General features: G+C 40.9%; 2 protein-coding genes and 1 non-coding gene across 5 annotated transcripts; all 3 read left to right on the top strand.

Moving 5' to 3' along the window:
- Window positions 1-8,154: 8,154 nt before the first annotated feature.
- LOC143269388 (uncharacterized) lies at window positions 8,155-41,133 on the top strand. Of its 2 annotated transcripts, XM_076554487.1 has the most exons (5): window positions 8,155-9,404; window positions 35,150-35,276; window positions 35,480-35,537; window positions 36,682-38,201; window positions 38,467-41,133. In XM_076554487.1, the coding sequence occupies exons 1-5, from the start codon at window positions 9,402-9,404 to the stop codon at window positions 38,637-38,639; spliced, it is 1,881 nt and encodes a 626-aa protein (XP_076410602.1). In that variant the 5' UTR covers window positions 8,155-9,401; the 3' UTR covers window positions 38,640-41,133. The 2 variants fall into 2 exon arrangements, with proteins under 2 accessions (XP_076410602.1, XP_076410601.1); XM_076554486.1 differs by having other exon boundaries at window positions 36,682-41,133.
- On the top strand, window positions 27,212-27,318 carry LOC143269446 (U6 spliceosomal RNA). The gene has a single exon (XR_013045869.1). It is a non-coding gene; the product is annotated as a U6 spliceosomal RNA (small nuclear RNA).
- Window positions 41,134-45,694: 4,561 nt separating the features above from the next.
- On the top strand, window positions 45,695-58,831 carry LOC143266831 (disks large homolog 5-like). 2 transcript variants are annotated; one of them, XM_076554502.1, is made up of 6 exons: window positions 45,695-48,909; window positions 50,903-51,065; window positions 52,549-52,680; window positions 53,751-53,934; window positions 56,804-56,916; window positions 57,871-58,831. In XM_076554502.1, the coding sequence occupies exons 1-6, from the start codon at window positions 48,777-48,779 to the stop codon at window positions 58,061-58,063; spliced, it is 918 nt and encodes a 305-aa protein (XP_076410617.1). In that variant the 5' UTR covers window positions 45,695-48,776; the 3' UTR covers window positions 58,064-58,831. The 2 variants fall into 2 exon arrangements, with proteins under 2 accessions (XP_076410617.1, XP_076410618.1); XM_076554503.1 differs by having other exon boundaries at window positions 45,697-48,909; window positions 58,132-58,831.
- The last annotated feature ends 2,117 nt before the right edge of the window (window positions 58,832-60,948 follow it).

Below are 60,948 nucleotides of genomic sequence, written 5' to 3'. Positions count from 1 at the left end.
ATCACATCGTTGTGGCTGAAGGCAGCAGAAAGCTAGAAGCATTCTAATCATGTATTGCTGAAACTGAAATTCTACCAGTTTCTAAATTATTTGTAAAATTTATAAGACAACATGGAATGCAATGTTTAGAACTTCTAGAAATCAGACCTTCAATTTTCCAATCTGTCTTCTCACTGCACACCAAAAGCATGTCCATGTGTGCACACTGAACAATGATAATACAAGCATTATATCTTTCCATGCCAGGGCTGCAGAGTCTCCACATACCCAGGAAATCCATACACAGGGAGGCTCAAAGAACAAGGACTACTGGCCAGGTCACCACATGGACCAACAAAACCACACTCTGGCTAATGGTCCACCCAAGTCCCAGCATAAATGACAGCTCAGCAGACCTGCTCTGAGCACTCAACACTCACAAGACATAGCTTGTGGACTTTCTCACAACTCACTACAGCAGAAGCAGAGGAGAATCCTGGAAAGAACCTGTAAGCTACCTCCTGCTGGTGCTCCTGATTGCTAAGCCTTCCCAGAGCCCCTTATCAGCTGGAACACTCAGCTAGGCTTCAGGACATTAGCAGTTACCCTACTGGGTGTGCAGACATCAAAAGACTCAGAGAGAAAAAACCCTCCCAGGTGGGTCCTTCCACACTAGACACAAATCTAGAAAAGTTGTAGTTTATTAAAATCCTCCAGTCTCCCACAGCACTTCCTGTTCCTCTTTCAAGGCACAGGATCCTATGGTTGCACAGCTCATGACATACTCAATGTCCAGTGCAGCTAAATCTTTGCTTCATAGTTGGGAAGTCCTGCAACCCAACACAGGTCACAGTCAAGCAGTAACTGTTGTTAAACAAAAAGAGGCCACGGATGAGTACACAATGAAGGGTTTATGGGAGGGCTTGGAGGGAGGGAAGAGATAGTGATAATAATGTAAATATAATCCCAAATAATTCTGTTAAAAAGATGAAATAGGCTTTATGGCCATGTTCCCCAGAGACTAGTGATTTGTATTAGATCACGCCAAGTACTACTCACATCATTTCTCTTGGGGTATATAACTTAAACCTGGAAAACTCAGTCATTTTAGGCAGGGCCACACCATTCTATCCAGTCCTACTGCTTAGGTTCAACTGGTGTAACTACTATAATTTGATTTCATGAAAATTCAGTTCTTATCCAGATTCTTGATTGCCTGGTATATGGCCCCAAGAAATGACCAGTCAGAACATTCATTGATCCTGTAACATTGACTACCTCACTACTCATTGAGGTCAACTACTATCACAGCAGGAAAGCTTTCACCCTTTCTTGATCATGCCTCTCTCTGAGGTGACTATACCTGCTTTACAGTTGGTCAGTGAACTCAATTCTTACACAAGTTCTACTTTATTTCTAAATTCACAATAAAATCTAGAGAAGTTGGAGGACATTCATTCACTGCTCTATTTTTCCTTCCCACAGACCAGTCAAGGCCCAGCCTGGAAGGGGTTGCAGGACTGTCTTTCTGGCACTGGGAGGCAGAGGCAGGATTAGGTGTTTAAAGCAATTCTTGTTCTTGTTCTCCCTCTCTTTTCTTGATCCAGGAAGAACTGGTAAAAAAAAAAAAGACCATGGTAAATGAAGACCACATGAGAAAAGGAAGAAGCAAAGAGCTAAAGAGGCCCACAGAAATCCACAAAGATACCCCCACAAAAGCCTGCTGGCAATGGTCGAGAGACAGCCGGGACTGACCTACTCTGGTGATGGGATGGCCAAACACCCTAATAGTTGTGCCACAAACCCCATCCAAGGACTGAGGAATCTGGATGCAGACATCCACGGCTAGGCCCCTGGTGGAGCTCTGGGAGTCTATTTAGTGAGAAAGAGGAGGGTTTATATGAGCGAGAATTGTTGAAACCAAGGTTGGATAAAGCACAGGGATAAATAACCAAATGAATGGAAACACATGAACTATGAACCAAAGGCTGAGGGTTCCCCAACTAGATCAGGCCCTCTGAATAGGTGAGACAGTTGATTGGCTTGATCTGTTAGGGAGGCATCTAGGCAATGGTACCAGGTCCTGGGCTCGTTGCATGAGTTAGCTGTTTGAAACCTGGGACTTATGCAGGGACACTTGGCTCAATCTGGGAGGAGGGGACTGAACCTGCCTGGACTGAGTCTATCAGGTCGATCCCAGTCCTCAGCAGGGAGACCTTGATCTGGAAGAGGTGGGAATGGGGAGTGGGCTGGGGGGAAGGGTAGGGGGACAGGAAGGGAGAGAACAAGGGAATCTGTGGTTATTATGTAGAACTGAATAGTATTGTAAAATAAATAAAAATAAAAAAAAATAAAGCAATTCTCAATTATATTGTGTGAGTCAAGCCTGAGCTACAGGACATGTTGACCTGAATCAATGGGTCACAACCTTCCTAATGCTGTGACTCTTTACTACAGTTTCTCATGATGTTGTGACACCCCAAATATAAAATTGTTTTCACTCTTACTTCTTAACTATATTTTTGTTTCTGTTATGAATTATAATATATATATCTGCACCTTCTTAGGCCAGTCTTGTGATAGGGTCATTTGGTCTTCCAAAAGGAGCCATGTCCTCCAAAATTGAAAAGCACTGCTATAAAATTATATAAATAAATACACAAACAAACAGCAGTTAAGAAAAAAAAGGAATAAAATTCCTATACTGGGAAACATAGAAAAAATAGAAAAAGCTTTCAATAATGCATTAAAAGAACCTGAACGTTAATAAATGATACCAATACTTGATGTTTTAAAATGATAAAAATAATTGAAATTATATGTAGCTATACTGACTTTGAAATGGAGACGGCACCTCCATGGTAGAGTGAATACCATTAATAAGAGACTGTATGACTTTGTCCCATGTAAAATATTAGCCAGTATAAGCTAACACATGGAGTTACAGCCAGTGACCTGTATCTCAAACCTCTCAGCTGACTTCTCTGTATCAACCAGGATTGCACATATCTGCACAGGAGAGTTTGCTAATTGGAAACTGAATACTTAGTACTTCGAGCTATCCTTCCTAAACTGTACACCAGCCAATAGTGTCTGTCTTCATTCACATGGAAGGAATTAATACATGCAGAGAAATTACAGAGAAAGTCACTCACCATGCCCCATCAGTCCTTCTTTCTAATGGAGACCCATACAGTTCATTGTCTTTAACTGCAGTCTGTGATCAAGATATTGCCTGGTCTAGTGCCCCCTGCAGTGTACACAGTGGCCCTGCCAACTGTCTACAGGATCTGCCCCCATTTGCAGGCCCCTCCCCCTGGCTGCAGGCCCTGCCCTCTGTCTGCAGGCCCAACCCTACCAGGCTGAGGAGAGAGAAGGAAGGACATAGGTGGCCCCACCCCTTCCTGTAGGCCCTGTTCTCCCAGGCAGAGGGGAAAGATGGAAGGTCACAGGTGACCTCACCCCTGTTTACTGGCCCCGCCCCTGCCTGCAGGCCAAGGGCACTTATGGCATGGTTAGCATATTACTTATCTTTCAGGTATTTGTGATGCAGCCCTCTCTTACCTAAATTCTACTTTGTGAATAAATGTCTCCTAAGGACTATAAAGACCTTGTACCATCAATTCTGTTACCATTGATTCTACTCTTCTACATCACAGTTTAACATTGGAGTGCAACTCTACAAAGAAAATACTATATACAAGCTGCTAGAAGTAATTTCAGTTGGATCCTAAACCTTAATGTTCAAAGTGTAGAACTTCTGGAAGATAAGGGAGGGACCAGGCCTCTTTGAGGGCACTCTTCCTCCTCCTTTGGTCTGCAGGAAGAAGCCATGCTCCACACACAAATCCTTTCCCTGTTGTGTAGTCGACAGTCCACTATGTGACTCAAACTGGTAATTTTAGAACTCTGTGGTGGTACAGATATGTAATCCAAAAATTTAGGGTGATTAGTCGGGGGATAATAAAGGCAATGCTCTCCGGGGCTACAGACAGGGTTCAAGTCCACCTCAACATACAAGTCCTTGACTCAAAACTGCTTTTCAAAAAGACTGGAGATGCCCCTGTTCTAGAATTAATATACTTCCATTGGCATACCAGGAAATAAAGTTGTTTGTGACCCTGTAATTGTCTCTTGAGCAGCATAGTAGAGACCAGTTTTTTAATGGAAGGATGGGCCTTTCTACTGGTTTGGATTTATGTATAACTTATCTCTTATCATAACTAAGTAAAATTATAACTATATAGTCTTCAACTCCATCAAAGACCTCAGAAGGATATAAAATAACCTGAGAAACGGGAGAAGGATGCAAGCAACTTTCCAGAGCTTTACAGAGTAGACAGAGATAGCTGGCAGCCTGGACAGTCACCCCTATAAAGTTGGGGCATATGTCTTCAACCCACAGGCCTAGAGTCTCTCAGCCACTTCTGTCTGTGTCCTGTAAAATGGCTGGCAGTTTCCTTTGTGAAGCAGGAATCTGAAGAACTATTTTGCCAAGCAAAGTTCAGTGGTCACCTTCCTATGGGTCCTGCATGTCCAGTCAACCAAGCAGTCCAGGTACAACAGTTTCTTTCCCAAATGGTTACTTTTGCCAAGGTGAAGATAAACTCCATATAGAGTGTCTTTGATGCCCATCCTCCTCTCTGAAGTAAATCGGTGCTGCTAGGAGCCAACATGTCTCATTGTCCAGAAAGTCTAAATTTTTAAAAACATTTTAAATGCCATATTCTACAGGTCTTTGAAGTATTTGAAGACTATCTATCTATCTGAAATATATCTATGTGTACCTAGAAAATAGAAGATTAATTATTAATCTATTTCTTAATTATCCATTACAATGTTAAATGAGCTGTACAAACATAACTTAAACAAGAGTAAAAATATACACACAGTATAACAAAATTAACTTTAAATTTGTATCAATAAACTAAAATCCATAGCAATGTAAAACATTTTTAAACAAGTTGTTGCTCTTTAAAAGGAGGGTCAACAATATAACCTTTTATCCTATCATATCTATATCCTATATATCTGTATCAGCTGTTTAATCCTGGGGAACAAACATTTATATCTTATCATACTAATTTCTAACCGGCATGGTTAGCATATTACTTATCTTTCAGGTATTTGTGATGCAGCCCTCTCTTACCTAAATTCTACTTTGTGAATTAATGTCTCCTAAGGACTATAAAGACCTTGTACCATCAATTCTATTACTGTTGATTCTACTCTTCTACATCACAGTTTAACATTGGAGTGCAACTCTACAAAGAAAATACTGTATACAAGCTGCTAGAAGTAATTCCAGTTGGATCCTAAACCTTAATGTTCAAAGTGTAGAACTTCTGGAAGATAAGGGAGGGACCAGGCCTCTTTGAGTTTGGCAAATCTGTGTTCCATAGAAACAACACAAGCGTGGTGGTGCCAGTAATTCACAGTGATGTCACCAAGGACATTTCAAAGCACAGTCCCACTCCCAATGCTTTCCAGCAGCAGACTGAAGTTATTCAGAAGTTGCCAGCCAGCCCCAAGAATTGCAAAGACTATGCAGGACTATGCAGGACCACAAAGATCCACACTGGAGCATGCAGGATGAGCAGGATCATGCTGGACAATGCAGAATCATGCAGGAACATGTGGAACTCTGCATCTGACCACTTCCTTCCACCCAGCAAGTGGAGGACCTACCACACTGTCTCCCATGACTCAACAGCATGTCCCTCACTCACCATATCTTGCTTTTCCAGCTCAGCCATGCCCTCTGCTCACCTCCCTGCAGCAACACTCCCAGGACAGCAAACAAAACTACTGGTGACAGAGTCTCTCAAAGACAATTCTGAAGCTTGCAGCTGGAAGGACCCTGCACACCTTCTGACTAGCAGGGCACCTGGAGGCCTGATTGGCTAGTGAGACCTGAGTGACAAGAGCACCCCCATATGGTTAAACTGTGCTTAAAGACACAGCACAATGATTCCTGATCCTACTTTCCATTGCAGACCCAGAACTTTTCTGAACCAGCAGAGATTTGCATTTCAATACCATGTGCCCCTGGTTCTAATAACAGACCATGTGATCTTCCTGATCTCCATAGGCACTTCCCCTTCATCCTCCTGGACACAATGTGGCTAGCATGTACAGCCCACTATACTTTGTGGGGCTGAGTGAGTCCCTGTCACACAGGTAGAAGGGTGCCCAGTATATTAACAACTAAAGAGAGATTTAAAGACACACAAGGAGAGTGTTTGTTAAGGGACTTAACACTGACATCAGGTGAACTGAAGGTACTTTTCACCTGGTTGTCACAGGGAGTTCAGACAACCAGCAAAGAAAAGTAGGAGATAGATCACTACCCAGATAATAGGTTCATTGCTTTAGGAGTATTAATCCTAAAATTCAGAGCAAAGTGTTGGCAAATGAATAATAATAAAGAGTAGTCTTCATGGATAGCTGAATATTTAGAGAATAATGGAGCTAGGGAGAATGTGTTTATGAACACTATTGTTAGTCAGCACATATTCCTCAGTGGGCAGGTGAAAAAAAACTGCATTATTCAAGGTTCTTTACATTATCAGAACTGGTAGAATGAATCTCTCCCTGTAGGAAGAAAGTGGAAGTATTAGAATGTTGTACAAGCTGTGTCCATCTTTAATCTGGAGTGCTCTTAACCAGTAAGGTAGTTTTCTACCCTAAGTTTTCTATTCTTGATCATGTTTCCTGTCCAAGGCAGCCTAGTCAGGGTCATAAACCTGGTGCTGATTAAAAAGTAGAATTTTCTTCCATTTGAGAGAATAAGGCAGAGATGAGTCCCCTAATTATTTGTCCAATACAACATGATCAGCCAACTATCCATATAGGTATAACCAACAAACCTGGATGCAACAGGTTGTGTTCATGTATTTCAGCATACTTATTCACCCATAATTAAAAAGGAAGAATTTAGAAGGGACTTGGGAAGGGATGGAATGAAGAGATAAAAGGGAAAAGGAATGTAATATCTCTTAATTAACAATTTAGGAAATAAACTTTAAATAAAAAGAGGGGCTGGAGAGATGGCTCAGCGATTAAGAGCACTGGGTGTTGTTACAGAGGACCTATGTTCTATTTTGAGAAACCACATGGTAGCTAACCATTTTCTGTAACTTCAGTTCCAGGCATCTCCTGCCTTCTTCTGACCTCTGTAAGCACTGTGCACTGATGCATGCATGGAAAACACTCATAATTTAATTTTTTTTTGAGAAAAAGGGAAGAATGAAATTTCCTACAGTGATGTCACAGCCCTGAGACAGACAACAGCCAGGGCTAGTTAAAAGGATATCCCTATGTTCTTGCATGGAAGGAGCTTTTCACTTCCCCCGAGTCAGCCTGTTAAGAGGCAAAAGCTGCTTCATTCTGAGGTTAATATAGTTCATCATAACCACTCATCTAAGAGCAGAGTATACAGTGATATAAAATGTCTTTTCTTTGAAGTCCTCTGTATTTTTGTTCTCTCTCTTTTCCATCTGTGGCAATGGCATTGGTACAGTTATCCTTTAGACTGAACATCAAGATTGACAGGTTGCATAGTTTCCAAAGCAATATTTTTTTCCACTGTGTCATTTATTGATTTTCAGCTAAGACCTTGTGGTACAAGATGAACCTGCCAAGGGATTTCTTTCCATCATTTTTATAATTTACATAAGTCTCTGCATAACACTGCAATAAGAATACCCCTAAATATCTCTGCTTTTACATTCTGATTATGATTAGATGTGGTTTTCTTTATCTGCCTGTTTAGGAATAGGGAGAATTCTACATGAACATGTTCAGACTTCCTAAATAAAATCCACATACTTCCTTTGTTTAGGAAAAGCATGATTTCCCTGCCTCCTGCAGGTAAGAAATTTTTCTCATTTCTTCTTTGTTGGCTATTGTGATGGCTATTTTGGGTAGTCAAACTGACTACTTCTGTAATTAACTAAATCCCAAAGATTTGATATACCTGTAAGAGATTTTTTTTAATGTTTTGGGATCATAACCCATCTTTAATTTGGATCATTTGAGGCAAATTCCAAAATTAGCTGCTTGATGGCTGTGTACACCTTTAACTCAAGCACTCAGGAGGCAGAAACAGTTGGACTTTCCTGAGTTTGAGGCTCTCCTGGTCTACAGACTAAGTTCCAGGGCCACACAGATAAACCCTGTCTTGAAAACACACACACACACAAATCAAAGGTTAAGATCCACCTTTAATCTGGATTGTACCTCTGCAGGCAGCCTACATATATAAAGTATATTGAAGGAGGAAGCTCTGTCTCTCTCTTTGCCTCCTTGCTCTAGCACCAAGTTCATTCCTTTACTAGCATTAGAGCCTACTTCCTTGGTATTTTGGTGTATAGTTAAGACCAGCTAAAATATTTAGCCTCATGAACTGAACAAGTACTGTACTCTTCAAATTTCCATTGGTAGGCAGCCATTGTTAGACTACCTGGAGCACAGCTTGTAAGACATTCTATGAAATCAACTTTCTACATACATGGAGAGATTCATTCTACCAGTCCTGATCATGTAGAGAACCTTGAATAATACAGTTGCATTTTTTTTCCCACCTGCCCACTGTGTAAGATGTTCTGGTTAACAATGGTGCTCATAACCACATTCTTCCTAGCTCCATTATTCTCTAATATTCAACTTTCCATGAAGACTATTCTTTATTATTATATAATTTTCTTACAGTTTGTTCTGAATTTCAGAAATTAAACTCCTGAAGCAATAGAGCCCGAGTTCAGTTTTCTGATGGGAGAAAGAGCTGTTATCATGTTGTGTTATCATGTTCCTGCCTTTCTTTCCTGGTTGTCTGAAGTCCCTGTGAAAAGCAGGTTAAAAGTCCATTCAATTCACCTGACCTCAGTGTGAAGCCACCTAACAAAAATCTCCTTTTGTGTGCTTAAATATCTCTTTAGTTGCTAATATTCGGGGCATTCTTCTACCTGTGTGACAAGGAATCACTCCACCCCACACAGTTATAGTGGGCTGCACAAGGTAGCTAGAGACATTGTATCCAGGAAGAGGAAGGAGAAGTGCCTATGGAGGACAGGAAGCTTGCAGTGTCTGCTATTAGAGCCAGGGACAGGTGCTATTGAAATGTTAATCTCTCCCAGTTTTGAAAAGGTCTTGGTCTGAGGTGGAAGGCAAGGTCAGGAACCATTGTGCTGTGTCTTTAAGCACAGTGTAACCCTATAGGAGGTGCGCTTGTCACTCAGGCCTCATTAGCCAATCAGGCTCTCCAGTCAAGCAGTCAGTCAGAAGAGGTGCAGGGTCCTTCCTGTCACAAGCTTCCGGCTTGGCTTTGAAGAGGAGCTGGGGCCAGTGGTTTTGTGTGCTGTGCTGTGTGTCCTGCTGCAGGAAGCTGAGCAGAGAGGTTCGACAATCTGGAAAACCACAACATGGTGAGTGAAGCGCTGCTGTCCCCAGACTGGGAGGAGTGGTGATTTCAGTCATGGGAGCCAGTTTGGTGGGTCCTTTCCTGACTGGGTGGGAGCCAGTGTCCGGATGTAGAGTTCCACATGTTCTTGCATGGTACTTCATGGTCCAGCGTGGTTCTGCTCGTCCTGCCTGCTCCAGTGTGTTTCTGTGTGGTCCTGCGCTCTCTTTGCAATTCCTGGGCTGGCTGGCAGCCTGTGTCACTTCACTCTCTAGGCTGCTTGTGTGCAGATCATTGGGAGTGGGACTGAGCTTTGAAAGAACCTTGTTGACATCACTGTGTAATGCTGGCACCCTTAGTGCATAAGCATTTTCGCTATGGAACACAAATTTGCTGAACACAGAGAGACCTGGTCCTGTATCTAATATATCTCCCAGAAGTACTGCACTTTGAACTTTTTACATTTAGGCTTGGGATCCATCTGGAGTTATTTGTGTGGACCTTGTAAACAGTATCTCCTGTGCAAAATAGCACTCCTCTGTTATACTGTGGTGGAGAAAAATAGAATTGACAGTATTAAAATTGATGGTATAAGGGCTTACCAATACTTAAGAGACATTAATTTACAAAGTAGAATTTAGGAAAGGAAGGGCTGCATCACAAACATCCCAAAGATAAGTACATGCTAACCATGCCAGTTAGAGATTAGTATGATAAGATGTAAATATTTGTTCTGCAGGGTTAACCAGCTACATTCCCATAACAAAGGAGACAACCCTGATTTACAACAAGCAGAAAAGCCCATCCTTACATTAAGAAACCAGCCTCTAAATGCTGCTCAAGGAATGATCACAGGGTCAGAACCAACACTAAGTAATGGTGTGCCATGAAGTTATACTAATTATAGAATAGGGGCATCTCGAGTCTTTTTGCAAATTGTTTTTGCGAATTGTTTTTGAGTCAAGAACTTCTATGTTGATTGAGGTGGACTTAAACCCTGTCTGTAGTCCCACAGGACATTGCCCTTGTTACCCTCCTGATTAGCCACCCTAAATTCCTGGATGACACATCTGTAGCATCGCAGAGTTCTAAAATTACCTGTTTGAGTCGCATAGTGGACTGTGCATTGCAGAACAGGGAAAGGATTTGTGTGTGGAGCATGGCTTCTCCCTTCAGACCAAAAGAGGAGGAACAGTCTACTGTGTACACTGCAGGGGGACACATACAAGCTATGTCATGATTGATATAGAGTGTTCAGACAAGGACTGTTTATCTGTCATTTCTTATGGAATTTAGATGAAATGTGAGCCAGACTATGGTTCTGTTGGTCCATATGCTGACTGTGGAAGTTGTCCTTGTCCTCTGAGCTTCTCTGTGGATGGATTTCCTTGGGAGGGGAAAACTCTGCAGCCCTGGCATTGGAGAATATGATGCTTGTGGCATCATTGTTCAGTGTGCACACACAGGCAAGCTTTTGGTGTGCAGTGAGAAGACAGATTGGAAAACTGAAGGTCTGGTTTCTAGAAGTTCTGAACATTGCACTCCTCTTTCACGTTTATCTTATAAATGCTGCAAATAATTTAGAAACTGGTAGAGTGATGGTGGTGTGGATCATCTTTCAGCAATACATGATTAGAATCTCCTACCTATCTGCTACCACCAGCTGAAATGGTGTTTTCTAGTGAAATTTCATCCCAGGACACAAAAGGACTTTCTGAGCTGCAGAGGGTTATCAGGTGTGCATGGTGTTAGGTGGGTGGATAGGGCAGAATCAACATCTTGTGTCATAATCCATATGACAGGAAGCATTCAAAAGGGCTAAGACATCTTTGTTTCATGATTTGGGAGCTGATTGGTGGCTCAAAAGAAAACCTACTGCATGCACTCAAATACTCTGTCTCAAAATGGTTGTTTCACTTTTCTTATTTATGTGTCTATGCCCAGAAATAATTAGGAGCTGCTGAGTCCATGGTATTTCTTCTATTTATTGGATTTCAGTGCAGGCCACTTCATTTTGGATAACCCACAATTTTCCCTCTCAATAGTCCTTAGTTTCCTATAGCACCTTTTTCCTAAGGAGAGGTTCTCATTAGATCCTTCCCCTGAACCTTGTAAGTTCGAATGTGTAGTGGCCATATTTTCTCCTTCACCTGAGATCTTCTTGCAGGGCTCAGGGTCATTCTACCTTGCTAGACGTGACCCTGGGTTCCCAGCTCCTATATGATTCCAGCTCTGGAGGTCCAGTTCTTCTTTCCTGGGCCCTGTGGGTACAGTGGATGGACTGCCCTGTTGTCTTCACTGTCGCTGATCTTAAAGCAGCTTTCAAATGTAGCTGCCAAGCTCTCCCCATTCTGACACTTTCTCCCAAACTGAGATCCTCACAGAATTCCAAGGTCCTCTTAGTCAGGCTAAAAATGTCTGGAAGGATATTTCCAAGGAGGGAGAATGTCTTTGATCTTGTTGTGTGGGTGTGTCTGTGAGGTTCTTGCCTGGGGGTGCATCTGGAGAGTGCTGTGCTTGTGAGGAGAGGACTGGAGGAATTTCTGTTGAGTTTGCCTCAGGGTGAGGGTGTGTTTAGTAGGTGATTTGCAGGCTTGGCCCAGGGAGGCAGGCAGGTGGGGCTGCAAAAGCTCACAGGCCCTGTGCACCAACCCAGCTGTTGTCTTGCTTATCTCAAATACCTGTGGAGCTGAAGGAGCTGTTCCTGGAGTCACCTGGCCTGATCACTTATAGCCCTGGAACTAGTCCCTGGAAACCTCCAGGACCTGGATCTAGCTGGACAAGGAGTCAATCAAGGCTAATGATTTAACCCAGAGACTTGGAGGTTATAGTGCTGCTGTTGTAGTTGTTAGGAGTTAGCAGGATGCTGGGAACAGTGCAGGGAAGAGCTTGCAATGGTCATATACATGAGAACCCGATACAGGGAAAGTGAGACAACAATCCACCTAACCCTTTTCAGGACCTTCCTGCCACCAGGTGGCCTTTTGATTCCTTAGTCTTAATGCCACTCTCCAGATCCTTCTTTGAGTCCAAATGCCTTCCTGATACTTCCTGGTGCTCAGCTGCTTTACTGAGCATTCTAGGCACCTCCCCCTTGCTTTCTGAGACTTCAGATAATTGCTAGAGTCTTGAATGTTCCTGAGACAGCATGGATGATCCTCATAGGTAAGCTCCTTGGTAAAATTCATAACTGTTATTTTGAGGCATTTACTATTTTGTATTTAAAAATCTCATTATATTTTTTATTATCAGAACTATGGAGTTTGTTGAAATTATAAATTACTGCTGTTCCTATAGATTTTGGTTAGATGAGTCAGGATTGGTCTATTGTTTTGAAACTCCCTCTTGTATAGAAAACTGTCATGTTTTCAATAATGAGCCAATGGTATAGAATGAAAAGTTTCCTGGAATTTGTTTTATATATTCAATGTAAATTATTTTATATTTGTTTTATCTATTCCATATATTCAATATATATTATTCATTAAACTATACAATGTAAGTGTTAGGCTAGCTGGATCTTTATAATGAGATCTTGTTTCAAACAACAGAGCAAAATTATATTCAACTTTATTTATGAGTGTGTGTGTGTGTGTGTGTGTAATTGATAAAGGTCTTTCTATCGTATTTGCTATGAAGACCAAATTCAAGGAGATCTGACTGGCTCTGCTATCATACTTGGTATATTCATTTCTGTGAATAATTTGACATGTACCTGTGGCTGACACCAAAAATGACTTTAAAAGATATTGTCAGCTGGGTGGTGGTGGTGTACGCCTTTAATCCCAGCACTCAGGAGGCAGAGCCAGGTGATCTCTGTGTGTTTAAGGCCAGCCTGGGCTACAGAGTGAGTTCTAGGACAGGCACAAAGCTACACAGGGAAACCCTGTGTTGAAAAACAACAACAACAACAAAAAGACATATTGTCCTGAACCTGAGTACCTCTGCAGAGGTTAAGCCGGGACACTTCAGTATGTTTTGGGAAACAAATTCAGGATGAATCAATACAAATCAGAGTTGGACATGGTGGTGGTTGCATATGCCTTTAACATTAGAACTCGGGAGGCTGATTCAGGCAGATCTCTGTGAGTTTGAGGCCAGCCTTGTTTACAGAGCGAGATCCAGGACAGGTACCAACACTGCACAGAGAAACCCTGTCTCAAAAAACCACCACCAACAACAAAAATTTTCCAGTTGTGTCTACATTTGGGATTACCAATATGTAATCAGTGAATGGGGTATAGGTGATTTCTTATTGTCCCAAGTAGCCGTTTCTTAATAATCCAAAATTAATTAGGATTAATTTTCTCTCAGGTAGTTTGGATAAGTGTTTGTCTGTCTTCTTGATTTCCTAAAAAAACTGACTGTGTTTCATTGACTCCTTGTTCCTTTTCTTTGTTTCTATTTACTGAATTTTAGCCCTTATTTGATACTTGCTTCCTGTCTATTCCTCTTGGGTATACCTATTGTTTTTGTTCTACTGCTTTAATGTATGCTGTTAAGTTGCAAATATGAAGTCTTTTCCTTTTTTATGTAGACACTCAGTTGTATATACAGTTTCCTCATATCACCACTTTCATTGTGTCCTCCATGTTTAGATATCTTGTGTAATCATTTTCATTGAATTCTAGAAACTCTTTAATTTCCTTCTTTATTTCTGTCTTGACCCATTTTCTTTAGTAGAGTGCTGTTCAGTTTTGATGAGGTTTTTTTTTTTTTTTTTTTTTTTTTTTTATATCCAGCTGTAATCCATTGTGGTCTGATAGGATGCAAGGAGTTATTTTAATTTTCTTATATCTGTTGAGACTTGAATTATGTCCCAGTGTGACATCAACTTTGGAAAAAATTCCATACGGTGCTGAGAAGGTGTATTCTTTTTCTTTGGTTGGAATGTTCTGTAGTATGTTGGTTCATGTGATTTATAAAATCCATTAGCTCCAATATTTCTCCATTTGGTTTCTGTCTGGATGACCTGTCCTTTGTTGAGGGTGGGGTATTGAAATCTACCCCCTACCAAACACTGTGTGAGAGTCAGTGTGTCATTTAACCTGTAGAGGTATTTCTTTTACAAAAGTGGCTGACCTTGTGTTTGGGGCATAGATATTAATAATTGAAATGTCATATTGGAGTTTTCCTTTGATGACTAAGGAGTATTCTTCCCCATTGCTTTTGATTAATTTTTGTTTGAAGCCTATTTTGGTTAAATAATAAAATATCTACACAAGACTGCTTTTCAGTTTCAGTTTCTTTAAATATGCTTTTCCCAGCAGTCACCTTTTGGTAATCTCTATCCTTGATGTTGAAGTGTGTTTCTTGTATGCAGTGGAAGGATGGATATTTTTCCTGAATCCATACTGTTAATTTGTGTCTTCATTAGGGAATTGAGGCCATTGATATTGAGAGATATCAGGAATAATGATTTTTAATGCCTTTATTTTGTTGTTGTTATTGTTGTTATTGGTGGTGATGATAGTATGTGTATGACACTATGTTAGTTTGTCTGTGTGTGTGTGTGTGTGTGTGTGTGTGTGTGTGTGTGTGTGTGTGTTTCTCTTTTGGTTTTGCTGATGTTATATTATTCATTTACTGTATTTTCATGTTTGTAGGTAGCTTCCTTGGATTGGATTTTTTCTTCTAGTACCTTATGGAGGACTGGATTTGTACATGGATGTTGTATAAATTGTATCTTATTTTCTCCATTTATAGTGATGAAAATTTTCTGAATGTAATAATCTGGGATGGCATCTGTGGTTTCTTAGAGCCTGCATCATGTGTGCCTAAGCCTTTATGGCTTTTAGAATCTCCATTGAGAAGTGAGGTATAATTCTCATAGGTCTGCCTTCAAATGTTACTTGGTCTTTCCCCTTTGCAGCTTTTACTGTTCTTTCCTTGTTTTGTATGCTTACTCATTTGGTTATTGTGTGACAAGGGGACTTCCTTTGTTCTGTATGTTTAATGATTTGATTATTATGTGACAAGGGGACTTTCTTTTCTGACCCAATTTCTTGGGTGTTTTGCATGCTTCTTTGTAGCTTTATCAGCACCTCCATTAACTAAGAAAAATTTGTTATATGGTTTTATTGAAAATATTTTCTGGATATTTGAGCTGGGTGTTTTTTCTTTTCTTTTCTTCTTTTTTTCTATTCCTGTCATTCACAGGTTTGGTCTTTGCATAATGTTCAAGAATTCCTGGTTGTTTTACATCGAATAATTTATTTTTATTTTTTAATTTTATTTTATAATTTAATTTTACATATCAGCCATGGATTCCCTTGTTCTCCCCCCTCCCTCCGTTGCCCCCCTCCCCTCCCCGCCCCCTGCCGCCCTTCCCCTCCATTCCCATCTCCTCCATGGCAAAGACTCCCCTGAAGATTGAGTTCAGCTTGGTAGATTCAGTCCAGGCAGGTCCAGTCCCCTCCTCCCAGGCTGATCCAAGTGTCCCTGTATAAGCCCGAGGTTACAAACAACCAGCACATGCACTGAGGATATGTCCCGGTCCCACTGCCTGGATGCCTCCTAAACAGATCAAGTTAATCAACTGTCTCATTTATCCAGAGGTCCTGATCCAGTTGGGGGCCCCTCAGCCATTGTTTCATAGTTCATGTGTGTCCATTCATTTGGCTATTTGTCCTGTGCTTTTTCCAATCTCGGTCTCAACAATTCTCGCGCATACAAACCCTTCTCTTCTCGCCAATTGGACTCCAGGAACTCCACCTGGGGCCTGCATCCGGTTCCCTCAGTCATTGGATGAGGTTTCTAGCACAATTAGGATGTTTGGCCATCCTATCACCAGGGTAGGTCATTTCGGGATGTCTCTCGACCATTGCCAGTAGTCTATTGTGGAGGTATCCTTGTGGATTTCTGTGGACCTCTCTAACACCCTGCTTCTTCCTATTCTCATGTGGTCTCCATTTACTATGGTCTCTTATTTCTTGTTCTCCCCCTCTGTTCTTGATCCAGCTGGGATCTCCTGCTCCTCCAAGCTCTCTTTCCCTCGACCCTTGCCCTTCATTACCTCCACTCATGTTCAGGTTGCCCACGTAGATCTCATCCACTTCTCTGTCATTGGGCAATCCATGTGTCTTTCCCGGGGTCCTGCTCTCTATGTAGTCTCCCCGGAGTTGTGTCCTCCTATGATTGAGTACATATCATGTTTGTCTTTCTGAGTTTGGGCTACCTCACTCAGGATGATTTTTTTCTAGATCCACCCATTTTTCTGCAAACCTCATGATGTCATAGTTTTTCTCTGCTTAGTAGTATTCCATTGTGTATATGTACCACATTTCATTTATCTATTTTTCAGTTGAAGGGCATCTAGGTTGTTTCCATGTTCTGGCTATTACAAACAATGCTGATATGAACATAGTTGAGCAAGTGCCCTTGTGGTATGATTGATCATTCCTTGGGAATATGCTGAAGAATGGTATAGCTGGATCTTGGGTAGATTGAGTCCCAATTTTCTAAGAAAGTGTCATATTGATTTCCAAAGTGGTTTTACAAGCTTGCATTCCGACCAGCAGTGGAGGAGAATTCCCTTAGCTCCACATCCTCTCCAGCATAAGCTGTCTTCAGTGGGGTTTTTTTTTTTTTTGTTTGTTTGTTTATTCGTTTTTTTGAGACAGGGTTTCTCTGTGGAGCTTTGTGTTTTTCCTGGATCTCTCTCTGTAGACCAGGCTGGCCTCGAACTCACAAAGATCCGCCAGCCTCTGCCTCCCAAGGGCTGGTATTAAAGGCGTGCGCCACCACCGCCCGGCTGTCTTCAGTGTTTTTTATCTTAGCCATTCTGACAGGGGTAAGGTGGTATCTGAGAGTTGTTTTGATTTGCATTTCCCTGATGATGATTAGGGATGTTGAGCAATTCCTTAAATTTCTTTCAGCCATATGAGTTTCTTCTGTTGAGAATTCTCTGTTTAGCTCTATAGCCCATTTCTTAATTCGACTGTTGGGCATTTTGATATCTAATTTCTTGAGTTCTTTATATATTCTGGATATCAGTTCTCTGTCAGATGTGGGGTTGGTGAAGATATTTTTCCCATTCTGTAGGCTGTCGCTTTGCCTTGTTGACCATGTCCTTTGGTCTACAAAAGCTTCTGAGTTTCAAGAGGTCCCATTGATTGATTGTTTCTCTCAGGGTCTGTGCTACTGGTGTTATATTAGGAAGTGATGTCCTAAGTCAATGCGTTCAAGACTACTTCCTACTTTCTCTACTATCAGGTTCAGAGTAGCTGGATTTGTGTTGAAGTCTTTGATCCACTTGGACTTAAGTTTTTTACATGGTGACAGATATTGATCTATTTGCAGCCTTCTACACGTTGATATCCAGTTAAGCCAACACCATTTGTTGAAGATGCTTTCTTTGTTCCATTGTACAGTTTTGGCTTCTTTGTCATAAATTATACGTTTGTAAGTATGCGGGTTAATATCAGGGTTTCTAATTCGATTGGTCCACACATCATTTTTTGTTTGTTTGTTTGCCAGTATCATGATGTTTTTATTACTGTAGCTCTATAGTAGAGCTTGAGGTCATAGTTCTCGATGCCCCTAAAGATTGTTTTATCATACAGGATTCTTTTGGCTATCCTGGGTTTTTTTTGTATTTCCATATGAAGTTTAGTATTATTCCTTCCACATTTGTGAAGAATTGTGTTGGTATTTTGATGTGGATTGCATTGAATCTGCAGATTGCTTTTGGTATGATTGCCATTTTTACTATGTTAATCCTGCCTATCCATGAGCATGGGTGATCTTTCCATTTTCTGACTTCTTCAATTTCTATTTTCAGGGACTTAAAGTTCTTGTCATATAGGTCCTTCTTTTACTTGGTTAGTGTTACCCCAAGGTATTTTATATCATTTGTGGCTGTTGTAAAGGGTGATGTATCTCTGATTTCCTTCTCAGCTGTTTGTCAAGTGTATATAGTAGGGCTACTGATTTTTTTGAGTTAATCTTGTATCCTGCTACATTGATGAAGGTATTTATAAGCTGTATGAGTTCCTTGGTCGAATTTTTGGGGTCACTCATGTATACTATCATGTCATCTGCAAATAGGGAAAGCTTGACTTCTTCCTTTCCAGTTTGTATCCCGTTGATCTCCTATGTTGTCTTATTGCTCTGGCTAGAACTTCAAGTACTATATTGAATAAGTATGTGGAGAGTGGACAGTTTTGCCTCGTTCCTGATTTTAGTGGAATCGCTTTGAGTTTTTCTCCATTTAATTTGATGTCGGCTGTTGGCTTGCTGTAAATTGACTTTATTATGTTTAGGTATGTTCCCTGTATTCCTGATCGCTCCAAGACCTTTATCATGAAAAGGTGTTGGATTTTGTCAAATGCGTTTTCTGCATCCTTGAGATGATCATGTGGTTTTTCCTTTGAGTTTTTTTTTTTTTTTTGTTTTGTTTTTCGAGACAGGGTTTCTCTGTGTAGCTTTGCGCCTTTCCTGGGACTCACTTGGTAGCCCAGGCTGGCTTCAAACTCACAGAGATCCGCCTGGCTCTGCCTCCCGAGTGGGATTAAAGGCGTGGGCCACCACCGCCCAGCGAGTTTGTTTATATGATGTATTACATTGATGGACTTTTGAATGTTGAACCACCCTTGCATTTCTACTTGATCATGGTGGATAATTGTTTTGATGTGTTCTTGGAGTCTGTTTGCCAGGATTTTATTGAGTATTTTTGCATCAATGTTCATTTGGGAGATCGGTCTGTAGTTCTCTTTCTTTGTTGTATCCTTGTTTGGTTTAGGAATCAGGGTTATTGTAGCCTCATAGAAGGAGTTGGGAAATGATCCTTCTGTTTCTATTGTGTGGAACAACTTAAAGACTATTGGTATTAACTCTTCTTTGAAGATCTCGTAGAATTCTGTGCTGAGATCATCTGGTCCTGGCCTTTTTTTGGTTGGGAGACTTTTTATGACTGTTTCTATTTCTTTAGGGGTTATTGGACTATTTAAATAGTTTATCTGGTCTTGATTTAACTTAGGTATGTGGTACCTATTCAGAATATTGTCCATTTCCTTTAGATTTTCCAGTTTTGTGAAGTAGAGGTTTTTGAAGTATGACCTGATGATTCTCTGGATTGGCTCATTGTCTGTTGTTATGTCCCCCTTTTCACTTCTGATTTTGTTAATTTGGATGCTCTCTCTCTGTCCTTTGGTTAGTGTGGATAAGGGCTTGACTATTTTGTTGATTTTCTCAAAGAACCAACTGTTTGTTTCATTGATTCTTTGTATTGTTCTCTTTGTTTCTATTTAATTGATTTCAGCTCTCAATTAGATGATTTCCTGGCGTCTATTCTTCCTGGGAGACTTTGCTTCTTCTTGTTCTAGAGCTTTCAGGTGTGCTGTTAAGTCACTAGTGTGAGATTTCTCCAACTTTTTTTATGTGGGCATTTAGTGCTATGAATTTCCCTCTTAGCACTGCTTTTATAGTGTCCCATAAGTTTGGGTATGTGGTATATTCATTTTCATGGATCTCTAGGAAGTCTTTCATTTCTTTCTTTATTTCTTCCTTAACCCATTGGTGATTCAGGTGAGCATTATTCACTTTCCATGAGATTGTAGGTTTTCTGTAGTTTTTGTTTTTGTTGAAATCTAACTTTAAACCATGGTGGTCTGATAGAACACAGGAGGTTTTCCCAGTTGTTTTGTATCTTTTGAGATCTGCTTTGTGGCCAAGTATGTGGTCGATTTTAGAGAAGGTTCCCTGGGGTGCTGAGAAGAAGATATATTCTTTTTTGTTAGGATGGAATGTTTTGTAGATATCAATTAATCCATTTGAGTCATAACATCAGTTAAGTTCTTTATTTCTCTGTTAACTTTCATTTTGCGAGATCTGTCCAGTTTTGAAAATGGGGTGTTGAAGTCTCCCACTGTTAATGTGTGGGGTTTTATGTGTGGTTTAAGCTTTAGTAATGTTTCTTTTACATATGTGGGTGCCCTTGTGTTTGGGGCATAAATGTTCAGAATTGAAACTTCATCTTGGTGGATCTTTCCTGTGATGAGTATGTAATGCCCTTCTTGATCGCTTTTGATGAATTTTTTTTGAAGTTTATTTTGCTGGATATTAGGATGGCTACACCCACTTGCTTCTTAAGACCATTTGATTGGAAAGTCTTTTCCCAGCCTTTTATTCTTATGTAGTGTCTATCTTTGAATTTGAGGTGTGTTTCTTGTATGCAGCAGATATATGGGTCCATATTCTGTAAGCCTGTGTCTTTTTAGAGGTGAATTATGTCCATTGATATTAAGGAATATTAATGACCAGTGCTTGTTCATTCCTGTTATTTTTGGTGGTAGTGTGTGTGTACTTCTCTTCTTTGGGGCATTATCTATTGCCTGAGTTTTTGAGGGTATATCTGACTTCCTTAGGTTGGAATTGTCCTTTTAGTACTTTCTGTGGGGCTGGGTTTGTGGATAAATATTGTTTAAATCTGGCTTTGTCTTGGAATGTCTTGTTCATTCTGTCTAAGATGATTGAAAGTTTTGCTGGGTATATTAGTCTAGGCTGGCATCCATGGTCTCTTAGTGTCTGCATTATATCTGTCCAGGTCCTTCTGGCTTTCAAAGTCTCCATTGAGAAATCGGGTGTTATTCTGATGGGTTTGCCTTTATAAGTCACTTGTTCTTTGGCCTTTGCTGTTCTTAATATTCTTTCTTTATTCTGTATATTTAATTGTTTAATTATTATGTGGCGAGGGGACTTTTTTTGGGGTCTAATGTGTTGGTGTTCTATAGGCTTCTTGTATCTTCATAGCCATTTCCTTCTTTAAGTTGGGAAAGTTTTCTTCTATGATCTTGTTGAATATATTTTCTGTGCCTTTGAGTTGGTATTCTTCTCCTTCCTCTACCCCTATTATTCGTAGGCTTGGTCTTTTCATGGTGTCCCAAATTTCTTGGACATTTTGGGTCATGACTTTGTTGGCTTTAGTGTTTTCTTTGACTGATGAATCTATTTCTTCTACTGTATCTTCAACGTCAGAGATCCTCTCTTCCATTCGGTTGGTAATACTTGCATCTGAAGTTCCTGTTTGTTTACTCAGATTTTCTATTTCCGGCATTCCCTCTGTTTGTATCTTCCTCATTTTTCTGTTTCCCTTTTCAGGTCTTGAACTGTTTCCTTCTTCCGTTTCATTGCTTTTTCATGATTTTCTCTCAGGGATTTATTGTTTTATTCTGATTTATTTGTCCTTTCCTCTGGTTTTTTTTATAGTGTTCTTCCCATTTTTTGTTTGTCTTTTCCTCAATTTCATTTGTGATTTCTTCAATATAAGCCTCTACTGTCTTCATGATGTTACTCATAAGGTTGCTTTCTTGTGTTTCTTCCATTTTGTGATGTTCAGGTCTAGCTGTTGGAGGTTGACTAGGTTCTGGTGATGCTGTACTGCTCTTCATTTTGTTGTATGTACTTTTGCCTTGACATCTGCCCATCTCCTTGTGCATTGGTTCTTGTTCTTATCAGTGCTCTTGGTCCAGACAGAGCTGACAGATTCAGGAAGCCTCTCTCTCTTGTCCAGATAGGGCAGGTTGGGAGCTCTTGTCCAGATGGGAGGTCCGGGGCAGGATAGGAGCTGGAGGTTGGTCTCTAAGTCTCAGGAAGTGGCTGGGGTCTCGGGAGGGTGGGTGTGGGGACAGGGTGTGGAGATTGCAGGGTCTGCCAGGGTTCTTGGAGAAGGGGGACCTTCCCAGTGGGAATGGAGGAGATGCTGACTGATGACAAGAACCTGGGGCCAAGTTGGGTAGGTCTTCCCCGGAATGAATGGTGCCCAGGGATGGGATCTAGGGGCAGACCTCTCTGGGTCTGAGCCCAGGCACTCACCTCTTGTCCAGATGGGAGGTCCAAGGCAGGATGGGAGCTGGGGGCTGGTCTTTAAGTCTCAATAAGTGGCTGGGGTCTTGGATGAATGGACGTAGGGGCAGGGCGTGGAGATAGCAAGTTCTGCCGGTGTTCTTGGAGAAGGGGAACCTTCCCAGTGGGAGTGAGGTGTATCCTGCCCAATGACCAGAACCTGGGACCAAGTTGGGCAGTTCTTCTCTGGAGTGGCTGGTGCTCAGGGATGGGATCTAGGGGCAGCTTATTTTTTATTTTTATTTCTCCTTATAGAGTGTTCTACAAAAATGGAATGATTTGAATTCTTAACCAGGAAGTGAATTTCTTTTTTAACATTTTAATTAAAATTTCATTACAAAGCACTTAAAAAAAAATTGTCACCAAAACTGACCAGACCTAAAATGTCTGGTTTTTTTTTTTTCATTTTTCTATTAAGAAATTTTCTACTCAGTCCACATAGTATACACAGATCTCCCCTCCTTCCTCCTCCCATCCCCCATCCCTCTTTCCCAAGCCATGCCACATCCCCACATCCCCCAAATTAAGGTCTCCCATGGGGAGTCAGCAGAGCCCAGCACACTGAACCTAGGCAGGTCCAAGCACCTTATCACTGCACCAAGGCTGTGCAAGGTGTCACACCACAGTCACCGGATTCCAGAAGCCTGCCCATGCACAGGGACAGATCCCGATGCCCCTGCCTGGGTGCCCCCCAAACAATTCGAGCCAAACAACCATCTCCCATATCCAGAGGGCCTAGTCCAGTCCCATGGGGGCTCCACAGCCATCAATACACAGTTCATGGGCTTCAACTAGTGTGGACAGTCATCTATACATGTCCTCCCATTATTTTCTCAATGTGCCTCACTTGCAGTATCTCTCCTCTCTGTCATCAATTGGATTCCTGGAGCTCACCCTGGTGCCTGGCCATGGATCTCTGTATCTGCCTCCATCAGTCACTAGACCAAGGGTCTATGATGACAGCTAGGTTATTTGCTAGGTTGGTCACCAGAGTAGACTGGTCCAGGTACCCTCTGGCCCACTGCCAGCAGACCAAGGCAGGGTCAACCCTGTGGATTCCTGAGAGCCTCCCAAGCACCCTGCCTCTTCCTATTTCCATGATGTCCTCATCTATCATGGTATCTTCCTCCCTGCCCTCTCACTCTGTCTCTGTTCTGTAGCTTGAGTTTTCCTGCCTTGTCCACAGTCAGGACAAATCTTTGTCACCCGCCAGTCCCACAGCCGCTCAGACCCAACCAAGTAAACACAGAGACTTATATTGCATACAAACTGTATGGCCGTGGCAGGCTTCTTGCTAACTGTTCTTATAGCTTAAATTAATCCATTTCCATAAATCTATACCTTGCCACGTGGCTGGTGGCTTACCGGCATCTTCACATACTGCTGGTCATGGCGGCAGCGACTGGCAGTGTCTCTGCCTCAGCCTTCTGCTTCCCAGTATTCTCCTCTCTCCTTGTCCCACCTACTTCCTGCCTGGCCACTGGCCAATCAGTGTTTTATTTTTTGACCAATCAGAGCAATTTGACATATAGACCGTCCCACAGCACTTCCCCTTTCTTTTTTTTAAAAGGAAGGTTTTAACTTTTACACATCTCCAAAGTCAGCTTGCTATATTTGGGAATTTGGGCGTAGCTTCTCTTACTACTTCCTGCTGGAGGGGGGCGCTGTATCTTATGGGGACACAAAGAAAATTTAAGGATCATGGAGTAGTCCATGAGGCTGTATCGTCTGAGCCAGTTGCCTTGAAATGATTCTGGATGTTGGATCACCTGGACCATGGTGTCGTCGGAGACCTTTCAGGGGGTCTTGGCTGGTCAAACCTGATGTATCTTAATCTGGAACAAATCCATAGCCTCTGGCTTTCTTTGGAAACAAAAGCAGAGCCTCCTTTCCAAAGCAACATATCCTTACATCCAAATTTTGAAGTTAAGGTACCTTTAAAATACACATTTTGGCATAACTCAACAGCTTTTGCAATCAAATGTTTCTCTTCAGTTACGAATATCAAAGAGAACATAATCCAAATTCTCTGTGTGGTAGCCATCTCTATGTGGCTTATGTTTTATATTACCTTGAGCCTATTGCTTTAAACTGCAGCCTTCTTAGCACTGTAGCTGCTGGCTCCGCCCACTTCAGCTTCCCAACATGGCGGTGGTACGTTTTCCGCCAGCTCTGGGAGCCATCAACTCTCAGAAATAGTGGGTCTATGCTTCTTATCAAAGCAGCGTGTAGCCCAGAAACCTCTTTTTGTTTTGTACTAGCAAAGGCTAAATCCACCATGCAGCTTAATGTGCCACTTCCAGAGGCCTCATTCCCGCCATACTGCAGATCGAGCGCACACGCCAGGAACCCGCCAGTAACTCAAACCGGCAGCTGCTGCTGATTTGAGAGAGACAATTAGGAAGCTGTTTTTAGCTCCGTTTTAGAATCTTTTCTCAGGTTTTAGGTGGAAACTCTTGCCCTCTCATTGGGCGCCATTTGTAGCTTGAGTTTTCCTGCCTTGTCCACAGTCAGGACAAATCTTTGTCACCCGCCAGTCCCACAGCCGCTCAGACCCAACCAAGTAAACACAGAGACTTATATTGCATACAAACTGTATGGCCGTGGCAGGCTTCTTGCTAACTGTTCTTATAGCTTAAATTAATCCATTTCCATAAATCTATACCTTGCCACGTGGCTGGTGGCTTACCGGCATCTTCACATACTGCTGGTCATGGCGGCAGCGACTGGCAGTGTCTCTGCCTCAGCCTTCTGCTTCCCAGTATTCTCCTCTCTCCTTGTCCCACCTACTTCCTGCCTGGCCACTGGCCAATCAGTGTTTTATTTTTTGACCAATCAGAGCAATTTGACATATAGACCGTCCCACAGCACTGTTCCATCTTGACCCTCCCATTTCCCTATGTTCTTATCCCCCACTCCTCACCTTCTGCCACCCCTCCACACCCAGTCCACTCATGTAGATCTTATCCACTTCTCCTTCACAGGGTCATCCATGTGTCCCTCCTAGGGTCTTTCCCTGTTAGCTAGCGTCTCTGGAGTTGTGGGTGGGAGTCTGGCCATCCCTTCCTTCACATTTAGTATCCACTTATGTGTGAGTACATACTATGTTTGTCTTTCTGAGTATGGGTTACCTCACTCAAGATGATATTTTCTAGTTCCATCCATTTGCCTGCAAATTTCATATCATTGTTTTTTACTGCCGAGTAGAACTCCATTGCGTATACATGCCATATTTTCTTTATCCATTCTTCAGTTGAGGGGCATCTAGGTTGTTTCCAGGTTCTTGCTATTACGAAAAATACTGATATGAACATAGCTGAGCATGTGTCCCTGTGGTAAGATTGAGCATTCCTTGGGTATATGCCCAAGAGTGGTATAACTGGGTCTTGAGGAAGACTTATTCCCAATTTTCTGAGAAACTACCATACTGATTTCCAGAGTGGCTGTACAAGTTTGCATTCCTACCAACAGTGGGGGAATGTTCCACTTGCTCCACATCCTCTCCAACATAAGCTGTCTTCAGTGTTTTTGATCTTAGCCATTTTGACAGTGTAAGATGGTATCTCAGAGTTGTTTTGATTTGCATTTCCCTGATGACTAAGTATGTTGAGCAATTCCTTAAATGCCTTTTAGCCATTTGAGATTCTTTTGTTGAGAATTCTGTTAAGCTCTGTAGGTTATTTTTTTAATTGGATTGTTCTGTATTTTGAAGTCTAGCTTTTTGAGTTCTTTATATATTTTGGAGATCAGCCCTTTATTAGATGTGGGGTTGGTGAAGATCTTTTCCCATTCTGTAGGCTGTTGTTTGGTCTTATTGACCATGTCCTTTGCTCTACAAAAGCTTCTCAGTTTCAGGAGGTCTCATTTAGTAATTGTTGCTCTCAGTGTCTGTGCTACTGGTATTATATTTAGGAAGTGGTCTCCTCTGCCAGTTTGTTCCAGACTACTTCCTACTTTCTCTTCTATCAAGTTCAGTGTAACTGGATTTGAGTTAAGGTCTTTGATCCGTTTGGACTTGAGTTTTGTGCATGGTGACAGATATGGATTTATTTGCAATCTTCTGCATGTTGACATCCAGTTATGCCAGCACCATTTGTTGAAGATAATTTCTTTTTTCCATGGTATGGTTTTGGCTTCTTTGTTGAAAATCATATGTTCATAGCTGTGTGGATTAGGGTCAGGGTCTTCAGTTCTATTCCATTGGTCCACATGTCAGTTTTTATGCCAGTACCAAGCTGTTTTTTTAAATAATGTAGCTCTATAGTAGAGCTTGACATCAGGGATCATGATGCCTCCAGCGGTTGCTTTATTATTCAGGATTCTTTTAGCTATTCTAGTTTTTTTGTTTTTACATATAAAGTTAAGTATTGTTCTTTCCAAGTGTGTGAAGAATGGTGTTGGGATTTTGATGGGGATTGCATTGAATCTTTATATTACTTTTGGTAAGATTGCCATTTTTACTATGTTGATTCTACCTATCCATAAGCATTTGAGATCTTTCCTTTCTAATATCTTCTCACAAAAAGTATTCTCTGACATTCATTTGTTGTTCTGAGAAAGTGTTATGAACAGATGTGTAGTCCTGATAATGAACTAACTCATTCCACCTGCAATACAAACAAAAACAAAAACAAAGGCAGCAGTATATCATTTTCATTTGCAAATAAGATTTATTATTCAATTTCTCCTATATTCCAATGAAAACCTATTTACAACATAAAAAGACAATATTTTACTGATTTAGTGTATCAACTAATCTTATTTGAGCATCAATGGGACTGCTCTGTTAGAAATGTCTATATTGTGCAAAGCTGTGACCTAATCTTGAACACCATATGAAGATGGTCAAAAGTAGACTCCATAAAATTGTCTTTATTCTCCAAATTTCCTTTGTGGCTCACATTACACAAACCAACACACACACACACACACACACACACACACACACACACACACAAGCATGCACATAACCAGAAAAAAATTAATGTAGTGCTCGCTTCTGCAGCATGTTTACTAAAATTGGAATGATACAGAGTAGATTAGCATGGCCCCTGTGCAAGGAAAACAAGCATATCTGTGAAGCATTCCATATTTTTACAGACATTATGCAGATATTAAGAGACCATGGATGCCAACCCAGGCTGCTATACCCTGCAAAACTCCCTATCAACAAAGACAGAGTAAACAAAATATTGCGTGATAAAACCAAATTTAAACAATATCTCTCCACAAATCCAGCCCTATAGAAAGCACTTGAAGAAAAAATTCAACCTATGGAAGTTAGATACACCCATGAAAACACAGTCAATTGATAGTCCCATACTAACAAATAACAAAGAAGGAAAACCTACAACATTACCACCAAAAAATAACAGGAATTAACAATGACTGGTCATTAATATTCAACAATATCAATGGTCACAAATCTCCTATAGAAAGACACAGGCAAACAGAATGGATACAAAAACAAGATCCATCCATTTGTTGCATACAAGAAACACACATCATCTTCAAAGTCAGACACTACCTCAGAATAAAAGACTGGGAAAAGTTTTTCCAATCAAATGGATATAAGAAGCAAGCTGGTATAGCCATTCTAATATCTAATAAAATAGATTTCAAACTAAAATCAATTGAAAGAGATCAGGAGGATACTACATATTTATCACAGATAAAAATCTGATAAGATGAAGTCTCAATTCTGAATATTTATGCCCCAAATACAAGGGCATTGACATTCATAAAAGAAATATTACTAGAGCTTAAATCGTACGTCAAGCCCCATACACTAGTAGTTGGAGACTTCAACACTCCACTTTAACCAATGGACAGGTCTGCCAGAAACTTAACAGACAAATAAGGGAACTAACAAACATTATGACTCAAATAGACTTAATAGATATTTACAGAATATTCCACCCTAACAAAGAAGAATATACCTTCTTTTCAGCACCCCATGGAACCTTCTCCAAAATTGACCACATGCTTGGTCACAAAAGCAAATCTCAACAGATACAAAAAAAAAAAAATTGAAATAACCTCCGGTGTTCTATCAGAACACCATGGTTTAAAGTTAGATTTCAACAACAACAAAAATTACAGAAAGCCTACAATCTCATGGAAACTGAATAATGTCCAACTGAATCACCAATGGGTCAAGGAAGAAATAAAGAAAGACATTAAAGATTTCCTATAATTCAATGAAAATGAATATACAACATACCCAAAATTATGGGACACTATGAAAGGAGAAAATTCATAGCTCTAAATGCCCACAAAAAGAAGTAGGAAAAATCTCACAGTAGTGACTTAACAGCACTCCTGAAATCTCTAGAACAAGAAGAAACAAACTCACTCAGGAGAAACAGATGCCAGGAAATAATGAAATTGAGAGCTGAAATCAATAAAAGAGAAACAAAGAGAACAATACAAAGAATCAATGAAACAAAGAGTTGGTTCTTTGAGAAAATCAACAAGATAGATAATCCTTATCCAAATTAACCAAAAAGCAGAGAGAGCATCCAAATTAACAAAATCAGAAGTGAAAAGGGGGACATAACAACAGACAATTAGGAAATCCAGAGAATCATCAGGTCTCACTTCAAAAACCTGTACTCCACAATATTGGAAAATCTCAAAGAAATGGATGATCTTCTGGATAGGTACCCCATACTAAAGTTAAATCAAGACCAGACAAACTATTTAAATAGACCAATAACCCCTAAAGAAATAGAAACAGTCATTAAAAGTCTCTCAACCAAAAAAAGCCCAGGACCAGATGGTTTCAGCGAAGAATTCTACCAGATTTTCAAAGAATAGCTAATACCAATACACTTCAAATTGTTCCATGCTATAAAAACAGAAGGAACATTACCAAATTCCTTTTATGAGGCTACAGTCATCCTGATACCCAAACCACACAAAGATGCAACCAAAAAAAAAGAGAATTACAGATCAATCTCCCTCATGAACATTGATGCAAAAATACTCAATAAAATAGTGGCTAACCAAATCCAGGAACACATTAAAAAAGTTATCCACCATGACCAAGTAGGCTTCATCCTAGGGAAGAAAGGATGCTTCAATATACAAAAATCTGTCAATGTAATATACCATAAAAACAAACTGAAAGAAAAAAAACACATGATCATCTCAATGGATGCTGAAAAAGCCTTTGACAAAATCCAACACCCCTTCATGATAAAGGTTCTAGAGAGATCAGCAATACAAGGAACATACCTAAACATAATAAAGGCAATTTACAGCAAGGTGACAGCCAACATCAAGGTAAATGGAGAGAAACTCAAAATGATTGCACTAAAATCAGGAACAAGACAAGGCTGTCTACTTGCCCCCTACTTATTCAATATGGTACTTGAAGTTCTAGCTAGAGCAATAAGACAACAAAATTAGATCAAGGGTGTAGCTGGAGTTTTCTCCAGTCCTGCCTGGTCCATAGTCAGGACAAATCTCTCTCACCCAACAGTCCCACAGCCACTGAGACCCAACCGAGTAAACACATAAAGACTTTTATTGTTTAAACTGTTTGGCCTAATGGCTCGGGCTTCTAGTGATCCAGTTCTTAAATCTTAAATTAATCCATTTCTATAAATCTATACCTTGCCATGTGGCTCATGGCTTACCGGCATCTTCCCATGCTGCTTGTCATGGCGGCGGCTGGCAGTGTCTCCTCCCTCCTTCCTGTTCTCTCAATTCTCCTATCTGTTAGTCCTGCCTATACTTCCTGCCTGGCCACTGACCAATCAGTGTTTTATTTATTGACCAATCAGAGCATTTGACATACAGACCATCCCACAGCACTTCCCCTTTTCTTTTTTTTCTTTTTTTTTTTTTTTTAAAGGGAAGGTTTTAACTTTAACACATCTCCAAAGCCAGCTTGGTATATTTGGGAATTTGGGCGTAGCTTCTCTTACTACTTCCTGCTGGAGGGGGGCACTGTATCTTATGGGGACACAAAAATATTTTAGGATTATAGAGTAGTCCATGAGGGTGTATTGTCTGATCCTTGAATCTGAACTGGATGTTGGAATATTTGGGCCATGGTGAAAGGTCTCTCATATGAGACCTTTCAGAGTGTCTTGGCTGGTCAAACCTGGTGCATCTTAATCTGGAACAAATCCATAGCCTCTGGCTTTCTGTGGAAACAAAAGCAGAGCCTCCTTTCCAAAATAACATATCCTTATATCCAAATTTTGCAGTCAAGGTACCTTTAAAATATACATTTTGACATAACTCATCAGTTCTTGTAATCAAATGTTTTTCTTGAGTTACGAATATCAAAGAGAACACAATCCAGAATCTCTGTGTTTGCCATCTTTACGTGGCTTAAGTTTTATATTACCTTGAGTCTATTGCTTTAAACTGCAGCATTCTAAGATGTAAAAGGCACTGTGGCTGCTGACTCCACCCACTTCAGCTTCCCAACATGGCAGTGGTACGTTTTCTGCTAGCTCTGAGGCCATCAACTCTCAGAAATAGTGGGTCTATGCTTCTATCAGAGCAGTGTGTAGCCCAGAAACCTCTTTTTGTTTTGTACTAGGAAAGGTTAAATCCACCACGCAGCTTAATATGCCACTTGCAGAGGCCTTATTCCTGCCATTCTGGAGGTCGAGCGCACACGCCAGGAACCCGCCATAGTAGCTCAAACACACAGGCTGCCACTAACTTGAGAGAAACAACTAGGAACTGTTTCTCACTTTGTTTTAGAATCTTTTTTCTCAGGTTTTAGGTGGAAACTCTTGCTAAGACGTTGGGCGCCATGTGTAGCTGGAGTTTTTTCTAGTCGTGCCTGGTTCACAGTCAGGACAAATCTCTCTCACCCGACAGTCCCACAGCCACTTTGACCCAACCGAGTAAACACATAAAGATTTATATTGTTTAAAGTGTTTGGCCTAATGGCCCAGGCTTCTAGCTATCCAGTTCTTACATCTTAATCCATTTCTTTAAATCTATACCTTGACACGTGGCTCATGGCTTATCGGCAAATTCCCATGCTGCTTGTCATGGCGGTGGCTGGCAGTGTCTCCTCCCACCTTCCTGTTCTCTCAATTCTCCTCTCTGTTAGTCCCGCCTATACTTCCTGCCTGGCCACTGACCAATCAGTGTTTTATTTATTGACCAATCAGAGCATTTGACATACAGACCATCCCACAGCACAAGGGGTTACAAATTGGAAAGGAAGAAGTCAAACTTTCATTATTTGCAGACAATATGATAATATACATAAGTGACTCCAAAAAGTCTACCATGGAACTCCTACAGCTGATAAACTCCTTCAGTAAGGTGGCAGGATACAAGATTAACTCAAAAAGATCAGTAGCTCTCCTATACACAAGAAATTTTTATATTTGATATTTACTTTGACTGATGTATTCATTTCTTCTATTTTATCCCCAGTCCCTGAGATTCTCTCTTCCAACTCTCTATTCTATTGGTGAACCTTGGCTCTGTACTTCCTGTTTGTAGTCCTAAATTTTTCATTTCTGGAATTCCCTCAGTTTCTGTTTACCTTATTGTTTCAGTTTTCATTTTTTAGGTCTTAAACAATTTTGTTTCCTTTAATGATTACTTTTTTTTAATCTTGGCATAATATACATTGTTTATTGGTTTACTCCAATTGTTTGTGTTTTCCTAGCTTTCTTGGAGGAATTTATTGATTTCTTCCAATTGTTTGTTTGTTTATGATTTCATGAATTTATTTAAGGTATTCATTCATTTTCATTTTAAGGGCCTCTATCATCTCCATATATTTGGCTTTAAGGTTTTTTCCCTGTATTTCAACTGGTAGATTATTCAGGACCTGCTGTGGTAGGATAGCTGGGCTATGGTGGTAACATATTTCCCGGGCTGTTATTAATTATGTCCTTATGTTAGGCATCAGGTTTGGGCTGATTATAAGTCAAAGTGCTGGTTTCTGTCTTTATCTTGGTTAAATGGGACTTTTGTTCCTGGGTTTCTGTTTGTTCTCTTGAGTTTCAGAGTATATGTTCGCTGACTGTTTTCTTTTTTCCCGGACTTATTGAAGCGTGTGTTCAAGGGAGAATGCTTACTGGTGTTGGAAACTAGGGGAAGGGGAGATGAGGGGGAGATTATCTTTGGGATCTATAGGAGACATGGAGAGTGGAGAGGGGAAGCTGCCTCTGGTGGTCTACTGCAGTAATAGGGGCAACTGTTAAATCAGGTCTGGGATGAGAGATAATGTGGTAGATCTGTGGACAGCCTTCTGGAAGATATGGCAATTAGTAGATCAAGGGTGCTACCCTAGTTGGGTGTTTTGACATAGATATGAGGTGGGAAGGAAAGATCAGGTGGGGATAGTCTTTGGATTTCACAGGAATTATGAACAGGTGGAAGAGAAGCTGCAGCTGAAGTTCTGTTGCTGCCCTAGGGACAACCCTGAGTATTGGATCTTGGGTAACAGAGATTGGGGAAGGTCTGTGGGTAGCCTACCTGGTCTCATACCCAACATCTTAATACTGATTCATCAAGTTCCTGGGGTTCATGTATTTACTTCTTTCTTTATCTTTGTTTCTGTTGTTATTTAATCTGTAAAAGACTTAGCTTATTGGATAAAAAGTACTCTGTGGGCTGTGCATGACACTCAGCAAAAATTCTACTTGGGGTTGACCTTAGTTCAGAAACCAACACTCAAGTTGAGAGGCTCATAACCACCTGATATTACAGATCCAGGGATCCCACACACTCTTTGGTGTGTCACTTGTAAACACATAGAAAACCTCTGTCACACATAAAACATATAAATAAAAATGAGGATATACTTGTTTTCAAAAATGCTTATGACTTATAAAACAATTAGAGGAAAACAGGTTGCTTTAGGTATATGATACAAATCATACAACACTGATTTAAAAATCTCTTATCTAGTACTTGATTTGAAAATTTTTCATTTTCCTACTTTGATGCAGACTTACATCCAATCATCAATCATAGGAAACAAAAAGGTTTTGAAATGATTCTAACAGACATTCTTTTCTTTTTTAAAAGATGATGAGATAATTTCAGTACTTAAAACCTTTTTCTACAATGTAGAACTATCAGACTTCAAGTGAATCCATCCAATTTTGCCAGAACAGTCCTCACTCAACCTATTTTCTACTATTGGCTAAGAAGAGAACTTGGGTGAACAATGTGAGTGGTGGTCAGTGATTTTTTTATTTTGATTTTCATTATACTCTTAGAGTTTTTGTTCAAGAGACCATGTTAACTATGTAGGTCTCTCTTTGTGTCTCCTTTATTCAGTTGTACTATCTAGGTTTTGTTAATTTTTTATTAGTTATATTTTGGTTATATTTTTTTCAGCAAAATGATGGACCTACACCTATTTTTATTTTCTGAAAAATTACTATATTATGTTATGGGTTCCTTGAGTTTATTGGTTTGGAGACTTTCTGAGGAAAAACAGCATTTGTTTACTCTTTTTGATCTTAGAAGCTTGTTTCTCCTTAGTTTATGGCATACATGTGTTTTCCAGTTGTTACTATCACCAATGTTTGCATTGTTGCTATTTAAGTTATTGACATTGTTGATACATTGTCTTATGGTTTTTAAACCTTCTCATATATTATTGTGTGTGTCCTAGTTACTTCCAGCTGTCAACATACAAAGTCTATTGTCATCTGTGGGAACTTAGTTGAAGATGTAACCCATCAGAATGGCTCGGTGCTATGTCTTTGAGAGATTTTGTTGATTGCTGATTGATGTATGAAAGCCCTTTCAGTGATGGTACAATATCTGTAAGAAAGTTGGCTTGGGCTGGATAAGAGAGCTAGCTGAGCATGACACAATGACCAAGTAACAGAGAAAGCTACTAAACAATAGTTTAGTTAAATGACTTTTATCTTTATTTGCTAGCTTGAATTTCTATTCTAAGTTCCCACAATGATGGATTGTAACATGGCAGAATCAGCCAAATAAACCCATTCATTACCTGTGGAGCTTTTGGGTAGATAACTCAATCACAACAAGAAACAAGATAGAACATAATGTGGTACACCAAAAGTGATTTTGTTCCTGCAAAGGACAAGGAAATGATGACTTGGCAAAAGGTTAAATATATTCATCCAGATTTACAAACACACTCAGACTCTCCCATGTAAGTACTGGCAATTGGGCCCACTTATATGCAAGATCAACAAGTACTCTTAACTTCTGAGCTATCTCTCTTGTACTGTGTTGATTATTTATGATCAACATTTATGTTGCTAATGGTTTCATCTGTCTATTTGTAACTGTTTAGATCCATAGTTCCTTTTGGTAAAATTTATTAAAGTTACCATTTAAACTGAAGGAATTCAGGTATCTAGTAAATGAATGCAGAACTCAAGCAATTATGTATTTCTTTGTAGAAACTTCATTTAAAAAACCTCTGAGTTCTTCCTATCATTTTTGTTTGTTTGATTGGTTTTTGCAGAGGAGAAAGGATCTCAATTTTTACTTCTTGCTCTCCTAGAACTGATTGCATATAGGTTAGCTTTCAACTCAGATGCTGATATACATGCCTCCTTTATCTTGATGCTGGTATTAAAGGCATGAGTCAATACACTCAGCTTGCTCATCTTTTTTTGTATTTAGTAACTATTCATACAGTTTCTCTAACATGTAGTCAGTAATGATGATGGGTTATCTTGTCACTCTATCTGGTAATATGTATTCTCTTACAAGGTGATATCCCATTCAAAGCATTCAGAAATGATAGAGGTAAATTCCCAATTTCCTTCTAAAGTGGCTAAATGATAATATTATTATATTTCTATCATAGAATAAGTGTTTGAAACACCAGAATTATTATGACTATATTTTTAAAGAAGCCTGCATTTACAATTATGTCAGTATCATATATATGTCTTGTATGCATGGGCATGACACATTTATGTATGCAAATTTTAGGATCCAGTAACCTATAATGATGTGCATGTCAACTTCACTCAGGAAGAGTGGGCTTTGCTGGATCCTTCCCAGAAGAATCTCTACAAAGATGTGATGGTGGAAACTTACAGAAACCTCACTGTTATAGGTAATACCATACATTTTCCTTCATATTTTAGAATAAAGGGACAACTAGTTCCTGGTTATAGATACTCTTCTGTAATTTGATTGAGTCTGAGGAAGAATGAGGTGAAGATATTAAGCATGGTTTTAAGGATTATTGAAGGGAGTTACTTTAATTTTGCACAATTTCCAATAATATTTCATATATTTCCTGGTAAAATATTCTAGGGTACAAGTGGGAAGATAATATTGAAGAGCACTGTCAAAGTTTTCGAAGACATGGAAGGTAATTTTCATGTGCAACCTGATACAAATGTTCCTCTGGAGATATTTTGATGTATCTGTTACTTTTAAATAATCAGATCAGTATAAATAATTACAGTTTAAAGTACATTGATGATCATTAAATGATTTCAATACCATATACCTCAATGGCAAGTGAATTGTGTTTTCATGTCATTCTTTGAAGAATGAAGACAAGGAATCAATGCCTTAACAGATATCACCATTAGAATCATAGTTCCATCACAGCTATGATGTAGAACTGACTATCCATTTAGTTTCCTACTATTTATATTACAAAAGTTATGCTCATTAAATATGTAATAAGATTATGTCCAAAACCTTCTAACAAGCAAACAGTTCATAGTAAAATATTGTACTTATATATTTGTTCTGACTTTGCTAAATTTAATGAGAAGAGTAGTTAGAGTCAAAAGTTAATGGGGGGGGGGAGTGGTTGTTGTGGAGGAAACTTAATCCCCATACCACATGTTGATGAAGAACAGAACGTCCACCTGTAAATGAAATGTGGAAATCTTTTAGTTGTCATTCTTCCTTTAATAGCTATATCATATGTCACTTTGAAAATAAGAACATAGGGACATGGAAAGAAGCAATATACATTTCTCTATCTCAGAACAAGTAGAATATATGTAGTAATCCCCATGTTGAGTAGACTTGTTGAATGTGATACAAGTTTACAAAAGAATGATTTTTCAGCTTCATTGGTGAATCCAGCAACAAACACACTGCAGTGAATGCCAGGATTGTGTAAATGCTTGTGTTTGTCCTGGTTCACTTTGGAAATATAGCAGGAATCACAGTATAGGAAAATTTGTTAATGGAAGAAGTGAGATAAAGGTCTGAATTCATCCAGTTCTCTTCAATGGTGTGAAAAATCTCACAGAGAAACAGATGCCATCAATATGAGCCAGGTAATGAAGGTTCTTACTATCACAGGAATCTTCAAATATGCAAAACAATCCTTAATGAAGGGGAAAACCTAAGTGTAACTAATGGGCTAAAATCTTAAGATCTTATTGCTCTTTATATTTAGACCAAATTGTAAAATAAATGCATATAGATATACAGATATGACATTGTAATGAATGTGGTAAATCTTTCACATGCACTAAATTTCCTCTCAGGCATGAAAGAAGTCATACTATAGAGAAGCCTTCTGAATATGCTCAATGTGTTAAAGCCTTTGAATGTCAGAGTCTTCTCCCAAAGCATAAAAGAACACATACTGGAAATACACCATATGAATGTAATCAATATTTTAAAACCTTTGCATGTTCCAGTCATCCTCAAAGGCAGGAAAGAAGACATACATACTATAAATGTAATCTTTGTGGTAAAGCCTTTTTATGTCACAGTCATCTTCAAACTCATAAAAGAAATCATACTGGAGAGAAACCCTATGAATGTAATCAGTGTGGTAAAGCCTTTTCATGTCAGAGTAATCTTCAAAGTCATAAAAGAACACATACTGGAGAGAAACCCTATGATTGTAATCAGTGTGGCATAGCCTTTACATATCACTGTGATCTTAAAAGGCATAAAAGAACACATACTGGAGAGAAACGCTATGAATGTAATCAGTGTGGTAAAGCCTTTTTATGTCAGCGTTACCTTCAAAGGCATAAAAGAACACATACTAGAGAGAAGACCTATGGATGTAATCAGTGTGGCAAAGCCTTTTCATATCACTGTGATCTTCAAACGCATAAAAGAACACATACTGGAGAGAAACCTTATGAATGTAATCATTGTGGTAAAGCCTTTTCATATCAGAGTATTCTTCAAAGGCATAAAAGAACACATACTGGGGAGAAACCCTTTGAATGTAATCATTGTGGTAAAGTCTTTTTATGTCATAATTATCTTCAAAGGCATAAAAGAACACATACTGGAGAAAAACCCTATGAATGCAATCAGTGTGGTAAAGCCTTTTCATGTCACAGTCATCTTCAAAGGCATAAAAGAACACATACTGGAGAGAAACCCTATGAATGTAATCAGTGTGGTAAAGCCTTTTCATGTCAGAGTATTCTTCGAAGGCATAAAAGAACACATACCGGAGAGAAGCCCTATGAATGTAATCAGTGTGGTAAAGCCTTTACATGTCATAGTTATCTTCAATGTCATAAAAGAACACATACTGGAGAGAAACCCTATGAATGTAATCAGTGTGGTAAAGCCTTTTTATGTCAGCGTTATCTTCGAAGGCATAAAAGAACACATACTAGAGAGAAGACCTATGGATGTAATCAGTGTGGCAAAGCCTTTTCATATCACTGTGATCTTCAAACGCATAAAAGAACACATACTGCAGAGAAACCTTATGAATGTAATCATTGTGGTAAAGCCTTTTCATATCAGAGTATTCTTCGAAGGCATAAAAGAACACATACTGGGGAGAAACCCTTTGAATGTAATCAGTGTGGTAAAGCCTTTTTATGTCAGCGTTACCTTCAAAGGCATAAAAGAACACATACTGGAGAAAAACCCTATGAATGTAATCAGTGTGGTAAAGCCTTTTCATGTCACAGTCATCTTCAAAGGCATAAAAGAACACATACTGGAGAGAAACCCTATGAATGTAATCAGTGTGGTAAAGCCTTTTCATGTCACAGTCATCTTCAAAGGCATAAAAGAACACATACCGGAGAGAAGCCCTATGAATGTAATCAGTGTGGTAAAGCCTTTACATGTCATAGTTATCTTCAAAGTCATAAAAGAACACATACTGGAGAGAAACCCTATCAATGTAATCAGTGTGGTAAAGCCTTTTTATGTCAGCGTTATCTTCGAAGGCATAAAAGAACACATACAGGAGAGAAATCTTATGAATGTAATCATTGTGGTAAAGTCTTTTTATGTCATAATTATCTTCAAAGGCATAAAAGAACACATACTGGAGAAAAACCCTATGAATATAATCAGTATGGTAAAGCCTTTGCAGAAGACAGTTATCTCCAAGTACATGGAAGAACACATGCTGAAGAGAAACTCTATGAATGTAATCAATGTGGTAAAGTCTTTGTATGACACAGTCAACTTCTCAGGCATCCAATTATACATACTGGAAAGAAACCCATGAGAACACAGGCAATACATAACAGCACAGCAGTAAACCCCAAAGAAGAGAAGCATGCAAACTAACACAAAATAATATCAGGAATGAACCTCCACTGGTTCTTAATTTTCCTTAATATCAATAGACTAAATTCACCTATAAAAAGACAGAGGGTAACAGGATGGATACAAAAGCAAGACCCATGTTTCTGCTCCATACAAGAATCACACCTCAAATTCAAAGATAGATACTATCTAAGAATATAAGGCTGGGAAAAGTATTTACAATCATATGGTCTTAAGAAGCATGCAGGTGTAGCCATCCTAGTCTCTAGCAAAATAGATTCAAGCTAAAATCAATGAAAAGAGATCAAGAATGTCATTAAATACTCACCACCAAGATAATGTTTCAATTCTGAACATTTATGTCCCAAACACTAGGGCAACCACAAATGTGATAGAAACATTACTAAAGGTTAAACCACATAAAACCCCACACATTAATAGTGGGAGACTTCAACACCCCACTCTAACCACTGGACAGATCTAAAAAAATCAAAATTTAACAGAGAAATAAAGGACTTAACTGATGTTATGACTCAAATGAACTTAATCCATATCTACAGAACATTCCATCCTAACAAAGAAGAATATACCTTCTTCTCAGCATCCCATGAAGCCTTCTCTAAAATCGACCACATTCTTGGCCACAAAGCAGATCTCAACACATACAAAAAAAATTGGAATAACCTCCTGTGTTCTATCAGACAGACCACCATCATGTAAAGTTAGATTTCAACAACAGCAAAAACTACAGAAAACCTACAATCTAATGGAAACTGAATAATGGTCAACTGAATCACCAATGGGTCAAGGAAGAAATAAAGAAAGAAATTAAAGACTTCCTAGAGATCAATGAAAATGAATAAACCACATACCCGAACTTATAGGACACTATGAAAGCAGTTCTAGGAGGGAAATTCATAGCACTAAATGCCCACATAAAGAAGTTGGAGAAATATCACACTAGTGGCTTAACAGCACACTTGAAATCTCTAGAACAAGAAGAAGCAAAGTCGCCAAAGAAGAATAGATGCCAGAAAAAAATTAAGTTGAAAGCAGAAATCAATAAAAATAGAAACAAAGAGAAGAATACAAAGAATTAATGGAAAAAAGGTGTTGGTTCTTTAAGAAAATCAACAAGATTGACAAGCCCTTATCTAAACAAACCAAAAAGCAGAGAAAGAGAGGGAGCATACAAATTAACAAAATCAGAAATGGAAAGGTAGACATAACAACTAACACTGAGGAAATCCAGAAAATCATCAGGTCATACTTCAAAAACCTCTACTCAACAACACTGGAAAATCTAAAAGAAAAAGATAATTGTCTGGATATCACATACAAAGTTAAATCAAGACCAGATACACTATTTAAATAGTCCAATAATCCAAAAGAAAATAGAATCAGTCATTAAATTCTCCCAACCAAAACCAGCCCAGGAGCAGATGGTTTCAGGGCAGAATTTCACCATATCTTCAAAGAAGAGTTAATACCAATACTCTAAATTGTTCCACACAATAGAACGAGAAGGAACATTACCCAACTCCTTCTATAAGGCTACAATTACCCTGATTACCAAGGCAAACAAAGATGCAACAAAGAAAAGGAACTACAGACCAATCTCCCACTTGAACATTGATGCAAAAATACTCAATAAAATACTGGCAAAGATTCTCCAATAACACATCAAACAATTATCCACCATGATCAAGTAGGCTTCATCCTAAGGATACAGGGGTGGTTCAACTTACAAAAGTCTGTCAAAGTAATATACCATATAAACAGACTAAAAGAAAAAAAACACATGATCCCAGCTGGATCAAACACAGAGAGGCAGAACAAGGAAAGAGAGACTGTGATAAATGAGGACCCCATGAGAATAGAAAAAAGCAAAGTGCTAGAGAGGTCCCCAGAAATTCACAAACATAACTCCACAAAAGACTACTGGCAATGGTCGAGAGATAGCCAGAACTGACCTAAACTAGTTCTTGGATGGCCAAACACCCTAACTGTTGTGGTAGAACTCTCATGCAATGATTGATGGAAACATGGCCAGGCCCCAGGTGGAGCTCCGGGTGTGCAATCGGCAAGAAAGAGGAGGTATTGTATGAGCAAGAGATGTTGAGACCATGATTGGAAAAAGCACAGGGACAAATAGCCAAACTAGTGGAAACACATGAACAATGAATTAATAGCTGAGAAGCCCCCAATTGGATCAGGCCCTCTAGATAAGTGAGACAGTCGACTGTTTAGGAGACCCCCAGGCAGTGGGACCAGGACCTGCTTTAGTGCATGTGGTGGCTTTTTGAAGCCTGGGGCCTATACAGGGACACTTTGCTCAGCCTGAGTGAAGGGAGGAGAGGACTGGACCTGCCCCAACTGAATCTACCAAGCTGAGCTGAATCCCCAGGGGAGTCCTTGTCCTGTAAGATATGGGAATGGGGGTGAATTGGGGGAAGCACGGGGTGGGGTGGGAGAAGGGAGGACAGAGGAATTTGTGGCTGATGTGTAAATTTTTTTTTTTTTTTTTTTTTTTTTTTTTTTTGGTTTTTCGAGACAGGGTTTCTCTGTGTAGCTTTGCGCCTTTCCTGGAACTCACTTGGTAGCCCAGGCTGGCCTTGAACTCACAGAGATCCGCCTGCCTCTGCCTCCCAAGTGCTGGGATTAAAGGCGTGCGCCACCACCGCCCGGCGCAAATTTAAATTCAATTATAAAATTAAAATAACAATAAAAAGATATAAATGTGTATCAAGTTGACAATGGGTACGGTTGTGATAGCTATTTTTGGTTGCCAAATTTAATACATCTGGAATTAACTAAAACTCAAAATTTTTTGGGCATGCCTGTGAGGTATTTTTGCTTAATTTGAAGAGAAAAGATCCACATGTAATCCTGATCCACATGTAATTTGAGTTAAGAAGACATTCTTTAATCTGGATATTAATGAGGGTAAAAACACCTTTAACTAGGATATCTTGAGCCCCAAAACCCCACCTGTAATCTCAGCCAGGCGTTGTGCTGGAAGCCCATATACAGAGATGGAAAAAGGAGTTTTTTATCTTCAGCTGCTTGCTCTCACCTTGCTAGCAAGTCCATTCCTTCACTGGCATTCGAGCTGACTTCTTTGGGATTCCAGACTATACTAATGCTGGGCTGAGACTTCAAGCATAGTGGACTGTGCAACTACTGGATTCTTGGACTTTGTCATCATAGCCAGCCAAGGTTCAATTAGCTGGACTACAGCCTGTAAGTCATTCTAAAAAGTAGCCTCTAGTATATGTAGAAATTCATTGTATAATTTGTTACCCCAAAGAACCCTAACCAATGCACCGAAGTGGTATATGAGTTTTAGAGTAGTTTGGGCCTCACAACAGCCATATCTCAGTTATAAATTCCACATGATCACATTCCTTTAGCCTGTTTTTCAGGTGATGCTTTGATGCTGGCCTACAAGGTGTCTATAGCTTCTGGGCAAGAAAGTAAAATAGCATAAGTCTGAAATTTCTCAAATGGAACACACAGTTATTAATTAATATGAGATGGAGAGGTTCTAGCTTCAGTGAGGAATGAAAAACAAGATGTCTTAGCTTCTGTGGGCCAAGACCTGGCACACATATACAAACACACACACACACACACACACACACACACACACACACACACACACACAACCATACACCCTACCGTCCACATGTAGATCAGAGGATAGTAGGTTCTTTTTACCTCTGAAATGACAGCTCCAGTCTAGAGACCCACAGGATAACTTCCTTTACACATCAAATCTCTGCCTGACTCTCAGTCTCAGAAGTCATATCTATTCCAGAGGAGCTTCACCTGAGTAAATCAGTCTCTGGAAGAACTTTCTCAATATAATCTGAGATCTGCTATGGTAATAGAGGAGCATCAACCACTTCTCTCCTTTTTTGTTTTGCACAGAATCACTCTGGACCACAGACATGTGCCCCTGTTGCAGGCTCCTTCCACTCCATCTAGTCATGAGGTTCCTCCCATCATTGCTTATCTGGACCATCAAGAGGGATTCCTCATCCTATCTCTACCCACAGGAGGGTCTTCGCAATTCTGCATTTCATCAGTCAGGCTTAATAGGTGTTGTCAACCTAGCAACAGATCTAGCAATTCTGTTCCATTCTGACAGTCAGTGAGACTTGGGCAGGATCCTGAACCTATGATAGCTCTGAATGGATGTGTGGCAGACTAAGATATTTAGCATGCCTGTCCCTACAGTTTTCAATAAATTTCAGTCTTTGGTTGGGAGTGATCCAATGGAAATAATACAGCACACATGGCTTGAAAGACAAAGGTCAATTACAGGGACTGGAGAGATGGCTCATCCATTAAGAGCATTTATTGGAAGAGCATTTATTTATTCAGAAGACCCACAGGACAGCTAACAAACTTCTTTAAGTTAAATTCCAGGTGGACTCTGTCCTCACCTGGCCTCTATGGGAATTGCATTTATGTAGTAGCAAAACACCCATAAATATAAACAAAATACTACATACCCATAAGCACCACAAAATATCCTAAATTGCCTTGCAGGAAATCAACTCTGCTGTTCAGTTATCACTCATGTTGTATTTCAAAAAAACCAGAGGCAGATTACTTTTTACTTCTTGATTTCCTTTATACGAGTTTAATGAGCATTCTCATTTCCTGAGAGGGCTGGAGCAATATACTTATGTTTCCCTTTAATTTGGTGTACATGATGATTTTGTGAACATGTGTGCAGAGTGTACCACATTTTACTGGTAGGTAAATATATGACCTCAAGGATACAATATGTCTAATTTTTCTATTAAGTAGTGGTTATCCATGAGGTAGGCTATACCACCAACATCCAAGTCGCCATCCCCCTGAGTAGCCCAGAGGCCCATGGCTGGAAAGTCCATGTGTAGCCCGAGCTTCCTGGATCTTACTCAGATAAATCCAAGACTGTGATTTCTGGGTTTGCAAGAGTGTGAAATCTCATGTACTAAAGAAGAGTCTCAGAGTGAAAAGTTTGAAATTTATTTTATTCATAAAAATACATTCATTTTACTCAATGGGGTTTTTCAAAACAGCAGTCCTTTTAAACAGTTTATAGCCTTAGCAAACTATTAAAACAATGACAAGAAGAAAAGTATAACAAAAATTAACCCAACCTTAAATAAAAATGAGGAAAACCAAAAAGCAAAATAAATATCCCAAGATATAACACCAAAAATGAAAGAAATTTCAGTTTCCTTTGGAATTTCATTATGGAAGAGCAAAAGAAGGAAGGAACTGGCTTATTCTCTATAGTAAATTATCTTCAGCAACACTTGCCCATGACATGGCCTCAGCTTCTGCACTGTACTAGAGAGAGAATCTTATGCTTTTGATGTGGTCTGTCTGGAGGGCAATGTGACATTAACACCGTCTTCCTTTTCAGATTTCCCACCACATATGGAGTCAGGGTTCTTAGTAATTTGTGTTGTGTTCTCTGTATATTAGACTTGTTACTGACACAAACTTTTCTCCAAGGATAGTGAGCCAACAGATGTGGATCTGATTGTGGTTGGATCGTCTGATGGTAGGTTGATATTTGCCTCACTATTGAGTTAAATCTGAAAAGAGGTGGCATTTTCTGAGGAGTCCTTGAACCTGCAGTGTAGAATGTCATGCCTTCAAGGTGTCTCTGGCTTCTTCCAGCCTTCTTAGTCTTCTTAACAGGTGCTGTCAGGGAAAATCAGTAAAGAAAATATGATTCAGAAACAGTTTTGCTGTGCACATGGCAAAAAAATCAGGGCCTATTCATCCCTAGTAAACAAAAGTTAAGGAAGGAAACACACCCCATGAACACCCTGGCTGCTGGGGATGGGGCTCAATGGTGGCTGACTTGCCTGAGATATAGTGTTTCTGCTTCAGCAGCTCCATCTGCAGGAGGCTCTCATCCTGGGCTGTGGTCGGCTCCAGTTTCTGCTGGAGGTTTTGAAACCTAGGGGAGGAAGGCAGCTGGGGCACAAGCCTGGTGGGGACCTGCCATGTCAGCTTTTGAGACCCCACTACATCTACTAAGCTAGACAATCGAGCATTACCTCTCAGCTGAGCTCATTCCCTGCTTCCCCAAGGGAAAATGGTCAGAGAGCTACTGGGCAGGATTTTTTTCTCATCTTTTAAAAACTAGTAGACTTGAACTGGAAAATACACACTGTGCTGGATTATAAAAAACAGCACATTTCTCCAACAGTCCAAAGACATCATTTTGGAGAAATATCATTATGACAAGGTCTGAGGCACAGGTCAGGAAAGATGTACCTGGCCTTGATTAGATACCAGGTGAATGTGAACCTCCTGGAAAACTATGCCTGCCCTCTAGTGGAGCCTACACAGCAATGCAGAGAAGGCCTTGCTTATTCCTACATCTCAGAACCCTGCATTGGCTTAACTTGTCAACTCCTACTCTGTTTATGACCAGAGTAAATCTTCTCATGGGAAACTGATAAATATTGCAAAGAGCCTGCAATCAGCAGGAGACTGCTGGATACAAATCTGCCAAAGGGTAGACACTTATCTCTAAACGTGATATTCCTGATGGAAAATAAAGTTGCAGGAGGACACACTTTCCTCATGATTGATGATCCCCTCTTGGTTTCTGGCTGCCATGTGAATATTTGTGGGGAGATCTAAACTAAGAGATGAGATACTCAGAGCATATTAGAGGACTCAGAATGAAAGAAGGGGACACAGTCCCCATAAGACCAAGGAGAAAGCATATTGCTTCCTGGACAGAAGTTCCTATTGACTGAGTCAGAAATGACACTCTGAGGTGTTCTTTTCCTGGCTGTGCCTGGAAACTTTGCCAATTGAACAGAAACTCAAAGAGGACAGAGATCCAGGTACAGTGGACCCACTTAGATCCCCCTGCTTCTGGAATCCTGGGCTCCTACCTCATCTGGGACACAGTGAAGTGATGCTGCAGCTTTGCTGCCAAGTCCCTTTGCCGGGTGAGCAGCTCCTTCTGCTTCATCAGGGACTGAAGATCTTCCTCAAGTCTTTGATGTTCCTGTTCATTAAAACATTGTGTTTTTAGGAGAGGGTTGTCTGCAGCCCTGTACATATAGACACATGCACACACACATACACACACACACACACACACACGCAGTTGAACACACACATGTACATGGATGCACACATACAAGCACACACATTTCATACATGTTTAGTTTGCCAGATAACACTATTGTAAGACAAGATCACCTGGGATACTATGGAGAAGAAAGTGACCTATCATTAACCCACATATTTTCTACCCTTATTCCATCTCAGAGGATGCTCTCAACACTGGGATGTGGAGAAGGTTGTGTACTTTTACTCTGTTTTGATAAATTTTCATTTTATTTTTACTTTATATATGCAGTTGTTCTGTCTACCTGAGTGTCTGTATAACACATGCATGCCTGGTGACCTGGGAGAAGAACTCAGTGGGCAGATCAGTCAATGTAGTACTTGCCTTGTAAACCTGTACACAGACAGCTGAACGCCAGGGATCCTTTACCAGTAATACAAGCTCTCCTAGCAAGTTCCCCAATCCGTGCATTGAAGGCTCAGTCCCCAGCACTGAACTACTGCATGGCAGTGGACCAGCCCCTTGCTCTCTTTCTCTCAGTTCTTCTCAGTTCCTCCAAGGAGGACAGCTTCCTCCTAAAGAAGCTCTCTAAACCACAGGTTGCTTCAATTTAGTCTCAAAGGAAATAGTCAGAAAACTAGAAAATCTCTAAAATCAGGAGTCTATATTAACCTATCCTCCAAGTAAGATGAATGTGTCAGGATTTTTTGAGTAACAGAAGGTTGACTAACTCATGGCCAAATAATTGCATATAATATTCCATGCTTCACAATATTCCATGGACCACATTGTACATTTTCCCTCATCAATGAAAGGCATCTGAATAGTTTCTAGCTGGGGATGTTCTGAGGAGTCCTGCTGTAACCCTGTTGTCCCCAATATTCTCTGTGGACACCTACTTTACATTCTGAATCAATGGTCCATCCGGAGTCTGCAGTTCAACTTTCTGAATAATTGTACATAGCTTCTCACAGGGCTGCACCATTTTACACTACTAGCAATATCTGAGAATTCTCATTTCTCCCAACCCTCCATCAGGAAGTTTTTAACTCAGTATGAAGAAGTTTGGAGTAAAAGCAGGGTCTGAGCCGGGCAGTGGTGGCACACGCCTTTAATCCCAGCACTCGGGAGGCAGAGCCAGGAGGATCTCTGTGAGTTCGAAGCCAGCCTGGACTACCAAGTGAGTCCCAGGAAAGGCACAAAGCTACATAGAGAAACACTGTCTCGGAAAAAAAAATGTTCTGAGTGCCACAGACACAACATGGAGTAGGTGCTTTAGAGTGTGGTGAGTCTAAGGGGTGCAATGAGACAGCCTCTTCTCACACCTCAACATAGCTGTGGGACTTCTGCTGGACTGAGATGCAGGCACAAGCACCTCTGCAGTTCAGAATTCCTCAGGGAATAAAGTCTAGGCCAAGCTGCAAGGACAAGGTTAGCTGAACCAAGGTTAGGGAAAGGTGAAAGGAAAATGGCAGCAGGCAATGAGGAGAAAAACAAAACAGGATGCAGGGAAGTCATCAGTGGTCAGCCACCATTCACCCAGAACAGAGAAGGACACAAAACCTCAGGCACCTTTCCTGCCTCTCAGTAGCCTCTTTCTCACCTTCATGTACCCCATTACTTTGTTTTTCTCCCAAGGATTTCTTTCCAGATAAATAATTCTGCCTCTACAAATACCTGAAAAACATTTTAGCTTGCATCGGTTTCTTTGTCTTTTGTTGTAGTTAGCTGTGAGGACATGCAGAGTGATGGAGAGCTCCATTTCTTCTTTGACTGATGCAAAAGTTTTACTAACAAGATAAGGCACAGTACTTTCTCATTTAAATCTGTCTCCATCATTCTTAAAGATGATCCACAAAGACCTGGGATTATTTCAAAGACATAAGATCACCTGATTTTTGACAAAGAAGCTAAAAGTATACAATGAAAAAAGAAAGTGCCTTCAACAAATGGTGGTTGTATGACTTTATGTTGACACATGGAAGAATGTAAATTGATCCATTACATATGCCCACACACAAAACTGAAGTCCAAATGGATTAAAGACCTCAACATAAATCCAGTTACACTGAACCTGATAGAAGAGAAGTAGCACAGACACTGAGAGCAACAATAAAGAAATGAGACCTCTTGGAACTGAGAAGCTTCTGTAAGGCAAAGGACAGGGTCAACAAGACACAATGACAGCCTACAGAATGGGAAAATATCTTCACCAACCCACATCTGACAGAGGGCTGATCTCCAAAATATATAAAGAACTCAAGAAACTAGACATCAAAATATGAAATAATCCAACTTAAAAAATGCGGTACAGATCTAAACAGAATTCACAACAGAAGAATACTAAATGGCCAAAAGACATTTAAGGAATTGCTTAAAATCCTTAGCCAAGAGGGAAATGCAAATCAAATGACACTAAGATACCATCTCACTAACAACCTCATAGCTTGATGAGCTCTACTGACACTGGGGGAATCTTCATAACTAACTATGTAACATTTTTGAGCCCACCAATCTCTAAAATTCTGAGGATTTTCCCTGGGGATTGTTAACTTCAGAGGTCTCATCCCTACTAATCCCCTTTATCCTGACCTCATTTCTAAGCATCCTTTCTTTCTCAAATTGTTGATTATTTATCTTAAGGAGGGGAAAATCTAACCGAGGACAGTGCATCCGAAGTGAGCTTTCAACTTCACTTAGATAAAGTTTCTAATGAAGCAGAGGCCTAGATTTCTGGCTTTGGAAGGAGGATCTACCTAAAGGCTTCCATTGTGAATCCAGAGGCTCCTGAAAACGGCAACTTGGTTTCAAGTCACTTTTGGGTGAGGTATGTAACAGGGATGAAATAGATATACCAGGTGACATCAGCACATGGACATTCTACTGTATCCTGGAGAGCCCTGGAATTCGATGTGATGTCACCAGTGTTGTGGCAACACCAACTGTCATTGGGGCATTTGTGCAGTGTCTTGTGTTTCACCTACAGACATGCTGTCTAGACTGAACAGGATTCTTGGGAGACAGGATGGAGAACACAGGGAGACCAAAGGGAGGCAGAAGGAAGATGGCCTTCAGTCTCCATGTCACACATCAAGAAATAGATGGACCTGGGGAAAGCGCAGTGAGTCCTGGGAAAGGGATGGGGAGCTTCCTGAAGGAGGAAGGCTTGAGCTGCTCCTTCCAGGAGTGGGGCTAAGCAGGTGAGAGTTTCTGAGAAGCAATGGGCCTACCTGCTCCTCTGAGTTCTTCAAGGGCAGAACAAAGTTGAGGATTTTCAAGGTTAGTTGGGCAGAGAGCCAGGAATATTCATGGCTGCAGCTGTTCTGTTGAGGGCCCTCTGCTTTCACTCTGAGTGGGAAGGAAGCACATGGGGACTAAAGAAGTTTCAGTACCAGCCCAGCAACTCACACACACTGGATGTCTTTTGGTGTGTGTCACTAATAACAGAGAGAGTAATGTCCCCTGGCCAGAGCTAGAGGCTCTCACATTTTAAATAACAACCACTAGCAGGGCAGGAGCTACCAAGTATTGCTTCATGTCAGTGATCACTAAGGTTTCTGAGTTCCTCCCCTCTCACTAGCCAGTCATCTTCCCTCTACCTTGAGTGTAGGACTGGGATATCACTCTTCCTGTAAATATTTGTTCTTGGTGTCAGAGGGCTCACCTGTGGATGCCCAGTTCATAGGTATTTTCAGTCACACCTTTCAATGGTTGATAACATCTTTGCTAACATCATGATGGATGGAATGTATTCTCCTGACGCTTTTGGCAAAAGTTTCATCTTTACCTATGTGACTTATTGCTCTGACAGGACCCACATAATCCTCCACCATCCTCATACATTATAACTGCCCTGTGGATCTTCTCTGATGTGCTTATTCACCTCGTGGAACTGATCTTCCTTCCCCATTATACTGAGCTAATTTCTTAGCATCTTTTATTTCTCATCTTGTTAGAGATCATCAGGAAGAGAAGAGCCATTCCTGGGCACAGTTTGGAAAATGAGTCTTGCCCTCCATATATGATGAACTATTGAATTAGAATGAACTAGATTCTAAGGAATCAGAGAGATCTCTGGATTGGAAGGAGAAGGTGCTGAAGGCCTTCCCCTGTGTCTCAGGGAAGACTCCTGGACAGGGCAGCTTGGCTTTTGGTGAATTGGGGAAGAGTTTGTTATAAGATAGGTGAAGGCTGTTGGCAGTGACCCTAACAGTCCCTTCTCTGGAAATTCTATTGTATCCTGGAGAGCCCTTGGCATCTTTTGTGAAATCACCAGTGTTGTGGCAATGCCGAATGCCCTTGAGGAATTCATTAAGTGCGTATAGGGTTCACCAATCAACATTTTGGCAAGATTGAGCATAATGACTGGAAGAGAGATCTCTAGTTTTTTAGGGAGGAGTTGAGGCCAGAACTGGACCTTCTAGTAATGGGGTTCAGTAGCTGTAATCATCTGAAGCCATGCGCCTATGCTGCTTCTCTGGGTCCCTAAAGAGCAGATCCAAAGTGGAGGTTTCTGATGGTTAGTTGGCAGAGGGCCAGGAATGGTCAAGGATGCAGTGCTGTGCTAGGACCTTTTTCAGTTCATTCTGACTGTCAAAGAATGCCAAAGGAGGCACAGAACCACTAATGAGGTATCAGGGTAGCATGTTGCTGCACTTTATTCTCAGTGGATTTCTGTAGGTTTCATGGATATCTGATATAAATACCAGAGAGCAAAACTTTCCATCCATGTACCCAGGTCTGAGACATTCAATGTCTTTTAGTCCTGCACACAGGTTATCGGGCCGGGAGGTACAAATTACCAGGCAGTCCAGGACTTTCTTGGATCATAGCAGGTATCTGGAGACAATTCAAAGCCAACATGACTGGCCTTGCTTATGCCTTTCAGGGACAGTGGGGCTGCAGTAGGGCCTGAGGCATATATCTATCCTCAGAGATTGGAGAGAGACACATTGCTTATGGATCCCAGTTTAAGGATATCTGCTCTGAATTTTGGGCCTTCGTTGGGTTCCATGCATTTCCTCTCCCTCAGGCCTCCTCTTGGGACTCCACATGATCTCTCTTGGTCCTGTGCCATTCGTCTGTACAAATTCACTGTGTTTATGTACCTACAGGGACTACCAGGAAGGCATCATCCACACCTGTCTTCCTCACTGCGCAGGAGCAGCAGCTGAACCAGGTGGATAAACTGACCCTTCAGCTACAGATGATGACCAATGAGAGGAATGAACTGCTGGAATTCCTGGCCCTTTATAACAACAATGAGTTGAACAACAGGTACTCATCATGCCCTTTTCCCTGGTGACTGTCTTGACCCTACTGTGTCCTGAGTACATCTGAGAGGCAGAACTGGAACCTGTAGGAGTGAGATTTGACACAGGCTGTTCTGATTCCTCCAAATGAAAAAGCAGAGCCTGTGGCCTGAATCACGATCTACAGACGGGCAGAAAGGTGTAAGATCACAACATGCATTTCAAGAGGCCTTGGCAGATATCGGCTTTTAGGAGATCCTTGGTGCTCTGGGTTGAGTGTTTATATTTATTTTTGCTTTTTGCTCTGGGAATAGGCTGAAAGGCCTTGTGGTCCTACTCGTCCATCTGTGTGTCTGGAAGGCTTGGAGTTCATCCCTGCTCCTCTGTGGTCTTGTTCCTTATACTTTGAGGCAATACTCCCTATGTGCATTTCTTTGACATCCTGTGTGTGGGTTCCTGTGTGTGAAGTGCTCTCTAAGGGGCCCAAACATTGCAAACAAAGCAGTGGCCGGTTTGGCCCTTTTCACTTCTCTCTCCCTTGATAAACCATTAGATAACATTCCTAAATTTAGTCCCCAAAGTCCATTCCCTTTTGTGGACACTGACTCATTCTTGAAAATAAACACCAAAGTTCAACAATCAAAATTCATTACTTGGTTACACTGGCTAACCTGTCCCATCAGAGCTCAACAATTTACCCAGCACAGACTTAACCTTTTCTACTTAAAAACCCACTGTTAAAAAAGCCTGCTGCTTGCTGTGTGCCTTCGCCTGCTCAAGAGACAGGCTCCCAAGCTATGCTTGTACTGCTAGGTTAATAAATCTCCTTGTGCTGAGGATTGTGTGTCTGAGTGTGTTCTGTACTGTCTCTGAGAGGCTCACTTACAGTGTGTGTGTGTGTGTGTGTGTGTGTGTGTGTGTGTGTGTGTGTGTCCTTTCAGATCCTGAGAGTCAGAGATTGATAGTAGGTCTGAATATTCACATGTCTCAAAGATTTCTGGTGATGGAAGTGCTGAAGCCAGGGAGCCCCACATTGAACATCACTGCTCTCAGCCTTTGTGCTCATCCTGGTCCCTCATTGGAATCCCCTTGGGTGTTTATAAAGCCATCTGAATGTAGTGCCTCCCCATGGCAATACAGATCATGAGTTCTGGGTATCCTTGTAAGGAGAAAGAATCTCTGTTCTCAAGACAGTGGGAATGTCATTGCAGATTTCAGATACACCCCCATCTGTGGCACAGACTGCTCAGACCTTCATAGCCAGCTAGTCTGCTCCTAGAGGTCTACTGAGGGAGCTCATGTAGCCCTGTCTCCTTCCCTATTGACACCCAGCCTTTCCTGGCTATGGGAGAGTAAGGCAAGTCTAATGCACATCAGGAGGTCCAGTATAGAATTCAGGGTGTGACATCCAGTGGGCTACGGTAGTATAAAACAGAACCTTAATTCATGTGGTCCCTGCCGCCTGTGTTCATGGGGTTCTTTGTTCCTGGGGCCATGCCCTACCACAGGCTGAAATCTGAGCTGGAGATGCTGAAAACACAGCATAAGAAGGAGATGTCAGATATAAAGAAATTCCCCAAGGAGATTTGTGAGGGTTCGTACAAGTGCAAGGAGCTGAGTGAGCAGACCAACTCCTACCGGTGAGTGCCTAATTTAGATGGGACCCCTGAAATTGTTAAGGACTGCTTCTGGTAGTCTGAAGTTTTTCCAGACCTGCCTGACCCAGCTGTTAGGAGGAATCTGTCCCACCTACCTCCTGAAGCCAAATGGTCCCAAAGACACACACAGAGGCTTATATTACTTACAAACTGTATGGCCAATGGCTTAAGTTTCTGGCTAGCTAGCTCTATCATCTTAAATTAACCCATTTCTATTAGTCTATGTTTGCCACATGGCTGCTGCATGGCCAGGCTGCTGGCATGTTGCTCCTTGGGTGGCAGCTGGCATCTTCTCCACCTCTGACTTTCTTCTTTGTCTTTTCTGGATTTTTCTGCCTGGCTCCATGCTGCCTTGTCATAGGTCAAAGCAGCTTACTTTTTAACCAATGGGAGCAACACATATTCACAGCATACAGAAACACATCCCACAGCAGCTTCTTCCCTTCTTCACCTTTGATCAACGTTGGGCTGTAGTTATAGCCTGTTTACCTCTTAGTAAGCAGCCTGTCTGATAGCTCTTGGAATTGTGCCTCTTAGACTGAGTTCTCCTAAGAGTGAAAAGTCTGAGAGCCCCTCCCAACATTTTCCTGTCAGCTTCTGGAAATTCTAGACAGAAAACACGGTTTTCACCATGAATGTTTTCTGTGGCTCTGGCAGGAGATTACAGAGCTGGTTTCTATGGAAAACATGAAATGTATTCCCACTTGGTCTTCTGTCGTCCCCCCACCCCCCAGACCTGAACATGGTTTCCCTCTTCCTGCTCATGTTTTCTCAATACTGTGAACAGTTAAACACCAGGGTGTGTGGTAGGGGATCTAGTTTTCAGAGTTACATGGATCCCTTTTGCTGTCAGGGTATTCAGAAATAGTTTGAATCTTTCTGGAATTTGGCTATTCTCTGGCTTTTGTCTGCACCTCAGTCATGCTGGCATGGCTAATGTGGCTTCATCCCAGGGATCTGGGGTTGGGGAGATGACACCTTGCAGGAATGATGGTATTGGGAGGCAGGAGTGCAGATGGAGGTGGAGCTCATCATTTTTGCTGATATTTCAGCACCCTCTGCAGTCAGCTCCTGAGTGAATGGACTCGGCTGATGGAAAAAGTGAGCATGTTGAAAGAGGACCACAGAAAGCTGCAGGGGGAGCAGATTTTACTACAAGAGTCCTGTGAGGAGGCCAGGAGGCTCTGTGAGGAGGCCCATGAGAAGATCTATGACCTTTGGACAAAGCAGCAGCAGGTAGGTTGAAGCAGCAGGGCCAAGCTGCCCACCTGTCTAACCATACACACACATATACACACACTCATGTAACCCTCTACTCACTTATCCAACTGACCCATCCCATCCAATAGTTCATTTCTGTGATCATTCACAAGTCTTTCTGAGGAGTTAGCCTCTTGGAAGGCACTGCATGACTGCCAAGGAAACCCTACTGCTCTGCTAGAAGCTGCAGTCCATGGAGGGAGACGGGTCAATCACTTGTCACTTACTGATATGTTAGCACGGAAGGAGCGGTGTTATGATGGGATCCACATAGGGAGTAGCACAGAGATCTGAGTGATTGAGTTCAAGAATCAGGATCTCATTTGCTTGCAGAGGTCATATGAGATCAGAGGCAGAAACAGTATGGAAGGAGGAACATCCCCTACAAACGCCAAATGACTGGGTCTTGTGGACATCTTTTTGGGTGTCATATGGCATTTTACCCTCTTGTTCCCAGACTGCCATGGTGTTCTCTTTACCTGGTTAACCTCTTGGTTCACAATGACAGAAACTAAGTAACAGCTTGTCAATACTGTTTCCTCTGACTGGCATTGGCCAGTTCTCCCATCCTGGATCTTACACTCGGAAGCTCACTGGATGACCAGGGATGTGGCCAGGGCTTATGACAGGCAGGGGTGAGGGTAGCAGATTTGAGATTTTAAGAGAATAATTTCTCCAACTACACCAACATAGCCTGCAGAAGCACAGCATGTTTCCCCAGGCATGTTTAGTCTCAAAATGATGGAAATCAGAACTGTGGGTCTCACTGGAAACAGCTAGTGTGAGGAGTCTAAATTCAACTGGTAATGCCATCCTCATTCAGTTGATGTCCTCCTCATTGCATTCTGTTCACTTATGATTTGAGGTGTGTGTGTGTGTGTGTGTGTGTGTGTGTGTGTGTGTGTGTGTGTGGTGTATGCATACGTGAGGGTGCACACATTTGTTTGTTTGTTGGAAGGCCACATCAAGTGACCTCTCTTGCTTTCTCCCTTATTCCCTTTAGCCCAGGTCTCTCACTGAACCTGAAATTTTCTCTTCTGGCTAAGCTGGACAGCCACAGATCTTTGGATCTCCCGACTCCTCACAGTAGAGCTTCCTGTCTTTTTCTGTCTCATCTCATTACTAAATGATTCATTTGGTCAGAAAAAGAACTGACTTGCTGGTTTCTCTTAATTTTTACACACTTTTATTACTTTGGAATTCATTCATTTTGTAATAAATAGCAAAAATCAAACAATGGAGCTATTTGAAAAATCAACATAGACTTTTCTTTCACAGCATAGAGGTAACATCCCAGGATATTTCTAGTTGGTCTTACTGGCTACAAAATATGGAACCTGACATTTTGATGCTCACTCTATCATGTATATGACTGTGTCTTAGGACAGATTCCTCCTCATAGTTGTATAGAGTGCGCATTTCACAAAAGTGCTCTAGGTGACCTAAGTAGCCTCCTAGTGACTTCCTTGGGGCTGTTTTCATATAATATGCACTGTAATCTGGTCAAAAGTTATTGGGTAATGACAATGGGTAACTTCCTTTCTTTGGTCTATCATGGTCTTCTGTGGAAAAGTCTGGGCAGGTTTAGTGAGGAGTCTATGATGGGTCAACTTGGATCTGTCGGGAGGCTTCATGTCCAGCCCTCTTCCATGGGCACTTGGTCTTGTGTACTCAAACTCAGTTGTGCAGAGGTTGTTACTTTTCTGTACAATCAGTGATTCTGGTGATAAAAACTTTCCTAGTAGGGGAAATAAGTTCAGGCCAGGGCAGAAGAGCCTGGATGGGTAGAGTCTTTTAGATAGCGGGGAGGACCCACTACCTCCCCCTAGAGTAGAAAAGCAACACTCTAGTCTTCTGTCTTGCTCTTCTGGGTACAAGAAAGGTGTGTATGTGTGTGTGTGTGTGTGTGTGTGTGTGTGTGTGTGTGTGTGTGTGTGTGTCTGTGTGTCTATGTGTGTGTGTATCTGTGTGTGTGTGGTTTGTGTGTCTCTGTGTGTGTGTTGTATGTGTGTGTCTGTGTGTTGTCTTTATGTGCATCTTTGTGTATATGGGAATATGTGTTTGAGCCCCTATGTGTATCTTCACTCACTCACGGAGCAATGGAACATCTTTAAAAATGATGGAGAGAGACTTCAGTGAGAAAGTACTATGCCTAACCTGGTTAGTACCACTTTGCATCAGTCAAAGAACTGATGGAGCTGCCCATCATTCTGCATGTCCATAAAGCTAACAACAAAAGACAGAAAATTGATGCAAGGTAAAAGTTTTTCAGGTATTTGTAGAGGCAGAATTATTTATCTGCTTGGATTACCGGTCAAAAAACCCTGGGGTTCACCTGTCTGTGTTCAGGTTTATAAAGTAAGTACTACACTGACTGATCTGTCCACTGAGTTCTTCTCCCAGGTCACCAGGCATGCATGTGTTATACAGACACACAGGCAGGCAGAACACCTGCACATATAAAGTAAAATGAAATGAAAAAATATCAAAATAGAGTAAAAGTACACAATCTTCTCCACATCCCTGTGTTCAGAGCATCCTCTGTTTTCCTGCCACTGGGATGGACGATGGGTAGAGAGGGTGTGGGTTAATGAAAGGTAATTTTCTTCTCCATGCTATCACAGATGATCTCTTCTTACAATAGTGTTATCTGGGAAACTAAACATGGATGCAATGTAGTGTGCTTGTATGTGTGCATCCATTCACATGTTCAAGAGTGTGTACGTGCATGCATGCATGTGTGCGTGTGTGAGTGTGTGTGTGTGTGTGTGTGTGTGCTTGCACGTGTGTGTATTTAAATGGTGCACACAATCCTCTCCTAAAAACACCATCTTCTAATGAACAGGAACATCAAAGACTTGAGGAAGATCTTCAGCACCTGTTGAAGCAGGAACTGCTCATCCGACAAAGGGACTTGGCAGCAAAGCTGCAGCATCACTTCACTGTGTCCCAGATGAGGTAGGAGCCCAGGATTCCAGAAGCAGATGGATTCAAGTGGGTCCACTGTACCTAGATCTCTGTCCTCCTTGAGTTTGTGTTCAATTGGCAAAGCTCCCAGCCACAGCCAGGGAAAGAACATCTCAGAGTGTCATTGCTGACTCAGTCAATAGGAACTTCTGTCCAGGAAGCAATATGCTTTCTCCTTGGTCTTATGGAGATTGTGTCCTCTTCTTTCCTTCTGAGACCTCTAGTATGCTCTGAGTATCTCATCCCTAACATTAGATCTCCTCACAAATATTCACATGGCAGCCAGAAACCTAGAGGGGATCATCAATCATGAAGTAAAGTGTGTCCTCCTGCAACTTTATTTTCCATCAGGAATATCACGTTTAGAGATAAGTGTCTACCCTTTGGCAGATTTGCATACAGCAGCCCAGTGCTGATTGCAGGCTCTCTGCACTATTTATCAGTTTCTCATGAGAAGATTTACTCTGGTCATAAACAGAGTAGGGGTTGACAAGTTAAGCCCATGCAGGGGTCTGAGATGTAGGAATAATCAGAACCTTCACTGCATTGCTGTTTAGGCTCCACTAGAGGGCAGGCATAGAGTTTTCCAGGAGGTTTACATTCACCTGGTATCTAATCAAGGCCAGGTACATCTTCCCTGACCTGTGCCTCAGACCTTGTCATAATGATATTTCTCCAAAATGATGTCTTTGGACTGTTGGAGAAACATGCTGTTGTTCTAATCCAGCACAGTGTGTATTTTCCAGTTCAATGTCTACTAGTTTTTAAAAGTTGAGAAAAAAATCCTGCCCATGTGCTCTCTGACCCTTTTCCCTTGGGGAAGCAGGGAATGAACTCAGCTGAAAGGTAATGCTCGATTGTCTAGCTGAGTAGATCTGGTGGGGGCTCAAAATCTGACATGGCAGGTCCCCCCAGGCTTGTGTCCCAGCTGCCTTCCTCCCCTAGGTTTGAAAACCTCCAGCAGGAACTGAAGCAGACCACAGCCCAGGATGAGAGCCTCCTGCAGATGGAGTTGCTGAAGCAGAAACACTATGTCCCAGGCAAGTCAGCCAACATTGAACCCCATCCCCAGCAGTCAGGGATCATGGGGTGTGTTTCCTTCCTTAACTTTTGTTTACTAGGGATGAATAGGCCCTGATTTTTCATGCCAGTGGCAGAGCAAAACTGTTTCTAAATCATATTTTCTTTACTGATTTTCCCTGACAGCACCTGATAAGAAAACTGAGAAGGCTGGAAGAAGCCAGAGACACCTTAAGGCATGACATTCTACACTCCAGGTTCAAGGCCTCCTCAGAAAATGCTACCTCTTTTCAACTTTGAACTCAATAGTGAGGCAAATATCTACCTGCCATCAGGCAATCCAGCCACAATATCATCTACATCTTTTGGCTCACTATCCCCAGAGAAAAGTTTGTGTCAGAAATAAATCCAATATACAGAGAACACACAACAAATTACTAAAACCCCTGACTCCATATGTGATGGGAAATCTGACAAGGAAGACTGTGTTTATGTCACACTGCCATCTAGACAGACCACACCAAAAGCACAAGAGTCTCTCTACTGCAGTGCTGAAGCTGACGCCATGTCATGGGCACGTGTAGCTGAAGATAATTCACTACAGAGAATAAGCCAGTTCCTCACCTCCTTTGCGCTTTCATTGTGAAATTACAAAGAAAACTGTAATTTCCTTAATATTTTTGTTTTATATCTTGGGATATTTATGCATTGGTTTTTGTTTTTCTTCATTTTCATTTAAGGTCTTGTTAACTTTTGTTATTACTCTTATTCTTGTCATTGTTTTAATAGTTTGCTAAGGCTATACACTGTATATAATGATACTGTTTTGAAGGCCCCATTGAGTAAATTGAATGTATTTTATGAATAAAATACAATTTCAAACTTTTTACTCTGAGACTCTTCTTTAGTCAGGTGAGGTTTCACACTCCTGTAAACCCAGAACTCACAGGCTTGGATGTATCTCAGTAAGATCCAGGAAGCTCGGGCTGCACAAGGATTTTCCATTCATGGGTCTCAGGGCTACACAGGGGGTGGCACCTTGGATGTGGATGGCATAGCCTACTCCATGGATACCAACTACATAAGAAAAGAACTAGACATATTGTATCTTTGAGGTCATATATTTAGCTACCAGTAAAATGTGGTACACTGTACACACATGTTCACAAAATCATCATTTAGACGAAATTAAGGGAAACAAAAATATATTGCTCCAGACCTCTCAGGAAATAAAAATGTTCATTAAAATTGTATAAAAGAAATCAGGAAATGAAAAGCAATATGCCTCTAGTTTTCTTGAAATATATCATGAGTGATAACAGATCAGTAGAGATAATTTCCTGCAAGACATGTTGGGATATTTTGTGGTGTTTTCTTTATAATTAGGAGTGTTTTACTACCACATACATGCAATTCCCACAGAGGCCAGGTGAGGGCAGAGTCCACGTGGAATTTAAGTTAAAGAGGTTTGTTAGCTGTCCTGTGGGTCTTCTGAGACAGCAATAAATGCTCTTAATGGATGAGCCATCTCCCCAGTCCCTGCATTGACTCTTGTCCTCCCAGCCATGTGTGCTGTATTAGGTGGATTGGATCACTCCCAACCAAAGACTGAAGTTTACTGAAAACTGTAGGGACAGGCATGCTAATTGTCTTAGACTGCCACACATCCATTCAGGGCTTTCATAGGTTCAGGATCCTGCCCAAGTCTCACTGACTGTGACAATGGAACAGATTTGCTAGATGTCTTCTAGGTTGACAGCACCTATTAAGCCTGATTGATGAAATGCAGAATTGAGAAGACCCTCCTGGGGGTGGAGGTAGGATGAGGAATCCCTGTTGATGGTCCAGAAAAGCAATGATGGGAGGAACCTCATGACTAGAGGGAGTGCATAGAGTTTGGGTCAGGGCCACATGTCTCTGGTGCAGAGTGATTCTGGGCAAAACTAAAAAAGGAGAGAAGAGTTGACGCTGCTCTTTTACTACAGCAGATCGCGTTTATATCGAGAAAATTCTTCAAGATGACTGATTTACTCTTGTGAAGCTACTCTGGGATAGATCTGACTTCTGAGACTAGAGTGAGGCAGAGTTTTAATGTGTAAAAGGAAGTAATTCTGTGTGCCTCCAAGCTAGAACTATCACTATCAAGAGCAAAAAGTACCTACTGTCTACTGATCTTAATGTGTGCAGACGTGTGTGTGTGTGTGTGTGTGTGTGTGTGTGTGTGTGTGTGTGTGTGTGTGTTTGTTTCCAGGTCTTGGCCCACATAAGCTAAGACATCTGGTTTTTCATTCCTCACTTAAGCTCGAATCTCTCCATCTCATATAATTATTTAATTAGATTAGTGTGTGTTCCATTGGAGAAATTTCAGACTTGTGTTATTTTACTTTCTTGCCCAGTGATTCTGTACAATTCATAACTGACATAATGCTGCTGTGAGGACCAAACTACTCTAAAAGTTTTATCCCTGTCTGGTGTGTTGGTCAGGGTTCTATGGGGTAACAACTTATAGAATACATTTCTATATATACAAAAGCCTATTTTTTAGAATGACTTAGAGGCTGTGGTCCAGCTAATTGAACCTTGGCTGGCTATGATGGTAAAGTCCAAGAATCCAGTAGTTGCTCAGTCCACAATGCTTGATATCTCAGCCCATCAGTAGCATAGTCTGGAATCCCAAAGAAGATGGCTCCAATACCAGTGAAGGAATGGACTTGCTAACAAGGTGAGAGCAAGCAGCTAAAGAGTCAAAGCTCCCTTCCTCCATTTCTGTATAAGGGCTACCAACACAAGGTCTGGCTAAGGTTACAGATGAGGTTTTGGCTCAAAACATCTGAGTTAAAGTTGTTACTTTCCTCATTAACATCCAGATTAATGTCTTCCAACCACAAAGAGCAGGATTCTGTGTGGATCTTCTGTCTTCAAATTAAGCAAATATACCTCACAGGTGTGCCCCTCCATATTGGGGTCTTAGTTAATCCAGATGTAATAAAATTGACAACTAAA

Source organism: Peromyscus maniculatus, chromosome 18 (assembly GCF_049852395.1).
Source record: "Peromyscus maniculatus bairdii isolate BWxNUB_F1_BW_parent chromosome 18, HU_Pman_BW_mat_3.1, whole genome shotgun sequence".
NCBI lineage: Eukaryota > Metazoa > Chordata > Mammalia > Rodentia > Cricetidae > Peromyscus > Peromyscus maniculatus.
This window is presented reverse-complemented; position numbering and strand designations above follow the sequence as displayed.

Bases quoted from the DNA above. Each gene is read 5' to 3' on its own strand.
- LOC143266831 (XM_076554502.1), top strand. From the start codon at position 48,777: ATGCTGTCTAGACTGAACAGGATTCTTGGGAGACAGGATGGAGAACAC. The intron at 48,910-50,902 runs GTGAGTCCTGGG...ATGTACCTACAG, and splicing joins ATGGACCTGGGGAAAGCGCA to GGACTACCAGGAAGGCATCA. The intron at 52,681-53,750 runs GTGAGTGCCTAA...CTGATATTTCAG, and splicing joins GAGCAGACCAACTCCTACCG to CACCCTCTGCAGTCAGCTCC.
- LOC143269388 (XM_076554486.1), top strand. The intron at 35,277-35,479 runs GTAATACCATAC...AAAATATTCTAG, and splicing joins CAGAAACCTCACTGTTATAG to GGTACAAGTGGGAAGATAAT. The intron at 35,538-36,681 runs GTAATTTTCATG...ATTTCCTCTCAG, and splicing joins AGTTTTCGAAGACATGGAAG to GCATGAAAGAAGTCATACTA.